General features: G+C 42.4%; 1 protein-coding gene and 1 long non-coding RNA gene across 4 annotated transcripts in view; both read left to right on the plus strand.

Annotated features, from left to right (window-relative positions):
- LOC123570361 (uncharacterized) overlaps positions 1-3,633 on the plus strand; it is a 6,282-nt gene extending 2,649 nt beyond the window's left edge. Inside the window, exons 2-3 of the long non-coding RNA XR_010583539.1 lie at positions 1,411-1,726; positions 1,887-3,633. This is a non-coding gene — a long non-coding RNA (uncharacterized lncRNA). The remainder of the gene's footprint in view (positions 1-1,410; positions 1,727-1,886) is intronic.
- A 15,861-nt stretch (positions 3,634-19,494) lies between these two features.
- LOC102126491 (uncharacterized) lies at positions 19,495-45,808 on the plus strand. 3 transcript variants are annotated; one of them, XM_074026577.1, is made up of 4 exons: positions 19,495-19,720; positions 35,108-35,234; positions 36,475-36,570; positions 43,143-45,808. In XM_074026577.1, the coding sequence occupies exons 2-4, from the start codon at positions 35,201-35,203 to the stop codon at positions 45,032-45,034; spliced, it is 2,022 nt and encodes a 673-aa protein (XP_073882678.1). In that variant the 5' UTR covers positions 19,495-19,720; positions 35,108-35,200; the 3' UTR covers positions 45,035-45,808. The 3 variants fall into 3 exon arrangements, with proteins under 3 accessions (XP_073882678.1, XP_005588627.3, XP_073882677.1); XM_005588570.5 differs by having other exon boundaries at positions 19,495-19,640; XM_074026576.1 differs by having other exon boundaries at positions 19,495-19,640; positions 36,496-36,570.
- Positions 45,809-72,084: the final 26,276 nt, after the last annotated feature.

Genomic DNA, 72,084 nt, shown 5'->3' on the forward strand with positions numbered 1-72,084 from the left:
TGTCTTTTTGAGGCCTGAAATTCCTATTATGACTTGGGTTATGAGTTCCCCCAAAACTCACCTGATAGGGCATGCCCAATGAAGTAGCATCATAGAATGGAAATGGTACATACAAGACCAGGCTAAGCCGAAACCAAATGGGGTATCATTTGTGTTTTGAGACAGAGTCTCACTCTGTCACCCAGGCTGGAGTGCAGTGGCTTGATCTTGGCTCACTGCAACCTCTGCCTCCCAGGTTCAAGCGATTTTCCTGCCTCATCTTCCAGAGTGGCTGGGATTACAGGTGAGCACCACCACGTCTGGCTAATTTTTGTATTTTTAGTAGAGACGGGGTTTCACTATGTTGGTCCGGCTGGTCTCCAACTCCTGTCCTCGTGATCCACGCTCCTCAGCCCCCAAAGTGCTGGAATTACAGCGTGAGCCACCGCGCCCGATAGGGGTATTATTTTTATGTGAGGATGTACAAAACCTGCCAGCTCAGGAAACCACTGAGCAAGTCCTGCAGATAGGAAAGAAAACCTCCCACATATAATGGGGCAAATCCTTTAAAGAACTAAGCCCAGAGGATCAGAAACATGCTTGGTTTACCGATGCATCCACCAATGGGACCTGATGCTGGAAGGCTGTGGCTTATAATCCTGTTAAAAACATCAGCATTTCTGATGAAGGAAGGGGTGGGAGTGTTGGAACCAAACTGTCGATTCCCTCCTGGGCAGGGGTCGCCGCGAAGGATCACCGACACGAGATTCACAGCAGAGAGTTATTTATTACTAGCGCGCTAGGGTCCTAAGCTCTAAGTTGGCCCTGGGACCCCGACTGCTTGTTACAGGCTGTTTATATAGGCAAACATAAGTTCAAACACAGCTTATGGTGCGAAATTCAAACAAAGCTTAAGGCGCAAAATGATTGGGTCTCGCTATGGCCTGAGCAAGGTGTCTTATGCTAATTGGTTAGAGCAGGACCTTATGAGGTTTTTTCCTGGAGTTGTTGATTCCGGGAACTTCGAGGCAGGGTGGGACCCCATGAGGTTGTTTCCTGGAATTGGCAGGGTGGGACCCTATCAGGGTGGGTCCCTATCGAGGCAGGGTGGGACCCTATCCAGAGCCACCTGGTGTTAATTTTTTCTATATGAGGCCTAGTTTCAGGAGCAGCCAGTTAGCTGAACTAGTAGCCGTTCCTCGGAGCTATTCAGGAGGAGGCCAGAGGGATTTGTCACTTGTATACCAACTTTTGGTCAGTAGCAAATGGTCATACTAGCTGGATGCCCCAATGGTAATGAAATGAATGGTTAATTAGGAATAAAGAAGTTTGGAGAAAACAATACTGGGAAGACAGCTGAATCCTGGCACACACTATTATTACAGCTGTTTTCCATGTTGATGCAAATGTGTCTCTGCTTTCTCTTGACAGGCTATTTAAACAGCAGGAAGATCAACAGGCCAACATTTCCACCATAACTGCAAACTTGAATGTGGATTAATGGATTACAACTTGTTCAAGCCTTGGAATGAGAGGCATCATAATGTATGGTGGTATAACTGATAGCAATTACAGGCAAGATAGAAAGGTCATTTTATATAATACCACTCCAGATTCTTTTGCTATAAAACCACAGATGCAGATTGTTCGATTGTTAGTGGCACCTTGTCAACAGTTAACCCCTGAGGAAATCTCCGCCCCAACAGAGGCTACATACAGAACTGGGAGATGAGATCCACTGGTACAGGTAGCTTAAATCCTGGAGCCAAAATATGGGTACAGCGTTCATTAGATCCCATTCCTAAGGCTGGTGACCTTGTAGCTATGGGGGTGGAAAATAAAGGCATAGTACCATTTCCTAAAGATGAAAAACAATATTGTGTTCTCCTCTGCTTTTGTCATTACAGGGAGTAACCTATCTACTAATTATCAGCACCTGGGTCTTTGTATCTGAGGCCAAGAAAAAATTCATCAGCTGGGTAGCCACCGCTGCAACAGAAGCCAAATGCTGTCAATGTTGGCTATATGTTGAGTTGCCGGAGACCACTTGGAATGGGCTACCTTGGAGAATCATCCCTGACAACATTTCTGCAAGGCTATGTCGTTACCAGTGGGGCCACAACAACAACACTTGCAATCCAACCTGGACTTCCTTTGACCACACTAAGCAATCCATGTTTGCCAAGTCAGAAAAAGATGAACTCTACCCTCACGTTGCATCAAAAGCCTTGGTATTCTGCCCAATATGCCTGGAATGGAATATATTGAGAACCTACTGTGCTGGTGGCCAGATTTGATATAGCATCCCCTTTGTCTGGAGGCCTTAAATGGAGTTTTTCCAGACAATTGTCAACACACACTCCAAATCGACAACATCGCACCCAATGAAACACAATCTCTTTCTTACTTTAATAACACATTAGTACACTATGATTACAGTAGCTCCATTGCTGTCCCCTGAGGGGGCTCTTGGTATGCAGATCCTATGGGTGATGGTACCTGTCCCTGCATTGAATGGGGGGATGCACTTGGGGGTGGCCATTAATTCCATTCACCATCGGGGATAATATTCCCCTCCCCAGTAATCTAGATGCTTACAAACATCACTAGTTATGAATGTGCTGGCCTCCCTGGTGGTGGTATTTTATAACAGTATTTTCCCTTGCTGCTGGTACAATCCTGCTTCAGCAACAAATTAAAACATTAACCTTACATACAGAAAAATCTCTTAATAATAGTAGCATTGAACTTACGTTTTTATCAGATGAATTTGCTCAGCTGCATACTTTTGTGTTGCAAAATCAAATGGCATTAGAGATGCTTACCGCAGCCCAAGGAGGGGTTTGCGCCTTGCTGCATACTAAATGTGGTGTGTATATTCCTGGTAATTCTCACAATGTTACACTCCTTGCAAAGCCATGCCAAATTTGGTTTTTATTCATTGCGCTTTTAATTCTCCTGTGCTTACCCTGTATCTGTAATCTCTTTCAACTTTGCCTTCCCCATATATCTGTAAGAGTATTTTCCTACAGTTGAGTATCCAAATGTGGTCAAATGTGGAGGAAAAGTTACATGTTAAATTTGAAATCAGTTGAACATGGACACAAACAATGGCCACCAAGTCCCAGCACAGGTTGTGTGAGCCCCTTGAGACAATCATTCAGCACTGTTTCAGAGAAACCTCTATTTCAATCTATTCCTATACATTAGTTATTAAAAAAAATAGACAACCACACAAAAACAGCTTGACCTTTTTGTGTTGCTTGAGCCCAGTCGCGAAGGGCCCTCATGACCGGGCCTCATGCCAAACAACTTGTTACAAAAAGAGCTAGGGTCCCAGACCGCGCCAAAGCTTCAGGAAACCTCTCCTCATCTGTGCACGGATGGGTGGCTGACTCTGGAGCCCAGGCTGTGGCTTCCTGGTGTAGTGGTGAAGCCTCCATAGTCTGATGAGTGTAATGTCTGACTCTGGAGCCCAGGCTGTTGCTCCCCCATCTGGTGATGAATCCTCCATAGTCTGGTGAATGTAAACATATTTATCTCTTTTCCCTTCTCCCCTTCCCATTGCAATTTGCTTATTATATCAATTTGCTTACTATATCTGCATTGCCATTTACGTGGAATAAAATTTGTTTGCCCTTAAAGGTATTGTGTAGGTGTCTTTTCTTCTCCCCTCATGCATTTCCTGCACAGAACACAGAATATTTCTCAGAGGTTTTGTTTGTTCCTGTTTATTCTTTTTTCTTTAATCTTGTCTGCATGCTTTATTTCACCAAGGTGGTTTTTAAACTCTGATATCCTTTCTTCTGCTTTATCAATTCAGCTATTGATACTTTTGTATGCTTCATGAAGTTCTCGTTCTGTGCTTTTCAGCTCCATCGGTCATTTATGTCCCTCTCTAAACTGGTTATTCTAGTTAGCAGTTCCTCTAACGTTTTATCAAGGTTCTTAGCTTCTTTGCATTGGGTTAGAACATGTTCCTTTAGCTCAGTAGTTTGTTATTACCCATCTTCTGAAGCCTGCTTCTGTCAGTTCATCCATCTCATCCTCTGTCCAGTTCTGTACTTTGCTGAAGAGACAGTTTGATCATTTGGAGGAGAAGAGGCACTTTGGCCTTTCAGCGTTTTTTTTTGTTGATTCTTTCTCATCTTCGTGAGTTTGTCTAGTTTCAATATTTGAGGCTGCTGACCCTTGAATTGTTTTTTTTAAACAGAGTCTTGCTCGGTCACCCAGGCTGGAGGGCAGTGGCATGATCCCGGCTTACTGCAACTTCCTCCTCCTAGGTTCAAGTGATTCTCATGTCTCAGACATGTCTCGTGTACCTGGGACTACAGCCGTGCAACACCACACCTGGCTAATTTTTTTGTTTGCTTGTTTGTTTTGAGATGGAGTTCCACTATAGTTGCCCTGGCTGGAGTGCAATGGTGCGATCTTGGCTCACTGCAACCTCTGCCTCCTGGATTCAAGCGGTTGTCCCGCCTCAGCCTCCCAAGTAGCTGGGATTATAGGCATGTCCCACCACACCTGGCAAATTTTGTATTTTTAGTAGAGACGGGGTTTCCCCATGATGATTAGGCTGGTCTTGAACTCCTGACCTCAGGTGATCTGCCTGCCTTGGCCTCCCAAAGTGCAGGGATTACAGGCGTGAGCCACCAAACCTGGCCTAATTTTTGTATTTTTTTGGACAAATGGGGTTTTTCCATGTTGGTCAGACTGGTCTCCTGACATCGTGATCCACCTACCTTGGCCTCCCAACATATTAGGATTACAGGTGGAAGCCACTAGGCCTGGACTTGGATGGGGTTTTTGTGGGTACTTTTTTTTGTTTGTTTTTGATGCTTTTGCTGTTGCTTACTGTTTGTTTTTCTTTCAATGGTCGGATCTCCATTCTATAGGGCTGCTGCTGTTTGCTAGGAATTCACTTCAGGCCCCATTTATCTGGTTCACTCCCATGCCTGGAGATACCACTCAAGGAGGTTGGAGAACAGCAAAGAAGAGGGTCTGCTCCTTCCTCTGGGATCCCTGACCTCAAGAGGCAGCAATCTGATGCCAGTAGGATCGCTCCTGTTTTTCTGAAACAGCGCTGGATGAATGTCTCAAGGGGCTCACACAACCTGTTCCAGGACTTGGCTACCATAGTTTGTGTTTACATTCCATTAGTTCAAATTTAATTTTTAACTTTACCTCCACACCAGACTATGGAGGATTCAGCAACAGACTGGGAAGCAACAGGCCTGCCTTCAGAGTCGGAAACTGTACTCCTCAGACTATGGAGGATTCACCACCCAACCGGGAAGCAACACCTTGGGTTCCAGAGTTGGCCACCCATCCGTGCACAGACGTGGAGATGTCTTATGAAGCTTCAGTGCTGTCTGGGACCCTAACTCTTTTTGTAATGAGTTGTTTGGCATGAGGCCTAGTCATGGGGTCCCTTCGTGACTGGACTCAAGGAACACAAAATGGTCAACTTGTTTTTTTGCAATTGTCTATTGTTTTTCAATAACTAATATGTATGAATAGATTGAAATGGAGATTTCTCCATATCAGCACTGGATAAATGCCTCAAGGGGCTCACATAACCTGTTCCAAGACTTGGTGACCATTGTTTGTGTCCGCGTTCAATTGAGTTCAAATTTAATATGTAACTTTTCCTCCACAAATTACCCTGGCTTGATGAATCAGCTCTGTCTAGGCAAAGGGCAAGGTGAACCCCTTGGGCCGTTACACACCCTCCGCCTGCTGGGTTCAAGTGATTCTCCTGCCTCAGCATCTAGAATAGCTGGGACTACAGGTGTGCACCAGCACGCCCGGCTAATTTTTTGTATTTTTAGTAGAGATGGGGTTTCACCATGTTAGCCAGGCTGGTCTTGAACTCCTGACCTCAAGTGATCCTCCCACCTTGGCCTCCCAAATTGCTGGGATTACAGATATGAGCCACCATGCCTGGCCCTAAATGATTTCTTTCTATCTCCTATAACAGTTTGAAATTACTTAAGGGTTGTTTGAAAAACTAAAAATAATGTAAATACAAATAAAATACAAAAAGTTAAAAAAATACAAGAGATTACAAAATATATATGTAAATCTGCAGTGGTAAAAAATGACAATTTGAGTTTATTTATACGGTTTTATTAAAATTAGCTTTAGTATTGATAATACACTATTACCAAAGTAAAAGTTGATTTTCTCTTGAACAAAAATTTTATGTATTGTAAAATACAATAAAATTTCTTTTAAAAGGTTTAGCCTGTTAACTTCCTTGTTCTTTGTTCTCAGATTCAAATTTCTTGTTCTCCATGCTTCCTTGCCCCTAGTTACTGTAACAATCTTTCTTCCCATCAGTTCTAATCAATAACTCACATCTGTTTTCTTGGTTACTCACTCTGCACCCATTCCACCTTTTAAAACCGCAGGTCCCACTAATGTGACTCATACATCTCCCTTCCCTTCATTTGTAAAAATATTCACAAATAGCCAATCGGGTCAGTTTAGATTGTGTGGTCTGACCCCAGCCCATGGGGGAGTGACACAGAGGTAGAGACTTTGTGCTAAAAATAAAAAACTTGGCTGGGCACGGTGGCTCATGCCTGTAATCCCACCACTTTGGGAGGCCAAGGTGGGCAGATCATGAGGTGAGGAGTTCGAAACCAGCCTGAACAACATGGTGAAACCCCATCTCTACTAAAAATACAAAAATTAGTTGGTCATGGTGGCATGAACCTGTAATCTCAGCTACTCAGGAGGCTAAGGCAGGAGAACAGCTTGAACTCGGGAGGTGGAGGTTGCAGTGAGCTGAGATTGTGCCACTGCACTCCAGCCTGGGCAACACAGAGAGACTTCGTCTCAAAATAAATAAATAAATAAAAGACCTTTTCTCTCCTTTGTTCTGGGTGCTCTTGCGATCGTGATTGACACAAACAATACCCTCTTGCCTTACTGAATAATGTTTCGCCTGAGTGCTGGTTTCACTTTGTGACATCAAACATTTTACTTCCAACAATTCTAGGGGCTCATCTGGGATTCCCATTCTTCTCCAGAGAAGGGTCTTCCATCAACTCTTGGGGGAGACACATCCCACTGCCTTGTTGTGGTGGCCCCAGAGGCTAGAGATCGAGACCCATTCATTGTGATGTATAAATCTGGACTCTCAGCAACACAGAAAGAAAAAGGCTCACAACACCCTGGAGACCAGATAACTCTGTGCACGAGTCAAGGTAAAAAATTTCACATGGGTGACAAAGTATCTCCTTGGTGGTTGGGATTCTGGAGGTTGAGAGCCTGCGTAAATGATCACAAGCACTACTGCTTGTGGTGCTGCTTGTTGGAATGATACTGAGCACTACTGCTGTGCAGAGTGAGTGGGTCCTATCTGTAGTTCCATGGTCACCTCATACTGCTTGTGGCAGATCCTGCCATGGGACTTATACTGGCATGCCAATGCTAAGAGAGACCTAAATTCCCATGAGAAAAGCAGCCAGAGTGGACGAAGTGAAAGAAAGATGCAAGGAGCCTCCAGCAGGCGGGACTAAAATACAGGCAAGAAATCTCTAGTATAAGTGATTAAGCCTTAGCAAGCGTCCAGGGAAAGAATAGGCAAGAAATCTCTATTATGAGGGATTGAGCCTTAACAAGCCTCCAGGGAAAGAACAGGCAAGAAATCTTTAGTATGAGAGATTGACCCTAACCAGGACCCAATATGGGAAATACCCCAAACAAAACAGGGGGTAGAAAAGATAAATATAATAACAATAATAATCCCTTTGATATCCCCCAGGTCTCTTAAAATATTGGAAAAATAATGAAAGGACTAAACATAAGACAAAACAACAAATTATAAAATATTGCTGGTTGGGTGCAGTGACTCACACCTGTAATCCCAGCACTTTTCGAGGCTGAGGTAGTCAGATAGCCTGAGCTCAGGAGTTTGCGACCAGCCTGGATAACACAGTGAAACCCAGTCTCTACTAAAATACAATAAAAATTAGCCAGGCATGGCGGCGTGCACCTGTAGTCCCAGCTACTTGGGAGGCTGAGGCAGGAGAATTGCTTGAACTCAGGAGGCAGAGCTTGCAGTGAGCTGAGATAGTACCACCACACGCCAGCCTGGGCAACAGAGCAAGACTTCATCTCAAACAAACAAACAAACAAACAAAAATTGCATTTTATTTGGACTCAAGAACCCATCCTCAAACCCTCAATCTTCTGGCCAAAGTTTGGGTCAAATGAAGATGTGATGTGTCAGCTTCTAATTCAATAGGCATGATCTTGGCTCACCGCAATCTCCACCTCACAGGTGCAAGTGATTCCCCTGCCTCAGCCTCCTGAGTAAAGGGGATTATAGGCATACACCACCACACCCAGCTAATTTTGTATTTTTAATTGAGACGGGGTTTCTCCATGTTGGTCAGGCTGGTCTCGAACTCCTGACCTCAGGTGATCTGCCTGCTTTGGCCTCCCAAATTGCTGGGATTATAGGTATGAGCCACCGCATCTGGCCCAAAGAAAAACTGGACTATGCTCTTTGTTAGAGACAGGGACTTGTCCTCCTTTTTCTCTTAAAGACAACTAGGGAAAAACCTAATATAGCACCCCAAAATAAAAAGTCAGAAAAGCCAGTTCCCATGCCTAAAGACTTCAGCACATGGGATCCCCTAGACTATCTTCCCCGCTCAGCGGTCCCGACCCTTCCCCTCAGGCATTCAAGGAAAAAATGATAGCCAGGCACAATTCTACCAGAGACTATGTGAGGGCTATTGTATGTATACTCCCTTTGATCCTGATAGCCCTGAAAATCAGTGCATGATTAACATGGCTTTAGTTAGTCAAAGCACAGAAGACATTAGAAGAAAATTGAAGAAGCAGTCTGGGTTTGCAGGTATGGATACTTTACAGTTATTGGAGATAGTCAACCAAGTGTTTGTGAATAGAGATGCACTAAGCAGCAGAGAGAACCGCAGAGAGAGTGAACGCCAAGCCCACTGACCTGCTAGCCACAGCTATTTGAAGGATCCCCCACAAAGGGGCAAGAAAAGGGGGACCCCAGGAATAATACCCAGTCTGGCTGTCCACACTTGCAGCATAACCAGTGTGCTTACTATAAGGAAATAGGACGTTGGAAAGACAAGTGTCCGCTGTGGAAAGGGAAACAAGGTGACTCTGAGCAGGAGGCCTCAGACAAGGATGAAGGGGCCTTGTTCAATCTGGAAGAAGGGTTACTGGACTGAAGGGGACCGGGCTTATGTGCCCCCAAAGAGCCCATGGTCAGGATGACAGTCGGGGGCAAGGACATTGAGCTTCTTGTCAATACTTGTGCTGAACATTCAGTAGTAACCACCCTGGTTGCCCCCTTAATCAAAAAGATTTTTGATATAATTGGAGCCACAGGTGTTTCAGCAAAGTAAGCTTTCTGTTTGCCCTGGGCCTGCACTGTGGGGTGTGGGTGGGGGGCACGAAATGATTCACCAGTTTCTGTACATGCCTGAGTGCCCCTTGCCTTTGCTAGGAAGGGACCTACTTAGCAAGCTGAGAGCCACCATCTCTTTTACAAAGCACAGCTGTTTACAGTTAAGCTACCTGGAATGGGAGTCATCATAGCCCTTATGGTTCCTCAGGAGGAGGAATGGAGACTTCTTAACCGAGCCAGGACAAGAGATAGGACCAGCTCTGGCTAAGCGGTGGCCAAAGGTATGGGTGGAAGGCAACCCTCCAGGGTTGGCAATCAAGCAGGCCCCTGTACTCACAGAAGTTAAGCCTGGGGCTCAGCCGCTCAGGCAAAACAGTACCCAGTCCCCAGAGAAGCTCTTGAAGGTATCCAGGTCCACCTCAAGTGCCTGAAGGCCTTTGGAATTATAGTCCCTTGTCAGTCTACATGGAACACTCCCCTCCTGCCTGTTCCCAAGCCAGGGACCAAGGACTACAGGCCAGTACAGGATTTGTGCTTGGTCAACCAAGCTATAGTGACTTTGCACCCAATGGTGCCTAACCCGTACATGTTGTTGGGGTTGCTGCCAGCTGAGGACAGCTGGTTCACTTGCCTGGACCCGAAGGACACTTTCTTTAGCATCAGACTAGGTCCTGAGAGCCAGAAACTGTTTGCCTTTCAGTGGGAGGATCTGGGGCCAGGTGTCACCACTCAGTATACTTGGACCTGGCTTTCCCAAGGGTTCAAGAACTCCCTCACCATCTTCAGGGAGGCGCTGGCTCGAGACCTCCAGAAGTTTCCTGCCAAAGACCTAGGCTGCGTGTTGCTCCAGTACATGGAAGACCTTCTGCTGGGACACCCCATGGCAGTCAGATGCGCCAAGGGAATGGATACCCTGCTCTGGCACCTGGAGGACTGTGGGTATAAGTTGTCCAAGAAGAAAGCTCAGATCTGCAGACAGCAGGTACGTTACATGGGATTTACTATCCGACAGGCAGAGTGCATTCTGGGATCAGAAAGAAAGCAGGTCATTTGCAGCCTACCAGAGCCTAAGACCAGAAGGCAGGTGAGAGAATTCTTAGAAGCCATGGGGTTCAGGTTATGGATCCCAAACTTTGCAGTACTGGCCAAGCCCCTGTATGGAGTCACAAAGAGGGGGTGACAAGGAACTTTTCTAATAGGGGTCCCAACAGCAACAACATTTTCCTGAGTTAAAAGAGAAACTCATGTCGGCCCCAGCCCTGGGGCTGCCTGATCTGACAAAACCATTTACACTATATGTGTCAGAGAGAGAGAAGACGGCGGTTGGAGTTTTGACCAGACTGTGGGGCCCTGGCCGAGGCCAGTGGCCTACCTCTCTAAACAACTAGACGGGGTTTCTAAAGGTTGGCCCCCATGTTTGAGGGCCTTGGCAGCAACTGCCCTGCTAGTACAAGAAGTGGATAAGCTGACTCTTGGGCAAAACCTGAACATAAAGGGCCCCCATGATGTGGTGACTTTAATGCATACCAAAGGACATCATTGGCTAATGAATGGTAGACTAAGTACCAAAGCTTGCTCTAAGGAAATCCCCACATAACCATTGAAGTTTGCAATACCTTGAACCCCGCCACCTTACTCCCGATATTAGAGAGCCCAGTTGAACATAACTGTGTAGAGGTGTTGGACTCAGTTTATTCTAGCAGGCCCAACCTCCAAGACCATCCTTGGACATCAGTAGACTGGGAGCTGTATGTGGATGGGAACAGCTTTGTCAACCCACAAGGAGAGAGGTGCGCAGCATATGTGGTGGTAACCCTGGATGTTGTCATTGAAGCCAAATCATTGCCCCAGGGTACTTCAGCCCAGAAAGCTGAACTCATTGCTTTAATTCGGGCCTTTGAGCTAAGTGAAGGTAAGACTGTAAACATTTATACTGACCCTCTGTATGCCTTCTTAACTCTCCAAGTGCATGGGGCATTATACAAAGAAAAAGGCCTGTTGAATTCTGGGGGAAAAAGACATAAAGTCTCAGCAAGAGATCCTATTATTAGAGGCAGTGTGGAATCCCTAAAAGGTGGCAGTCATGTACTGCAGAGGACACCAGTGAGCTTCCACCTTGATTGCCTTGGGGAACTCCTGAGATGACTCAGAGGCTCTAACAGCAGCATCCACTCCCTACTGGGCATCAGTCGCAGCCCCCCTGCTCCCTCAGGTACCTGACATTGTACCTACTTATTCTAAAGAAGAGAAGGACTTTCTCCAGGCAGAGGGAGGGCAGGTGATAGAAGAGGGATGGATCTGGTTATCAGACAGAAGACTAGCCATGCCACAACTGCTAGGAGCCACAGTTGTACTGGCTGTGTGTGAGATCACCCACCTAGGCCAAGAGTCACTTGAAAAGTTGCTAGGCCAGGACTTCCACCTCTTGCATCTGTCAGCCCTTGCCAAAACAGCGCTGCAGCAGTGTGTCATCTGCTGGCAGCACAATGCTAGGCAAGGTCCAACTGTCCCTCTCAGCATACAAGCTTAAGGAGCAGCCCCCTTTGAAGATCTCCAGGTAGACTTCACCAAGATGCCCAGATGTGGAGGTAGCAAGTATTTGCTAGTTCTAGTGTATCCATACTCTGGGTGGGTGGAGGCCTATCCAACATGAACTGAGAAAACTCATGAAGTAACCCATGTGCTTCTCCGAGATCTCATCCCTAGGTTTGGACTGCCCTTATGAATTGGCTCAATGGGCCAGCGTTTGTGACTGACTTGGTACAGAAGACAGCAAAGGTATCGGGGATCACATGGAAACTATATACCACTTACCAACCACAGAGTTCTGGGAAAGTGGAGCAAATGAATCGGACTATAGAAAATAGTTTAGGGAAAGCGTGTCAAGAAACAGGATTAAAGTGGGTACAAGCTCTCCTTATGATATTGTTTAAGATTAAATGTACCCCTTCTAAAAGAACAGGATATTCCCCTCATGGAATATTATATCATAGGCCCCCTCCCATACTACAGGGACTCCCAGGCACTCCTCATGAGCTAGGTGAAATTGAGTTACAGAAACAGCTACAGGCTTTAGGGAACATAACACAAACAATTTCAGCCTGGGTAAACGAGAGGTGCCCTGTCAGTTTATTCTCCCCAGTTCACCCTTTCTCTCCAGGTGATTGGGTGTGGATTAAGGATTGGAACATAGACCCCTTGCGGTCACAGTGGAAAGGACCCCAGATCATCATCTTGACCACTCCCACAGCCATAAAGGTAGAGAGAATTCCAGCCTGGATCCACCATAGCCATGTAAAACCTGCAGCACCTGAGACCTGGGGGGTGAGACCAAGCCTGGACAACACCTGCAATGTGACTCTGAACAAGATGACAAGCTCTGCTCCAGTCACACTTGGAAGCTGACTGGTGCATGCACAGCCAAAGCATGAGGATAGGCACATATGCCTGTGCAGATTTGGCATAGGTTTGATCCTGGATCCCTATTTGGAAAATGGTTTCCAGCTCTAGGAGGATTTAAAACTCTTATAATGGGAATAATAATAGTGTTAGGAACATGCATGTAACTCCCCTGTATGTCACCCGTATTTCTCCAGTCACCAAGAGGCTTTGTTACCACCTTAGTTCATCAAGACACCTCAGCTGTTCACAGGAAGACCTGGGTAGGGAAGATGAGAATGAAAACCCTCACTAGTGAGTAAGGTTGTCAAAGGAGGGAATGAGGAGAGAGGCCATTTCTCTTACTGTCTCTTGTCTCTGAAGAGAAGGAGGAAGTAAAAGCTGCCTGAAGTTAAAGATGAACCCCCTACTCTAACCATGTGCTATCTATAGATCTTAATCTATCATGACCCTTTCACATGGACCCCTTGGAGTTGTAAGCCCTTAAAAGGGTCAGGAACTCTTTCTTCAGAGAGTTCATTCTTGAGATGCAAGTCTGCCGATGCCCCCAGCTGAATAAAGTCTCTTCCTTTTTTAACCCGGTGTCTGAGGGATTTTGTCTGTGGATCATCCTGTTACAAAAGGAATCTATGAGGCTATTCTACTAGAAAAAAATGATTTAACATTAACTGCTAATAATTCACTTAACCCAACAAGTTTCTTCTTTTTTTTTTTTTTTTTGAGACGGAGTCTGGCTCTGTTGCCCAGGCTGGAGTGCAGTGGCTGGATCTCAGCTCACTGCAAGCCCCGCCTCCCGGGTTCACGCCATTCTCCTGCCTCAGCCTCCCGAGTAGCTGGGAGTACAGGCGCCCGCCACCTCGCCCGGCTAATTTTTTTTGTATTTTAGTAGAGACGGGGTTTCACCGTGTTAGCCAGGATGGTCTCGATCTCCTGAACTCGTGATCCGCCCGTCTCGGCCTCCCAAAGTGCTGGGATTACAGGCTTGAGCCACCGCGCCCGGCCAACCCAACAAGTTTCTTAACAGGGGATCCAAATCTAAAAACAGAACATACATGTTTAGACTTAATTGATTACCATGCAAAGGTCCAGCCAGACCTAGGAGAAACTCCCTTCAGGATGGGATGACACTTACGTATAAATGGTTCCTCTTGGGTGATTGAGGATAAAAGACATGGGTATTCAGTAATTAATTTTAAAAAGCTCTTAAAGAAATAGAGTCAGAAAAATTGCCTAATAACTGGTCTGCCTAAACTTGTAAAGTGTTTGCACTCAGCCAAGCCTTAAAGTACTTATAGAACCAGGAAGAAACCAACTATACTGATCCTAGGTACGCTTTTGGGCTGGCACATACATTTCATACATTTGGAAAAATTTGGACTGAATGAGGTCTTATCAATAGTAAAGGTCAAGACTTTGTTCACACGGAGTTAATCACCCAAGTATTAAATAAGCTTCAGTTGCCAGAAGACATAACTATTGTCCATGTCCCCACACACCAAAAAAGCTTTTCTTTTGAGAGTCAGGGAAATAATCTAACAGGTCAGATAGCCAAACAGGCTGCGGTTTCATCTAAAATGCCTATCTTTCATTTAACTCCTCGTCTTCCTCACCATTACAATCCCTATTTTCTCTGCCACAGAGAAAGAGAAATTAATAAGAATGGGAGCCAGTCTAGACAATGAAAAAAGGATGGACTCATCACAATTGAGTAAAAAAAGTGCCACCCCCTCCAGAATCATGGGCCATAGTTTCAGGGGAGAACCCTACCAAAACTAAAGCTAAGAAAAGTTTAACTATCTTCCATCTGTTCTATTACTCCTTCTCCTTCTCCCCTTCTATTGCTAATCCTTTCGTTATTAATGTAACTAGGATGGGCTCACCCCAGACTATTTCCTTTAATGCTTGCCTCATTGTGCCCTGTGGAAATCTCCAGAGTCAAAAACAGCTCTTAGCCTCAGAGAAATATCTCTGTCACTGTTGGACAAGAGGCTCCCCCTAAAGCGACTCATGTTTGTTTGTTTATTTATTTATTTATTTATTTATTTATTTATTTATTTTTTGAGACAGAGTCTCGCTCTGCTGCCCAGGCTGGAGTGCAGTGGCACCATCTCAGCTCACTGCAACCTCCGCCTCCTGGGTTCACGCCATTCTCCTGACTCAGCCTCCTGAGTAGCTGGGACTACAGGCACTTGCCGCCATGCCCAGCTAATTTTTTGTATTCTTTAGTAGAGACGGGGTTTCACTGTGTTAGCCAGGATGATCTCGATCTCCTGACCTCGTAATCCACCGCCTCGGCTTCCCAAAGTGCTGGGATTACAGGCGTGAGCCACTGCACCCGACCACGACTCCTGTTCTTTAATAAATGTAAAAAAAACAGGCCTGTCTTGGCTGGAACGATGTATTATAAACAACCGAATGTCAGGACTAGACCTCATCAACAGGTGATTGTATGTCCTTAAAGCCATACATTTGCTTTGCTAAAGGAAACACTCCTTCCAATTGCCAGTTTAACCAATGTAATCTGGTCCAAATTTCTATTCTCACCCCCACTTCTACGGATCCTAACCCTGCTTTGAGCTACTTCTATGGCATAAGACCCAACTTGGCTGGCACAAATCTTACAGGGTCTTTCAAAATGTGTTTAGTCATCCCTCATGCTCTTAGCCCCCTTCCCTCTCTTCTCCTAAGCTCTTTTTTAACCAGACTGTCATATCTTCTATGCCCAGTGATAAGAATAAAATAGTTATTGTAAAAGTAACTAATTTAGGCCGGGCGCGGTGGCTCAAGCCTGTAATCCCAGCACTTTCGAGGCCGAGACGGGCGGATCACGAGGTCAGGAGATGGAGACCATCCTGGCTAACACGGTGAAACCCCGTCTCTACTAAAAAATACAAAAAAAAAACTAGCCGGGCGAGGTGGCGGGCGCCTGTAGTCCCAGCTACTGGGGAGGCTGAGGCAGGAGAATGGCGTAAACCCGGGAGGCGGAGCTTGCAGCGAGCTGAGATCCGGCCACTGCACTCCAGCCTGGGCTACAGAGCGAGACTCCGTCTCAAAAAAAAAAAAAAAAAAGTAACTAATTTAAGGCAAACTTTAACAATTAAAATAAGGTATCAAGATACAAATGTCTGGTTAACATGGATCAAATATTCTGTGCATGCATTAAACAAACGCTTGTGCACACCACCAGTCAGAGGCCCAGATTGTCCCTTTCCCACTCAGATGGTCTTCTAGTTGACCAGGCATGAACTGTATAGTAGCTCTTTTCCAAGACCCCACAGCCTGGGGTAATAAATCCTGCTGAGCTCTCTCTCCGCTATTTCTTTTCTTTTCTTTTTTTTTTTTTTTTTTGAGACAGAGTCTCCCTCAGTTGCCCAGGCTGGAGTGCAGTGGCGCAATCTCAGCTCACTGCAAGCTCCGCCTTCAGGGTTTACGCCATTCTCCTGCCTCAGCCTCCCAAGTAGCTGGGACTACAGGCGCCCGCCACCACGCTTGACTAATGTTTTGCATTTTTGGTAGAGACAGGGTTTCACCGTGTTAGCCAGGATGGTCTCAATCTTCTGACCTTGTGATCCGCCCGCCTCGGCCTCCCAAAGTGCTGAGATTACAGGCGTGAGCCACCACGCCCAGTCTCTCTCTGCTATTTCTTAAAGTCCAACACCCTGTGGGTCAGGCCCCAAGAGCCATCCAGCCTCCATCTCCTAGCGTCAATTTTACCTTGTGTCTCTCACAACAAGGGGAAAACTTGGCATTTGTTGGGGGCCGCACTGGGGGTGGTGGAGAATGAAAGAACACACACAAAGACAAAGACACACAGAGAACATGGCGGCCGCACTCAGAGCCTCCGCCTCACTTTATTTATACCCCATAAATTTCACGTCAGCAAAAAGAATGCAATGCAAAACAAACTTTCTTTTCCCACATGTAACCTTCTACTCAGTTCCTTGTTTCTATGCTTTTTCTTATCTGCCCGCCTTCTTGGCGCCTACAGGAGTTCATTAAAAGTTCAACTGGAGATGCTGTCCTTGAGCCCTATCTATTCTCAGCATACTGTTTTCAAAGGCCCCTGCAGGCATTTCTTGGAGACCTTATGGGATACAATGAGCTTAAGCCTTTCCAAGAGCTTACCAGTCAGTCTGCCCCTGTTCATCCTCCAGCAAATGTATGGTGGTATTGTGGTGGACCCTTACTGGACACTCTGCCAAGTAATTGGAATGGCACTTGCACTGTTGCCCAATTGACTATCCCTTTCACCCTGGCATTTCATCAACTAGAAAAAGAAAAACCATAACACCATAAAATAAGAGAAGCCTCTTATGGGTCTTTTGACTTTCTTTTTTTTTTTTTTTTTTGAGACGGAGTCTCGCTCTGTAGCCCAGGCTGGAGTGCAGTGGCCGGATCTCAGCTCACTGCAAGCTCCGCCTCCCGGGTTCACGCCATTCTCCGGCCTCAGCCTCCCGAGTAGCTGGGACTACAGGCGCTGCCACCTCGCCCGGCTATTTTTTGTATTTCTTAGTAGAGACGGGGTTTCACCGTGTTAGCCAGGATGGTCTCGATCTCCTGACCTCGTGATCCGCCCATCTCGGCCTCCCAAAGTGCTGGGATTACAGGCTTGAGCCACCGCGCCCGGCCAAGGGTCTTTTGACTTTCAAGTTCATTTAGACACAATTGGAGTCCCACGGGGGGTACCTGATGAATTCAAAGCCGAAGACCAAATAGCTGCAGGATTTAAAGCAGTATTTCCATGGGTAACTATTAATAAAAATGGAGATTAGATAGATAAATTACATCTATTACAATCAATAGTGGTTTATTAATTTCACCAGAAATGCTATCAAAGAAATAGCCGACCAATTAAGGCCTGCTAGCCAGATAACTTAGAAAAACAAAATGGCCCTGGACATAGTATTAGCTGAAAAAGGTGGAGTTTGTGTTATGAATTTTTTTTTTTTTTTTTGAGACGGACTCTCGCTCTGTCACCCAGGCTGGAGTGCAGTGGCCGGATCTCAGCTCACTGCAAGCTCCGCCTCCCGGGTTCACGCCATTCTCCTGCCTCAGCCTCCAGAGTAGCTGGGACTACAGGCGCCTGCCACCTCGCCCGGCTAAGTTTTTGTATTTTTAGTAGAGACGGGGTTTCACTGTGTTAGCCAGGATGGTCTCGATCTCCTGACCTCGTGATCCGCCCATCTCGGCCTCCCAAAGTGCTGGGATTACAGGCTTGAGCCACCGTGCCCGGCCTGTGTTATGATTAAAACTCCATGTTGTACCTTCATCCCAAACAATACTGCCCCCAATGGGGACATAACAAGGGCCTTACACGAACTTACCACTTTATCCAATGAATTAACTAAAAATTCTGGGGTCAATAACACGTTTTCAGAATGGCTAGAGAGGTGGTTCAGTAAACAAAAAAAAATCATAGCCTCGATTCTTCTCTTTTTTTTTTTTTTTTTTTGAGACGGAGTCTCGCTCTGTCGCCCAGGCTGGAGTGAGTGCAGTGGCCGGATCTCAGCTCACTGCAAGCTCCGCCTCCCGGGTTCACGTCATTCTCCTGCCTCAGCCTCCGAAGTAGCTGGGCCTACAGGCGCCCGCCACCGCGCCTGGCTAGTTTTTTGTATTTTTTAGTAGAGACGAGGTTTCACCGTGTTAGCCAGGATGGTCTCGATTTCCTGACCTCGTGATCCGCCCGTCTCGGCCTCCCAAAGTGCTGGGATTACAGGCTTGAGCCACCGCGCCCGGCCTTTTTTTTTTTTTTTAATTATAAAAATTAAAAGGGGGAAATTGTAAAATACAATAAAATTCCTCTTCAAAGGTTTAGTCTGTTAACTTCCTTGTTCTTTGTTCTCAGACTCAACTTTCTTGTTCTCCATGCCTCCTTACCCCTAGTTACTGTAACAACCTTGCTTCCCATCAGCTCTAATCAATAACTCACATCTGTTCCCTTGATTACTCACTCTGCACCCTTTCCACCCTTCAGAACCAAAAGTCCTAGCACTGTGACTTATACATGCCCCTTCCCTTCCTTATTTGGAAAAACATTTACAAATAGCCAATTGGGTCAGTTTAGATTGTGCGGTCCAACCCCAGCCCATGGGGCAGTAACACAGAGGTAGAGACTTTACGTTAAAAAAATAAACCCTTTCCCTCCTTTGTTCAGGGTGCTCTTGCGAATCGTGATTAACGCAAATAAAAATCTTCTGCAGAAGTAAATTGCCTTACTAAAAAAACTTTTGCCTGAGTACTGGTTTCACTTTGCGCCACCGTATATTTTACTTCCAACAGTATTATTAATATGACAACAAAATACTTCTGTTCACCGTCTCAATAACATTCAAAAAGAGAGAGTAAAAAAGAGAGAATTTTCCCATGCTCTGAGGTGGACGTGGCTCAGCTCAGGGAGGAAGCCCTGTTGAAAAGGCTGCAACTTATGCTGTTACTTTTCTTCACTCAGCCCAGCATCTGATCACATCTTCTGTCACTCAGGGCCTGAGGGGGCGGAGCATTAAGCATTATCCAATCAGGGACGCTGGGCTGGAAACGTCCAATCAGGCACGCAGCCTGAGCGAACAGCCCCGCATCTGATCACGTCTTCTGTCACTCAGGGCCTGAGGGGTCGGGGCCTTAAGCATTATCCAATCAGGGACGCTGGGCTAGAAACGTCCAATCAGGCACGCAGCCGGAGCGAACAGGGCGGCTTCTGGTTTGGCGGGTCCTTTGTCTCTGGGTGCAGCCGGAGCTCCTCGTATCCTGTTTACTGCTCTGTGTCCTGTACTCCTAGAGGCCCAGCCTCTGTGGCCCTGTGATCTGCAGGTATTGTGAGATCCACAGCTGAGACACCAGGACCCCTGGAAGCCTAGAAATGGTGAGAGTGCCGGTCGGACATCCCAAGCGAAGGGCAGGGGCTGGTTGGAACCGGTGGAAAGTGACGGTGGCGGGACTCAGGTATCCCCTTAGTCAGCTCCACAGTTTGCGCCCCGAGTTCTTCTTGCCCAGCTGGGCCTCGGTTCCCTTCAGCCAAAAGATGGCGGCTGCGCTGACAGCCCAGCCCCCAGGCGTCCTGTCTCTTCACTGCGCGGTGACTGTGCCCTGGCCTCGAGCCCTCTCTGGGCAGCTCTGCCCCCGCAGCGCCGCTTCTCTCCCAGATTGTGCAGGGAACACGGGAAGAGTCGTCAGGGGAGAATCCTGACTCGGAGTGCGGGTTCACGAATGGGAAGAGCTTTAGTGCCTTGGGTTCACAGTTTCTCTTTTCTATTAAAAATTTATGGGGCTGGGCGCGGTGGCTCATTCCGGTAATCCCAGCACTTTGGGAGGCCGAGGCAGGCGGATCACTTGAGGTAAGGAGTTGTTAGGACAAACTAAGCTCCTCCTCAAAGACTTAACTTCCTGGTCATAAGTTGTAAAAATTGTAAATCAACCCTACCTCTTCTTCCGCCTTCTCCTTTTCTCAAAACATCGCGCGTTTATCCTATTTGGAAAAAGTTTGTATCTAGCCCAACCGGGATCAGCTTAGATTGTGCAGTCCGACCGCAGCCTATATGGGAAGGACACAAAAATAGGAACAGCGTTAGGGTTAAATACGCCTTCCTGGCCCAGCGCGGTGGCTCATGCCTGTAATCCTAGCACTTTGTGAGGCCGTGGCGGGTGGATCACAAAGTCAGGCGTTGTAGGCCAGCCTGGCCAACATGGTGAAACCCCGTCTCTACTAAAAATACAAAAATTAGCCGGAGTTGGTGGCAGGCGCCTTTAGTAATTCCAGCTACTTGGGAGGCTGAGGCACTAGACTGGCTTGAACCTGGGAGGCGGGGTGCAGTGAGCTTATATCTTGCCATTGTACTCCAGCCTTGGTGACAGAGTGAGACTCCGTCTAAAAAAAAAAAAAGACATCTTAAAATGGCCTTCCCTTATGTAAAACTGTGTTTAAGTAATTTCACGGATTTTTCAAACACTGAGTTTCAAAAACCAACTGAATAACTCTGACATGACAATTAAAGCTTGAACCTGGTGACTCCAAGCTAAGGCTAATATTAAGCCTGAAACAGGAGGGTTTTTTTTTTTTTTTTTTTTTTTGGGGACAGAGTTTTGCGTTTTGCTCTTGTCGCCCAGGTGGAGTGCAATGGCGTGACCATGGCTCACTGAAACCTCCGCCTCCTGGGTTCAAGCGATTCTCCTGCCTCAGCCTCTCAAGTAGCTGGGATTACAGGCATGCACCATCATGCCTGGGTAATTTTGTATTTTTAGTAGAGACGGGTTTTCTCCATGTTGGTCAGGTTGGTCTCGAGCTCCCGACCTCAGGTGATCTGCCTGCCTTGGCCTCCTGAAGTGCTGGGATTACAGACGTGTTATTCTGAGAGAAGCTACAGAGCCTAAAAAGCTGGGGCCCCACAAGCAGATGCAGTTAAGGTTAAGATGAAAGGAAACTGGAAGGCTCTTTTTTTTTTTTTTTTTTTTTTTTTTTTTGAGACGTCCCCTGTCGCCCAGGCTGGAGTAAGCTCACTGCAAGCTCCGCCTCCCGGGTTCACGCCATTCTCCTACCTCAGCCTCCCGAGTAGCTGGAACTACAGGCACCCACCACCACGCCCAGCTAATTTTTAAAAATATTTTTTTAGTAGAGACGGGGTTTCACTGTGTTAGCCAGGATGATCAATCCTGACCTCGTGATCCACTCGCCTCGGGCTCCCAAAGTGCTCGGATTACAGCCATGAGCCACCATGCCTGGCCTTTGGGAGGATCTTACTGATGATGAAGTTGTTATTGTTTTGAGGAACATTTTAGACTTTGTAAAATAAAAACGTTAAATTTATGTTAAAAATGAATTTCAAAAAAGTATTACAGCAGGAGGAAGTACCAACTAACTATAAGATCTTTATGGCTTGCAAAAATGTAGGCAGAAAAGGGCTTTTCTCCCTAGGGAGGAGCAAATAAGATTAGAAAGGAGGTGGGAGGAGAATAGCACATGGAGGGTGAAAAAGTCAGATTTTACATCAGAGAATGTCTTACCCTGAAATCACGTTCTTAGGAGAGATGTAAAATGGGATGTATGTTGACTCAGAGTGAGGGTAGCTCAAAGTTCAGGAGCCTGAGGGAGAGAGATAAACTTAAGTAAAGTTTGATTAAGAAATATTTTATTTTATGCCTGGCCCAGTGGTTTATGCCGTAATCCCAGCACTTTGGGAGGCCAAGACGGGCAGGTCACTAGGTCAGGAGATTGATACCATCCTGGCCAACGTGGTGAAACTCTGTCGCTACTAAAAATACAGGTGTGGTGGCCCGCACCTGTATTCCCAGGTACTCAGGAGGCTGAGGCAGGAGAATTGCTAGAACCCGAGAAGCAGAGGTTGCGGTGAGCGAGATCAAGCCAGGGCACTCCATCCTGGAGACAGAGCGAGACTCTGTCTCAAAACAAACAAACAAGAAAACAAAAAAAATTTTACTTCAGACCAGGCACAGGCCGTGGTTCACACCTGTAATCTAGGCACTTTGGGAGGCAGAGGCAGGTGGATCATCTGAGGTCAGGAGTTCGAGACCAGCCTGGCCAACATGGTAGAACCCTGTGTCTACTACAAATACAAAAACTAGCCGAGTGTGGTGGCGGGTGCCTGTAATCCTAGAAACTTGGGAGGCAGAGGCAGGAGAATTGCTTGAACCCTGCAGACAGAGGTTGCAGTGAGCCGAGATTGTGCCCCTGCACTCCAGCCTGGGCAACAGAGCGAGATTCTGGCTCAAAAAAAAAAAAAAAGAAATATTTTATTTTGACCACTGAAGACAAATTCAGCTGATATTTTAAAATGAGAAATAGGAGGAAATGTGCAGAGTGTGTGTCTGGCTGTGTGATAGGTGAGAAAAGAGCAATATCTAAGTCGTAAGGGGAAGAGTATTTCTTTCTATAAACTATTTCTGGAACACACAAACGATGGAGAATTTTATTTTTATTTTTATTATTTTTTTTTTTTGAGGCGGATTTTTGCTCTGTCGCCCAGGCTGGAGTGCAGTGGCACGATCTTGGCTCACTGCAACCTCCGCCTCCCGGGTTCAAGCGATTCTCCTGCCTCAGTCTCCTAAGTAGCTGGGATTACAGGAGCCCGCCACCACGCCCGGCTAATTTTTGTATTTTTAGTAGAGATGGGGTTTCACAGTGTTGGCCAGGCTGGTCTAGAACTCCTGACCTTATGATCCACCCACCTCGGCCTCCCAAAGTGCTGGGATTACAGGCATGAGCCACCGTGCCCGGCCGGAGAATTTTATTAATCACAAATATTTTCCAGGATTATCTATGTGTTTCATCTTTCCCCATCTCTTTTCTTTGTTCTATGCATTTCTTCCTTTTGGCTTTTCCTGGGCTGCATCTTATATATGAAACCAGTAAACATAACTACAGTGTTTTGCTGAGTTCTGTGAGTAGCTCTACCAAATTACTGAATTTCACTGAGGTGATAGACCCCAATTTTTAAACAGTAGCTCAGAAGCGTAGATGGGCCCATGGGGTTTGTTGCTGGCGTCTGCAGTGAGGACAGTGTTGTGGAACCAAGCCCTGAATCAGGGTCTGTGCTGACTCTGGGTAGTGTCAGAATTCCAATGTTAGACAATGAGTTGGTGTTGGAGAATTGTTTGATGTTCATCAAACTACAGATTTGGTGCCAGAAAAAAGATATAACGGAGGTCTGGCCTGGAAAAAAACTCTGGGTGTTTGGGAATGGGAGGCTCTGCTCTCCTGTACACAGGCCGTCACACTGCCCATTGTCCTGCAATTCCATGTCTTCTCCCAGGGTGACAGATGACTGAAAACTTAGAGAAAAGGAGCTTCACTGTGGCATTTTTGATCTGTGTTTTGTGAAGAACCCACAAGTGTCTACAAGTCCCCTGGCATATCCCAACCCCCAGACACTGAATCTGCAGCAGCAACCTGTTTTCTCCACCAACCTAGGATCTGGACCACCTGTTCATAATCTCATCTTCCTGTATTCACACAGAAATAAATCAGTACAGCCCTACCTGGGTCACTCTCTGTAGCAAAAATCAGTCCTTTCACCTACATTGCGCTCTCTCCCACTCAGGGATTTATTTTTTTTCTTTTAGCTTTTATTTTTGGTTTGTGGTGCACATGTGGGTTTGTTATACAGCTAAAATTATATTACTGGGATTTGGCGTGCAGATTATTTTTTCACTGAGGTACTAAACATAGCACCAAACAGGTATCTTTTCTGATCCTCTTACTCCTCCCACCCTCCACCCTCAACTAGGCCTCAGTGTCTGTTGTTTTCTCTTTGTGTTTATGTGTTCTTATTATTTAGTTCTTACTTGTAAATAACAACATGCATTTGGTTTTCTGTTTCTGCATTAGTTTTCTAAGAATAATGGCCTCCAGCTTCATCAATGTTATTGCAAAGAACATGATCTTTTTTTAATGGCCACAGAGTATTCCATGATATTTATGTACCATATTTTGTTTTTACTGAATCTTTTACTTTATTTTTGGAGACAAGGTCTCACTTATGGCCCAGGCTCGAGTGCCATGGCATAATATTGGCTTACTTTAGCCTCAACCTCCCAGGCTCAAGGAATTCTCTCCTACCTCATCCTCCCAAGTAGCTGAAACTACATGTATGCATAACCACACCTGGCCAATTTTTCTTTTCTTTCTTTCTTTTTTTTTTTTTTATTTTCTGTGGAGACAGAATTTTGCCGTGTTGCCAGGCTGGTCTCAAACTTCTAAGCTCAGGCGATCCACCAACCTCAGTCTCTGCCTCCCAAAGTGCTGGGTTTACAGGTATGAGCCACCGCATCTGACCATACCATATTTTCTTTATCCATTCTACCATTGATAGGCATATATGGCCTGTCCATGTCTTTGCTGTTTTGAATAGTGCTGCAGTGAACATGCATGTGGATGTGTCTTTATAATAATTTATATTTGTTTGGATATATACCCAATTATAAGGTTCCTAAGTCAAATGATAATTCTGTTTTTAGTTCTGTGAGGAATCGCCACACTGCTTTTTATAGTTGTTGAACTAATTTACACTCCCACCAGGAGAGTATAAGCATCTCCTTTCTCTGCAACCTTGCCGGCATCTGTTATTTTTTGACTTTTTAAAAATAGCCATTCTGACTGGTGTGAGGTGGTATCTCATTGTGGTTTTTCTTTAATTTCTCTAATGATTAGTGATGAACTTTTTTTCATATGCTTGTTAGTCACATGTATGCCTGCTTTTGAAAAGCATTTGTTTGTGTTTTTTTGTTTACTTTTTAATGGGGTTGTTTGGTTTTTTCTTGTAAAATTGTTTAAGTTCTTTTTTTTTTTTTTTTTTTTTTTTGAGACGGAGTCTCGCTCTGTCACCCCGGCTGGAGTGCAGTGGCCGGATCTCAGCTCACTGCAAGCTCCGCCTCCCGGGTTTACGCCATTCTCCTGCCTCAGCCTCCCGAGTAGCTGGGACTACAGGCGCCGGCCACCTCGCCCGGCTAGTTTTTTGTATTTTTTAGTAGAGACGGGGTTTCACCGTGTTAGCCAGATGGTCTCGATCTCCTGACCTCGTGATCCGCCCGCCTCGGCCTCCCAAAGTGCTGGGATTACAGGCTTGAGCCACCGCGCCCGGCCTGTTTAAGTTCTTAATAAATTCTGGATATTAGACCTTTGTCAGAGGCAAAGTTTGTAAATATTTTCTTTTATTCGGTAGATTTTCTGTTTACTCAGTTTCCTTTGCTGTGAAAACTTCTTTAGTTTAAATAGGTCCCATTTGTCAATTTTTGCTTTTGTTGCAGTTGCTTTTCGTAGCTTCCTCATGAAGTCTTTGCCAATTTCTGTGTCTAGAATGGTATTTCCTAGTTATCTTGCGGGGTTTCTTATAATTTTAAGTTTTTCATTTAAGTGTTTAATTTGTTTTGAATTGATTTTTGTATATAGTGTAATGAAGGGGTCCAGTTTCAGTCTTCTACGTAGTGCTAAGTAGTTATTTCAGCACCATTTATGAAATAAATAACTCTTCCCACATTTCTCTTGTTAGCTTTGGCAAAAATCTGATGGTTGTAGGACGGCGGCATTATTTCTGGGCTCTCTATTCTGTTGCACTGGTCTTGTGCACTCATGGATTTTTTATAACACCTTCTCTCTTCTGCTTTTTCCCCCATAAACATTCTTTCAAGTGCATCTATTGTGCAAAATTCAGGTGTCTAAGAGTTCAAAAATTCTTTAAAAAGTTCCAAAAGAATATTTTACTATTCTCTCTTTTCTTCAGGGTTTCAGATTATATGTAGATGTTTTCCTCTGCTTTTAAGAAAATATATGTAAATCATATTAACAGCTAAATGAACTTTTTGTAATTTTTTCTGACCCCAGATTGTCTTTATCTAGTACTTCAGATTTATTGCTTTGTTTTGGCTTCTGAAAAGTTTATTTTTTCCAGTTTTAGTCCTTTAAAGTAGACACAGATTTGTTTAGATAAAAGCTCATTTTAAGAGCACACAGAAGCTTAGCACAAGAATAGGATTAAATATAGCAATACCGAATGATAAAGACTAAAAGATACTAAGTTCCATTGACAGAAACCTGATTATCAAGTTAATTATCCAATATTTGCAGACTGAAGTGCTTTGTATACTGCAAAAGCAAGAACAATTCAGTGCGTAAACTGAACAGTGGAGTCTGTAGTTGTAGCTTGCTTTCTATTTATTACTTCAGAACAATTAGCATAGTTATGTGTAGTGTTTGCAGACAACCTGCATTCATGTAAATTAAACAGTATTTTCTTTTTTTTTTGAGACGGACTCTCACTCTTTTGCCCAGGCTGGAGTGTAGTGGCATGATCTCAGCTCACTACAACTGCTCCCTCCCGGGTTCAAGTGATTCTCCTGCTTCAGCCTCCCAAATAACTGGGATTACATGCATCACCACACCTGGCTAAGCTTTCGTATTTTTAGCAGAGATGGGGTCTTACCATGTTCACCAGCTTGATCTTGAACTCCTGACCTCAGGTGATCACCTGCCACAGCCTTCCAACGTGCTGGAATTACAGGCGTGAGCCATAAACAGTAAACAATAGTATGAATATAAAGCCGCAATACTTACTTTGAATAAATCACTTAAATGGTTATTTTAATATTGTTATTTATACTTTTGAAATAGAAAGTGTTTTAACTGAAGTTTAGTTGCAATTTTTTAAAATGCTACATACATTACTACTAGTACATTAAAATATTCATACTTATTTATATCTAATATCCAAAGAAAATTTACTACCAAACTGTTAGAGCAGATATTAGTTTGACATGTTTATTACTTTATTCAATAGGGATAATTATGAGTAAACACAATTTTAGTATCTTTTATTTCACTAAATTGGAATGCTGCTCTTATAGGACAAATAAAGACGTGTGATGTGGCCACTAAAAACCATAATAGTTCTTCAGTTAACTATGTTGCAAGATCTAATATATTCCACTATATGAACACGGTCAGATTCTATTTCTTCATCAGAAAGTGTTGGAAGTTGACAGATGATTTCCATATGGAATCCCCATTCAATGGCTAGAAAATGAGACAGCAGCAGAGATGGAAAAGAAACTTTATAAAATTTTTTTGAAAATATGCCCTCTTGGCCGGGCGCGGTGGCTCAAGCCTGTAATCCCAGCACTTTGGGAGGCCGAGACGGGCGGATCACGAGGTCAGGAGATCGAGACCATCCTGGCTAACACAGTGAAACCCCGTCTCTACTAAAAAATACAAAAAACTAGCCGGGCGAGGTGGCGGGCGCCTGTAGTCCCAGCTACTCAGGAGGCTGAGGCAGGAGAATGGCCTAAATCCGGGAGGCGGAGCTTGCAGTGAGCCGAGATCCGGCCACTGCACTCCAGCCTGGGCGACAGAGCGAGACTCCGCCTCAAAAAAAACAAACAAACAAAAAAAAAAAAACAAAAAAAAAAAAAAAAAAAAGAAAATATGCCCTCTTTCTTCATAATGCTCATGTTTCTCATACTGAGAGTAGCTGTGCACTTTGGGTGTTTAGAAAGAAATTGCTTTTAGGGGAATATTTTCTGGCTGATGATCAATCTTATATCTAACCTGAGCTTTTTCTTAAGATCTTTTTAACTTTTTTCTCTCAAAATCTTGCTCAGATGGAGATCTGGTTTTCTCTCTAATGCTTTGGGTGTCTGTTTCAGAAACCTATTAGTATCCCACGGTGTCTGAATGACATGGGCTGTCACAGTGAGAACTTTTGGAGCTATCTCTATCTGGACTCATGCTGAAAATTCAGAAGTATTTTTGCCTGCGCCATTCAGAAGTATTTTTTCATGTCGCCATTATACGTAGAAACTGGGGCTGAAACACTGCTCACATTCTGATTATTGTTAAGGTGATATTCTATCCACGACACCTGCAGGCTCTCCTGCAGCTCAGACATCACTCTCTGATGTGACACTAGAATGCTGTTGTGGCAAATGGGGTTCACATAAAATGAGAGCTGTGCTCTGGGCTGTCCCTCAGTGGCAGATGGTAGTGGTAAAGAGAGGACAGTAGCACTCAGGAGAAAGCAAGCAGGAGTGCTGTAGCCCAGTGCCAGGGAGTACAGAGCCACTGGTCTAAAATGGAAATAGCCAAAAAGATAGAACACTATTCAGCCATTTTTGTAGCAGAGTGAAAGGCTAGCTTCAGCAGACACCTGGCTTCAAGCTACTAAACTACCCGCTTTCATGAATATGTGAAAAGTTTATTTGTCATTGAATATAAGCAACTAGCATACACAGATGACCTCTTCAATCTCCAGGTGAATTTATGATGAACTATGTATGACATGGTGCTGGAAATTCTTCTACTTGTGGACTAATTATGATGACCATCTTTCTGACTTTGCAGTCTTTTATAAGCAGATTGACGATGATGTGTGTCACATTCAAGATTAATTGTGTAATAAAACCATTTTCTTTCTGCTCTATTATTGTGGAGTTTCTCTGAAAATAGAGAAAATTTTTCTTTTAACTATTGTTTCCACACAGTGTCTAGAATTACCAGACATGATATAAACACATTTCCCTCTCAGACTTTGAGTCAATTCACACTTGTGCAGCAAAGTGAATGCTGTCCCTTAAATATGCACGTGGAATTTTGTCTCTGCCTATTTGGTATTGATAGTCCTCTACTGTCACTTCTAGAGAGGCTAGACCCAATTTCTACAAACTTCACAGAGCAGCAATTAATCATTTTACATTTTTCAGTGACTCTTGTATCTTCAGATTTGAAACTGATTCAGAAACTACAGAGCCCAGAAACCCAATCAGAGTAACATGTGTGCACTGAATAGACATGTAGACATGAGAATCTCCACTTTCCCCTTCCTCCTCTTGCTAAATGCTCACAAATCTACAGGTAAACAGCTGTGGCTACTCCAGCCATTCAGGCCCTAAACTTGAAGCTCCAGAGTTTGAATCCAGGTCTTGAGATTTGAGGAAAAAAAAGTTTATCTAAAAAATGCAAGTCCTTTTGGTTATCAAACTCAGAGAGACATTAAAATGAAAGTACTGGCCGGGCGCAGTGGCTCACACCTGTAATTCCAACACTTTGGGAGGCCGAGGCATGTGGATCATGAGGTCAGGAGATTGAGACTATCCTGGGTAACACAGTGAAACCCCATCTCTACTAAAAATACAAAAAATTAACCGGGTGTGATGGTGGGCATCTGTCATCCCAGCTACTCGGGAGGCTGAGGCAGGAGAATGGCATGAACCCGGCAGGCGGAGCTTGCAGTGAGCTGAGATTGCACCATTGCACTCCAGTCTGGGCAACAGAGCGAGACTCAGTCTCAAAAAAAAAAAGAAAAAAAAGGTACCGTTATGTCTTTCTCCCCCCCCTTTGAACTATGTATTCATCTCTTGAAACTGTTCACGATTGCCACAGGTAACTATAAATTAAACTAATAATGCCACATTAGACACTATATCCCATACCCTAAACCATAATGATATATATGTAATCAATAATCGATGTTCTGTAAATAAATAAAAATTCCTGACAATCGACTCTGTATCAGCCCACTCTCTGTCCCTGTCTTGTTGTCCTTACAAATCATCTTGTAACTGATGGTAATCAAAATGTAGATTCCAGGCAACTTGAATCTTTGCTCCCAGGTTATAATCCTTAAGCTTGACCCAAGTAAACTGTATACTTATATTCATGTTCTATCAGCTTTTTAAAAAAATGTAGACTTATCATTTAGAATGTGCGAGAGTAGCCTCTATGAGGGGGATCTCTTCTTTGATTGTACTCCACTTGCTGTAACACCAAAAGATGCAGAGCCAGGTGGATCCTACCTGGAATCTGCAGATAAGGTCTGGCTTCTGCCTGGGATTTATGGGAAAGGACCGGAATTTGGATTGAGAATGTACAGAAAATGAACAAAAGTCATTTTCTGCATTGTGAAATGTAAACATAGGCATCTTTTTTTTTTTTTTTTTTTTTTTTTTTTTTTTGAGACGGAGTCTCGCTCTGTCGCCCAGGCTGGAGTGCAGTGGCCTGATCTCAGCTCACTGCAAGCTCCGCCTCCCGGGTTCACGCCATTCTCCTGCCTCAGCCTGCTGAGTAGCTGGGACTACAGGCGCCCGCCACCTCGCCCGGCTAATTTTTTGTATTTTTTTAGTAGAGACGGGGTTTCACCGTGTTAGCCAGGCTGGTCTTGATCTCCTGACCTCGTGATCCGCCCGTCTCGGCCTCCCAAAGTGCTGGGATTACAGGCTTGAGCCACCGCGCCCGGCCAAAACATAGGCGTCTTACAGCCCGCATGTGGGAGTGTGGCTCTTTGAGATTTTTCACATCTTGTTCATTGGTCTACTACAGTTTTATGAGGGTCTCCAGGAGAAAATAGAATCTGATGGCAGAATCTGTAAGTGTAAATAAGCATCTTAGGAGGGAGAGAGCGAGGCCACAAAGTATCCAAAGTCATGACCACAATTATATTTAGCTGTAAAATGTAATACTAGAGTAGAGTATTTTTGCTCTTTCTCTTACCCAAGAGCTAGCAAATCAGAATGGGTGGTCCATGTTCTGGAGCTCTACCAGGGCAGTTCTATTTTCTATTTAGAGTCAGCCTGAGTCTCTCCAGCCTGGGTTATCATTGGGCCATGAGGCCCAGGTCACTGGGAATTCTCTCACAATCATCTAGTTGTCTTTGAGACATTTGAGGATTTCCAGAGCAGAATTGTGTCAGGCTGACAAGAGTGGTTAATTCTGCTTCTGTCTCAGTGTAAGAGAAATGAGTCATTCTGTGTTTGTTCATTCCCTTATACAAGAGGTGTCTTTGGTTGGTATCCAGATGAGTTTCTCCAGTTTCCTGGTACTTGGATAATAAGGAGAAGATCTGGAGACCCAGATAGATAAACTAGTTACTTCCACTTCATATGGGCATTAAAAAAATACATGAAGCAGTCATATTTCCTGCAGTCCAGAAACTTTTAGTCTAGACTAGCAACTGGATAAATAATTGAATTATGCATCATATGGTTGGTATAATAAATAGATGTGTCAAAAAATCTTGGGCTTTATTTAGACCACTTTCTTTATATTGTTGTGACTTCTGATGTCTACACCTGAAGGGAGATTTATGAATAAAAGAATTGTTATAAATTATTATTATTTTTTTTGAGATGATGTTTCACTCTGTCACCCAGTCTGGAGTGCAGTGGCACGATCTCGGCTCACTGCAAACTCTGCCGCCCAGGTTCAAGTGACTTTCCTTCCTCAGCCTCCCGAGTAGCTGGGATTACAGGTGCCTGCCACTGCGCCCAGCTAATTTTTGTATTTTTACTAGAGGCTGGGTTTCATCATCTTGATCAGGCTGGTCTTTAATTGCTGACCTCGTTCCGTACCCGCCTCAGCCTCCCAAAGTCTTGAGATTACAAGCGTGAGCCATTGCTCTCGGCCATATATTTTCTATTTCTATTACCTTGCTAACTGTAGATAGTTTTATTTTCTAATAGAATTACCCTAGAAAACCTTAAGGGATTTGTTTAAATTGCATATTAGTATATAGTATACAGTTGTCAGGGCAGTGACTAGAAAAGATAAACACTACAGAAACTCTGGGATTTAAGTTTCTTTTAGGTAAGCTTAGAAACAAGACAAAACTGGAAGTACCCTAGTTGCATAGAGAACAGAATTATACAAAGGGTTCCCACCCTGCCCCAGACATGTTCAGATTCATCCTTTTTGGAGGCCTTAGTTAGGTCTGAACCTACCCTGGAGTATTGCCTCACAGAACTAATTAGAAGAGATCGGAGTTTTGGCTGCTGAATCCTGCTCCCTTTCTAGAGCTGGTGCTCACAATTTCCTGAAATTCAAAAGCAGATAAATGGGAAAAATAAAGTATGTATTGTATGGTCTTTGTTTTTAAATTTTTATTAAAACTAGTGCAGAGACATTCTATTTAGCAACTTGTTTTCTATTCCTGCGGATCCAGTAGTTGCTCCACAAGTCAAAAAAAGTAAATATAAACAGAATGAAATTTTCTCTATATTACATTAAACTCTTCCTTTCTATATCTCTTTCATCTGTCTATATTTAGCTTTTATTCTATACAATTTTTTAAAAAATTTGATGACAGAGAAACAGAAGAAAAAATAAAAATGCTGGGCCCTTTATCTAAATCCTGAAAATTATGAAACCCTTAGTACTAGTTCCCAGAGTGTTAAGAGAATTAAATAACATAATGTGTTATGCCCAGCACAGTGCTCTGATTCATACTGTTGAGCACATAGTGCCTACTTAATAAACATTGCATTAGTACATGTGTACATGTTGTTTTTTAAATACAGACTTATTCAGATATTGCTGCCTTCTGTTTCCTCTGTAAATTTTTTTTTTTTTTTTTTTTTTGAGACGGAGTCTCGCTCTGGAGTGCAGTGGCCGGATCTCAGCTCACTGCAAGCTCCGCCTTTCGGGTTCACGCCATTCTCCTGCCTCAGCCTCCTGAGTAGCTGGGACTATAGGCGCTCGCCACCTTGCCTGGCTAGTTTTTTTTTGTATTTTTTAGTAGAGACGTGTTAGCCAGGATGGTCTCGATCTCCTGACCTTGTGATCCGCCCGTCTCGGCCTCCCAAAGTGCTGGGATTACAGGCTTGAGCCACCGCGCCCGGCCTCCTCTGTGAATTTTAAAGAGCCAGGAAAAAATATAAAACTTTTAAATGGAAATGGGCTGTCCTTATTTGTACTAGAAGTATTTGGTTACGGCAAGAGTGCTAAGTGTAAGGGACCCTGTGCTGTTCATGCTTTCTCTAACCAATGCTAATAATGAGCCAAGGGGAAGCAACATCAGCATTGACAGGGGACTTGTTTAAAACACTCATTCATAAACCCTTTTCAAACCTGCAGAATCACATTACAGAATGTGCGGCCACAATTATCAAGTGATTTATAAGCTCGTTAAAGCTTTAGAGGCAATGCTTAGCTTAGTGTTTATCAGCCCAGGTTTCTCATTAGGATCACATGGCTGATATGCAGAAATCTCTTGTGCCCAGGCTTCAAAATACATTCATGAGAGTTAAGTTCCACCTTTGCACTAGAGGGTGGTCACAGGGCCTATTCTATTTGGGTTTGGTAGGGGCAGGTCATTGTGGTGCATGTTTCCATTACTGTAGCAAAAATTGCTGGTGTCTGGCATGGGAGGGCACCTGAGGACAGGAAAGGAGAAACTTATATTTGCATCTTCATGGAGCAGCTCATTGTTCCTGAATTTCTTCTGTTTTAAAGGACAGAAATGGGTGGCCTTTTCTGTCTTTTTCTGCTAGATGATGTCATGCTAGCAGGTAAACATGTGGTACACTTTTAAAGACATATTCTCGAGATGCGGGTGTAATTTGTACAGAGAATCTCATCTGAGAAGAAACTCCAGAGAAGGAGGAGAAAGAAAAAAAATGGCTTTTCTTCAGGTAAACGTGTCAGATGAAGAGCTGTGTCCACTCTTCCTCCTGGACTGCCTTGCGTTTAGTACTCACAAACCTTTACTTCTCTACTTGTGTTTTTCCTCCCTGAGTTTGATTTAATTACTTCTTAAAATTCCTATGATAGTCAAGGGTCTTTAAAAAATATTTCTTTTATATATCCCACAGACTTCTGTACATTCTGTATGCAATAGCTTCTTACATGCCATGCAGAATTATCAGCAAGAATTTATGATCCACAATATTAAAAATATTCCCTTTGTGGTTGTTGAACATGGAAAGATGTGGATACTCAAGATTTATATTGGGGAAAATTGTGGTCCTTGGTAAAGATGGTAAAGTAAAAGCCTCCATTTATGTGTTCCATTAGCTCTATGCAGAACAGGATTCAGAAAATGCTTATTTAAATAGGGTGGAATTTATTACCCAGAAAGTTCTGAAAAAAAATTATTAGGAGATAACTGCTCTCTAGGGTGCTAAATGAAGCCTACTTAAAATGACTACTAAAAATTACAGAACGTAGGAGTTAATAGTATTTTGAAGTTTGCATAAAACTGATGTTTCTTTATGGTTAAATTCAGATTATAATTTGTTATTTGGGAGGAATATTTCAATAGTGATGCTGTGTTCTTCTGTGAGCATTAACACATCATAAAAATTTGTCCTAGTGCAGTTAATGGTTAATGAGTCACTTGGTGAAGTAGCTCTCTCACAGATTTTTTCCACTATAGTTAATTATTTTTTCTCTTCATTGTTAAGCATCCTTATGCAGCAGATTTGCATAAACCATCACATTTAATCTGGCAGTTGTCCTTTTTTCTTTTTTTTCCTACATAATTTTCTATGGAAAATGAAGGCTGTTATCTTTGTTTACAGGCCAGAAAAACTTGGAAAAACACAGGCTCTTCCACTTACTGGATTTTTGACAAAATATCCTTCTTGAGCCAAAAACATTGACATTATTGGTGAGCTTGTTACAAATTCAAAAAATCAGACTTCATTCCAGGTCTTCTGGGGAAAAAACCCCGCATAACAAGGTCTTCAGCTTATTGTACATATTAAAATTTGAGCGGTGCCTTCTAACTCAGCATGTCTTCTCCATATGAAAAATATTCACATCTCATTCTGTATGATGTAAATATAGCACTCAAAAATGTACATGTTCATGCCCTTAATTTTATACTTTATTATCTAGAAAAATATCATATATGAACTGATGTTATGGATCTTATGCTGCCCTTTTTTTCTCAGAGAATACGTTAGAGAATATTTCTGTGTTGAAAATTATTTTATTGGATAATTTTAGTCCTGTAAGTCAGAACCACTTCTCTTTGCTCTCTAATTTCACCTTAGGTCAAAATAAAAATTCTGCCCATGGCCACTTGGTAAAAATGTGTGTCTGTGTTTGTGTTTCAGGGACCATTGCAATTTAGAGACGTGGCCATAGAATTTTCTCTGGAGGAGTGGCATTGCCTGGACACTGCACAGCGAAATCTATATAAGAATGTGATGTTAGAGAACTACAGTAACCTGGTCTTCCTTGGTGAGGATAACTTTAATACATAATTCATAATATACCCGAAAGGTTTTCTCTTTTTTTGTAGAATGTTTTTTAGCAATTTATTCTTTACGTAAAGGAGTTTCAGATCCATTTTTTCCAGAAAATCTTCAGAATTTGTTCATTTAGAAAAGAGTATCTTCAGTGCTTCTGGCCTGTAATCCCAGCACTTTGGGAGGCTTGGGTGGGGGGATTGCCTGAGGCCAGGAGTTTGAGACCAGCCTGGCCAACATGGTCAAACCCCATCTCTACTAAAAATACAAAAAATTAGCCATGCATGGTGGCACGCGGCTGTAATCCCAGCTACTTCGGAGGGTGAGGCAGGAGAATTGCTGGAACCCAGGATGCGGAGGTTGCTGTGAGCCGAGATTGTGCCATTGCACTCCGCCTGGACGACAGAGCAAGATTATGTCTCGAGAAAAAAAATTTTTTCTTCAAGGTGTTTCGTCTTAATCCAATCTTTCCACATTCCTCAGTTGAGTTGAGAGGTTTCCACATTCCTGAAACCTCTTCAAGTTTCCATAAACTGATGTTTCATCTTAATCCAATCTTTCCACATTCCTGAGTTGAGCTGTATTTTTCACTCTAAATTAGTGGTAATTACAAAAATTTACTGACATAAAATATTGCAGCCCCCACCTGAAAATCTAAATGCCACCACCAATTTTTGATTCCGTAGTACCAGGTACTAAAATTAAGAAACCTACAAATTGGAAGTATTTTCTTTTTCCTTTTTTTATTTATATTTTTGAGATGGAGTCTTGCTCTGTTGCCCAGGCTGGAGTGCAGTGGCGTGATCTTGGCTTACTGCAACCTCCAACTCCTGGGTTCAAGCAATTCTCCTGCCTCAGTCTCCCGAGTAGCTGGGACTACAGGCATGCGTTACCATGCTTGGCTGAGTTTTGTATTTTTAGTAGAGATGGGGTTTCACCATGTTTCCCAGGCTGGTCTCCAACTCCTGACTTCATGATCCGCCCGCCTTGGCCTCCCCCTGACCTTGTGTTCCACCCGCTTTGGCCTCCCAAAGTGCTAGGATTACAGGCATGAGCCACTGCACCCTGTAAATAGGAAGTATTGTTTAAATATCTATAAATTTCTGTTATACATTTGTATTTTGGTATTAATTTACTAGAATATTTTATCACATCGTCTTTGCTGAGCACATTACTAGCTTGTAATTGAAGAATATCAGCAAGATTCATGTTATTTATTCTTAATAAAACAGGTATTGTTGTCTCTAAGCCAGACTTGATCACCCGTCTGGAGCAAGGAAAAAAACCTTTGACTATGAAGAGACATGAGATGGTAGCCAAGCCCCCAGGTAGGTGCGAGTGAAAATGAATACAACAGACAACACAGTAAGAGGTCCCAAGGTCAAAGAGAAAGCCAGTCCTTAAAATGTGATTCGGGAAGCTGTGTTCCAAAGGAAATAGTTCCTGGGCAGTTGTTTTTTGTTTTTGTTTTGTTTTTTAATTTTGGTGTCACAAAGGAACATCTTCTGTCTTATGCTTTTAAATTCTCTAAGGATTCTACTTTTCATTTGGTGAGCTTTCTTCAAGTTCACAGTGAGAGCCAAAGTCCTCTTCATGGCATATAAGAGATTGCACAAGCTGGCTGCTTTTCCATTGTTTTGGGGACACAAAAATATCTGCATGATTTTGAGAAACTAAAACTACTTTTTAGTTCTATTTTTGCATCGGGTCTGAAATGTGTGAGAGTAGTAGTTTCTGTTGCATTTTTTTGTTCATTTTTCTTTATAGTCCATTACATTTTTATTACTATATAGTTTTAAAATATAATTTGCAATTATACATATGATATGTTTCTGCTTTGTTCTTTTTCCTTAAGATTGCTTTGGCTATTCACACTTTATTGTAGTTTCATGTAAGGTTTAGAATTGTATTTTCCATTACTGTGAAAAAAATACCACTGCAATTTTGATAGGAAGTTTACTGAATCTGTAGATTACTTTGGATGACACTTTAATAATACTTATTCTTTCAAGCTACAGACAGAAAATATTTTTAAATTATTTGTATATCAATTTTTTTATTATAAAGATTTTTGATCTCCTTAATTTTTTTCTCAGAAATTTTTTTAATGATACATTAAATAAGATTTTTCTTCCTCTATTTTATCTTTTTTTTTTTTTTTTTTTTTGAGACGGAGTCTCGCTCTGTCACCCAGGCTGGAGTACAGTGGCCGGATCTCAGCGCACTGCAAGCTCTGTCTCCCAGGTTTATGCCATTCTCCTGCCTCAGCCTCCCGAGTAGCTGGGACTACAGGCGCCCGCCACCTCGCCCGGCTAGTTTTTTGTATTTTTTTTTTTTTTTTGAGACGGAGTCTCGCTCTGTCGCCCGGGCTGGAGTGCAGTGGCTGGATCTCAGCTCACTGCAAGCTCTGCCTCCCGGGTTTACGCCATTCTCCTGCCTCAGCCTCCCGAGTAGCTGGGACTACAGGCGCCCGCCACCTCGCCCGGCTAGTTTTTTGTATTTTTAGTAGAGACGGGGTTTCACCGGATTAGCCAGGATGGTCTCGATCTCCTGACCTTGTGATCCGCCCGTCTCGGCCTCCCAAAGTGCTGGGATTACAGGCTTGAGCCACCGCACCCGGCCTTCCATGGTAGTTTTATCTTGTCTGAGTAGTCATGGAGATAGTCTTATTTTCACTATGTGTTTAATGATGAATATATATTTCTTTTTGTGAAAGAAACGCTTTTGTGATTTGAAGGTAATTTTCAAAAAGACTTACAATTCTGTATTTTTTTTCAGTTTTTCTTTAAAGACATTGTTTTAAAAACACATAAAATAAAATTTGCCATCTTAAATTTATTGAAGTGTGTATTTCAGGGCCAGGTGTGATTGTGGCACTGATGTGTAATCCCAGGATTTTGGGAGGTCAAGCCAAGAGGATCCCTGGAGCCCAAAAGTTTGAGACCAGCCTGGGCAACATGGAGACCGCTCTCTATGAAAAAAATTTAATAATAGGCAGGCATGGTGGTGTGCAACTGTGGTCCCAGCTACTAGGGAGATTGCAGGGAGTCAAAATTGTGCCACTACACTCCAGCTTGGGGACAGAGTGAGACCCTGTCTCAAAAAAACCTGTTCATTTCAGGCATGTTAAGTATATTCACATTGTTATGCAAAAGACTTCTAGAAACTTTACATCTTGTAAAACTTAAATTCAATACCCATTAAGTAACAACTGCTCATTTTACCCTCTCTCCATACCTTGACAGACAAACCTTCTACTTTCTGTTTTTATTGTTTTGACTACTTAAGATATATAAGTGGAATCATATAGTATCCATAATTTTGTTACTGGTTTAATTCAGGTGACATAATATTCACAAAGTTCATCAAAAAGGTGACAAGATTATTCTTTTTTTTTTTTTTTTTTTTGAGACGGAGTCTCACTCTGTCACCCAGGCTGGAGTGCGGTGGCCGGATCTCAGCTCACTGCAAGCTCCGCCTCCCGGGTTCACGCCATTCTCCTGCCTCAGCCTCCCGAGTAGCTGGGACTACAGGCACCCGCCACCTCGCCCGGCTAGTTTTTTGTATTTTTTAGTAGAGACGGGGTTTCACCGTGTTAGCCAGGATGGTCTCGATCTCCTGACTTCGTGATCCGCCCGTCTCGGCCTCCCAAAGTGCTGGGATTACAGGCGTGAGCCACCGCGCCCGGCGATTATTCTCTTTAAGGTGGAATAATATTCCATTGTATGTATATGTTACATTTTTTAATATGTTTATAAATCAAGAGATATCTAGGGTGCTTCAGCCTGTTGGCTTTTGTGAATACTGGTTACAATAAACATGGGTTTGCTTTGCTACCCAGGCTAAAGTGCAGTGGTGCAATCTCAGCTCTCTGCAACCTCTGCCTTCTGGTTTAAGCAATTCTCCTACCTCAGCCTCCCAAGTAGCTGGGATTACAAGTGCATACCACATCGCCAAGTTAATTTTTGTGTTTTTAGTAGAGATGGTGTTTTACATGTTGGCCAGGCTGGTCTCGAACTTCTGACCTCATGTATCTGCCCACCTTACCCTCCCAAAGTGCTAGGATGACAGGCGTAAGAAACTGCACCTGGCCTGTGTTACCTATTTTGGATATAGATTTATAAATACTTTTTTCCATTTATGTATTTTTATGTCTAAGTAGTTTATTTAAAATATGTTTTTGTATCATTCAAGAAAATAAGCCAACTTTATCAGTGTTGATAATCAGTTTTTGACCTCGTTTTTTAAAGAGATTATTTTTCTCTATTTTGTAAACATGGCAACTTTGTGGAAAATCATTTGATCATATACAAAATGGTTCATTTCTGAGCTCTGTTCTTTCATCTGTTTATCTTTGTCTCAGTATCATATTGTTTATGTTACTGTAGCTTATAACTGAAGGTTGTATTGATATCTTTGAAAAATGAATTTTTTTGCCCCCTGAGCAAGAATATGTTGAAGAGGGTGTGTTTCATATTCACATATTGTTGAATTTGCCAGTTTGACTTTTGCTTTTAATTCCTAGTTTTATTCAGGTTTTATTAGTAAATACCCAGTGCATAATTTTGGTGTTTTTAAATTGATTTGTTGTTGGTTTGAGACAAGATCTTACCGTCACCCAGGCTGCAGTGCAGTGGCAGAATTTTAGCTTACTGTAGCCTCAGCCTCCTGGGCTCAAGTGATTATTCTTTCACCTCAGTTTTTTGAGTAGGTAGGACTGTAGACACGCACTACCATGTCTGGCTAATTGTTTGCTTGTTTGTAGTGTTAGGATTTCACTATGTTGCCCAGGCTGATCTCAAACTTTTGACACCAATGGATCTCCCAAAGTGTTAGGAATATGGGCAAGAGCCTTGGCACCCAGCCAGTATTTTTAAATTAAATAAAACTTGTTATATGTCCTAACAGAATATGCCAGATGCAAATAAGAATATTGTGTATTATCTTGGTTTTCACTGGAGAGTTTTGTGTGTTTCTGTGAAGCCTAGTTGGTCTATAATATGGTTTGGATGTCCATGTTGTCCAAACCTCATGCTGCAATATAAATCCTCAGTGTTGGCTGTGGGACCTGGTGGGACATGTTTAGGTCACGGGGGCAAATTTCTCATGAATGGCTTGGTACATCCTCTCTGTAACCAAAAAGTTTACACTCTATGAATTCAAATAAGAGCTGGTTCATTAAAATAACGTGGCTCCTTCACCTCACACTTGCGCTGTCTCTTACTACATAATATGTCCAGTTACTCTTTACCTTCTACCTTCATTTTAAGCTTTCTGAAATCCTCACCAGAAGCAGATGCTGGCACGCACTTATATACTCTGCCAAGCTGTGAGCCAAATAAACCATTTTTTTAAAATAAATTATGCACTGTTAAGTATTTCTCTATATGCAAAATAATCAATATAGTCTATAATGTTGTCTAAGTTTTCTGGTTGTTATTTTTTATCTGAATTTTCTATTATTGCAAACTGGGTCTTGATGTCTACAATTATTATGTTGCTATGTATATCTTGCTTCACTTTTATCAATATTTGCTTTATATATTTTGGAGCCCTGATGTTATATACACATATACATATAGATAGATAAATACTATAATTATAGATTTCTGCTAAATCAACTCACTTTAACATCATATAATATCAATTTTTGTCTTGTAGAAGTACTTGACTGAAAGCATATTGTGTCTGATATAATTATGACCACCTTACTCAATTGTGGTTACTATTTTCATGGAATATACATTTTTTTCATTCTGTTACTTTCAGCCTATTTGACTCAATGCTAAAGTAAGTCTCTTGTAGGCAGCATACTGTATGCTTTTTAAAAAAAATTCAGGCATTCTATATCTTTTTCTTTATATAATTTATATATATATTTATATTTGTATTTATTTATTTTATTTGGTTTGTTTTTGAGATGGAGTTTCACTCTTGTTGCCCAGGCTGGAGTGCAATGGCATGATGTCAGCTCACTGCAACCTTCACCTCCCAGTTTCGTGATTCTCCTGCCTCAGCTTTCAAAAAGCAGGCATGTAATCCTGAGTAGCTGGGATTACAGGTGCATGCCACCATGCCCAGCTGATTTTTTGTATTTTTAGTAGAGATGGGGTTTCACCATGATGACCAGGCTCGTCTTGAACTCCTGAATTCAGGTGATCTGCCTGCCTCAGCCTCCGAAAGTGTTAGGATTAAGCATGAGCCACCGCACCCAGCCTCATTTATTTTTTAGATAGTGTCTCACTCTGTCAGCCAGCTTGTTTGTATTTTTTTGTAGAGACAGAGGTTTGCCACTTTGCCCAGAATGATCTTGAACTTTTGGGATCAAGTGATCAGCCCACCTTGACCTTCCAAAGTCCTGTGATTACATTTCATTTTATTAAGTAATCTATATTTAAAATGATTGGTTAAAGAAATGAAGTTGTTATTACCACTAATATTGTTATTGTTTTGTGTGTTTCTAGTAGTTATATTTTTCTCATTTCCTATTTTACTTACCTAATTTCCATTTAATTCTGTACCGGCATGCTTTGATTATATTTTACTTTCTTTTGCATACTTTCTACAAATAGTATCTTTGTAATTATCTCAAAAACTGGAGATTACATACATCTTAAAGTTAAAACAATATATTTTAATCTCATAACAACTTCAATTGAATAAAAAAACTATGCCTCTATATTTTCCAGTTTGTTATTGATATTAAAATTATTTTACATAGTGTATCTACAGGCTCACGCCTGTTATCCCAGCACTTTGGGAGGCTGAGGTGGGTGGATCCCGAGGTCAGGAGATCAAGACCATCTGGCCAACATGGTGAAATCCCGTCTCTACTAAAATACAAAAAATTAGCCAGGCATGGTGGCCCATGCCTGTAGTACCAGCTACTCAGTAGGCTGAGGCAGGGGAATCACTAGAACCCAGGAGGCACTCCAGCCTGGGAGACAGAGTGAGACTCCATCTCAAAATATATATATATGTATTTCCAAATACTCAGTTTGGTCTTATTAATTATATTGACATTGTTATGCAACATATCACTAGAGTGTTTTTATCTTGCAAAACTAAATCTCAGTACACATGAAACAACTACCAATTCTTTGTATTTTGTGGTTCTTTTCAAACACCACTCTGTTTTCTGTTTCTGAGAGTATAATTGCTTTATATATCTCATCCAATCTCTGTCTTTTTGTGACGGTCATTTTATTTTGCATAGTGTCATCAATATTTATCTTAATAGTTGTTACAATATTTTCTACTTTTTGAAAACTGAGTGATATTCCTGTATTTTTGTGTCTACTGAATAATTTGGTGACACAAATTTGGATTACTTTTATTTATTGGCTTTCAGTAACAAAGCTGTAATAATTATGTGAAAGTTAATATATGTGCTGCATTCTGTTTTATTAGTCTACTTTTTCAGCTTTAAACTCACCAAATTATTTTAATTCTGTAGCTTTTGATGTGTTTTGAAATCAGAAATGGTAATGCCTCTAACGTTGTTCCTGTTTTTGAAGATTGCTGGGTACTTTATTGTAGGTTTGGATTCCATATACTTTTAAATTTGCTGTTTTTATTTCTTTGAAAATGCAATTAGCCATTTGAAAAACATTGCATTAAATCTGTAAATTGAGCAGTAAAGACATCTTCAAAATATTAGTTATTTCTTTTTCAATTGTTTTTGAGATGGAGTTAAATTTACCTCCTTTACCAGTTACCTTGTGCCATTTTGGTTAGTATGTTTTTGTTACATTTATATGTGCAGGAAGAAATTACAGCTTGAGGTATTTTGCAATGTCATCTTACTTATGTAGTTTGTATCATTTTATAGGTTAGGTTTGTAAAGTATATTTATCTGAGTCTAGCAATTGAAGCAATGTGTTTTTATTGTTTCTTTCAGTTATGTGTTCTCATTTTGCCCAAGACCTTTGGCCAGAGCAGAACATGAAAGATTCTTTCCAAAAAATGATACCGAGAAGATATGAAAAACGTGGACATGGAAATGTACAGTTAATAAAATGGCGTGAAAGTATGGATGAGTGTAAGGTGCACACAGGAGGTTATAATGGACCTAACCAATGTTGTACAACTACCCAGAGCAAAATGTTTCAATGTGATAAATATGGGAAAGTCTTTCATAAATTTTCAAATTCAAACAGACATAAGATAAGACATACTGAAAAAAAACCTTTCAAATGCATAGAATGTGGCAAAGCTTTTAACCTGTTCTCAACCCTTACTAGACATAAGAGAATTCATACTGGAGAGAAACCCTACATTTGTGAAGAATGTGGCAAAGCCTTTAAGTACTCCTCTACCCTTACTACACATAAGAGAATTCATACTGGAGAGAAACCATACAAGTGTGATAAATGTGACAAAGCCTTTATTGCATCCTCAACCCTTAGTAAACATGAGATCATTCATACAGGAAAGAAACCCTACAAATGTGAAGAATGTGGCAAAGCCTTTAACCGATCCTCAATCCTTACTACACATAAGAGAATTCATACTGGAGAGAAACCATACAAATGTGATAAATGTGGCAAAGCCTTTATTACATCCTCAACCCTTAGTAAACATGAGATCATTCATACGGGAAAGAAACCCTACAAATGTGAAGAATGTGGCAAAGCCTTCTTCCAGTCCTCAATCCTTACTAGACATAAGATAATTCATAGTGGAGAGAAACCCTACAAATGTGAAGAATGTGGCAAAGCCTTTAAGTACTCCTCTGTCCTTGCTACACATAAGAAAAGTCATACTGAAGAGAAACGCTACAAATGTGAAGAATGTGGCAAAACCTTCAAGCAGTCCTCATACCTTAGTACACATAAGATTATTCATACTGGAGAGAAACCCTACAAATGTGAAGAATGTGGCAAAGCTTTTAACCAGTCCTCAACACTTACTAAACATAAGAAAATTCATACTGGAGAGAAGCCCTATGTTTGTGAAGAATGTGGCAAAGCCTTTAAGTACTCCTGTACCCTTACTACACATAAGAGAATTCATACTGGAGAGAAACCATACAAGTGTAATAAATGTGGCAAAGCCTTTATTGCATCCTCAACCCTTAGTAAACATGAGATAATTCATATGGGAAAGAAACACTACAAATGTGAAGAATGTGGCAAAGCCTTCGTTTGGTCCTCAGTCCTAACTAGACATAAGATAATTCATACTGGAGAGAAGCCCTACAAATGTGAAGAATGTGGCAAAGCCTTTAAGTACTCCTCTGTCCTTAGTTCACATAAGAGAAGTCATACTGGAGAGAAACCCTACAAATGTGAAGAATGTGGCAAAGCCTTCAAGTACTCCTCAGCACTTAGTACACATAAGATAATTCATACTGGAGAGAAACCCTACAAATGTGAAGAATGTGGCAGAGTCTTCAAGCGCTCCTCAGTCCTTAGTAAACATAAGAAAATTCATACTGCAGAGAAAACCTACAAATGTGAAGAATGTGGCAAAGCTTTTAACCAGTCTTCAACCCTTACTACACATAAGAAAATTCATACTGGAAAGAAACCTTACACATGTGAAGAATGTGGCAAAGCTTTTCACCTATCTGCACACCTTACTACACATAAGATACTTCATACTGGAGAGAAACCGTATAGATGTAGAGAATGTGGTGAAGCTTTTAACCGTTCTGCAACCCTTTTTTCACATAAGAAAATTCATTCTGGAGAGAACAAACCATACAAGTGTGATAAATGTGGCAAAATCTTTATTTCACCCTCAAGCTTTAGTAGACATGAGATAATTCATACTGGGGAAAAATCCTAGAAATATGAAGAATGTGGCAAAGCCTTCAAGTGGTCCTCACACCTTACTATACACTGAGAGTTCTGAACTTACTCTGTAATCATGCCAAACTCCTCCCAGCCACAGTCTGGCAGAGGTCCTGCCATTCCAGAGACCTGGAGGAAGGGGCCCATTTACAGCCATGTAGACAGGCCTGCAGACCTTGGCCTTTACTATGGTCCCTGAAGTGGTTCAGTGACTCAGTTTTAGTTACGTGAGCCACAGCTTAAGGTCAGTTCTGCCTATATAGAAACCCACACAGTTACCACACAGAGGAAATGCTCTCTGGTACTCACTGAAAGCCATACTTATCCGCATCTTGATACAAGGCCCACCATATGCAGACCTGACTGCAAAAACATGCCCTAGTGTCTGCCCTACAGAGCAAAGTCCTGAAGGATATTTAGTCTGTCCAAAACTAAAATGAAAATTACAACTCCCCAACCCCCTCTAACAAGCCAGCTAAAGGTGAACCCTAGTGCAGACCCAGCAACCTTGTGACCAAGCTACAACCCCTCTTCACTACTAATTCAGAGGGTATCTCATCACCCTGAGGGCCAAACAAAAGATCTTTACCTTGTAAAATCAGTGTATGAAAAATTGAAAAGGTGTTTGCTCCATCAAATTCAGACGCCAATACAAAACTATATTGTGCCCATTGTCAGTGGTTCTATTTTAATGTAGCACTGGAAGTACGTGGCAGAAGAATTAGTCAAAGAAATAAAAATAGCCATTGAAATTGAAGAAAAATAAAAAGTTGCTGTTTGTAGATCATACAATCTTATATTTGAAAAACCTTACGCAGTACATTAAAACCTGTCTAAACCAATAAATACACTCAGTAAATTAGCAAAATATAAAATCAACATACATTATATATATGGTTTTATACACTTAAACTCTCTGATTAAACAGAGGAACACACTGGGCACTTTGGGAGACCGAGGCGGGTGAATGATCTGAGGTCAGGAGTTTGAGACCAGCCTGGCCAGCATGTTGAAACCTCATTTTTACTAAAAATACAAAAATTAGCTGGGTGTGGTGGCTAGCACCTGCAATCCAAGCTCATTGGGAGGCTGAGGGAGGAGAATCCTTGAATTTGGGAGGTGGAGGTTGTGGTGAGCAGAGATCATGGCATTGCACTCCAGGCTGGGCAACAGTGCCAGACTCCATCTGAAAAAGAAAAAAAGGAAGAAAAAAATCTTATTTACTATAGCATTAAATAATAAATTTCTGGCCAGATCTGGTGGCTCATGCCTGTAATGTCAGCACTTTTGGAGGCTGAGGTGGGTCATGAGGTCGGGAGATCAAGACAATCTTGGCCATGGTGAAACCCCATCTCTGCTAGAATACAAAAAATTAGCTGGGCATGGTGGTGCACGTCTGTAGTTTCAGCTAATTAGGACTGAGGCGGGGGAATCGCTAGAACCTGAGAGGTGGAGGTTCCAGTGAGCTGAGATCATGCCACTGCACTCCAGCCTGGAGAAGAAGCAAGTCACTGTATCAATAAATAAATTTCTGAGAAAAGCTAAAAAGTCTTTACAATAAAATGTCAATAAAAAAATTAGAGAAAATCCAAATAAATATGAAACTTTATGGGTTGAAAGAATAAGTATCATTAAAGTGCCATATTATCCAAAGTTATCTACAGATTCAATAAACTTCCTATCAAAATTTGCAGTGGTATTTCTTTCAGAATACTGGAAAATACTATTTTAAAATTTATATGAAACTAAAATAAACTTTGAATAGCCAAAGCAATCTTGAGGAAAAAAAAAAGTAGAAGGATATCATACTTACAATGTCAAGCTGTATTTTAAGACTGTATAGTAATAAAAACAGAATGGATTGTGCAATGAAGTGAACAAAAATGCACCAGAAACTACTATCACATTTTTCAGACATGATGAAAAAAGAGAACTTAAAAAATAGTTTCTCAAAATCATGTAGATATTTGTGTGTCCCCAAAACAATAGAAAAGCAGCCAGATTGTGCAGTCTCTTAATATGCCATGAAGAGGACTTTGGCTGTCACTGTGAACTTTAAGGAAGTTCACTGAAAGAAAAGTAGAATCCTCAGAGAATTTAAAAGTATAAGACTGAAGATGCCCCTTTGTGAGAGCAGAATTAAAAAACAGAAACAAACAAACAAAAAAAACAGCTGCCCAGGAAATACTTCTTTGGAACACAGCTTCCCGAATCAGATTTTAAGGATTGTCTTTCTCTTTGAGCTTGAGACCTCTTACCTGTGTTGTCTGTTGTGTTCATTTTCACTCATACCTGGGGGGTTGGCAATCATCTAATGTCTCTTCAGAGTCAAAGCTTTTTTTCCTTGCTCCAGATGGGTGATTAGGTCAGGCTTAGGGACAACAATACTGTTGTATTAAGAATAAATAACATGAATCTTGCTCATGTTCTCCAATTACAAGCTAGTAATGTGCTCGGCAGAGCAGATGTAATAAAATATTCTAGTAAATTAGTACCAAAATACTAATTTGTAATGAATTTCTAAATATTTAGAAAATGCTTTCAATTTGTAGATTTCTGAATTTTACTATCTGGTACTACTGAATCAAAAATTGGTGGTGGCAATTAGATTTTCAGGTGGGGGCAAGAATACTTTGTCACTAAATTTTTGGAATTACCACTAATTTAGAGTGAATTATACAGCTCAAATCAGGAATGTGGAAAGTTTGGATTAAGATGAAACGTCTTCAAGAGATACTTTTCTACATGAGCAATTTTGGAGATTTTCTGTAAAAAGGGGATCTGAGGCCGGGCGCGGTGGCTCACGCCTGTAATCCCAGCACTTTGGGAGGCCGAGACGGGCGGATCACGAGGTCAGGAGATCGAGACCATCCTGGCTAACACGGTGAAACCCCGTCTCTACTAAAAATACAAAAAAACTAGCTGGGCGAGGTGGCGGGTGCCTGTAGTCCCAGCTACTCGGGAGGCTGAGGCAGGAGAATGGCATAAACCTGGGAGACAGAGCTTGCAGTGAGCTGAGATCCGGCCACTGTACTCCAGCCTGGGTGACAGAGCGAGACTCCGTCTCAAAAAAAAAAAAAAAAAAAAAAAAGGATCTGAAACTTTTCTGCAAAGAATAAATTACTAAAAAAATTCTACATAAAAGAGAAAACCTTTAGGGTATGTTATGAATAATGTCTTAAAGTTATCCTCAACAAGGAAGACCATATTTCCGTAGTTCTCTAACATCACATTCATATACAATTTCCACTGTACAGTGTCCAGGCAATGCCACTCCTCCAGAGAGAATTCTATGGCCACATCTCTAAATAGTAATGATCCTTGAAAAACACACACACACATTTTTACCAAGTGGCCATGGGTGGAATTTTTAATTTGACTTAAAGTGAAATTAGAGAGTAAAGAGAAGTGGTTCTGAGTTATAGCACTAAAATTATCCAATAAAATGATTTTCAACACAAATATTTTCTAACGTGTTCTCTATGATAAAAAAGAGCACCATAAGATCGAGAACTCTGTTCATGTGTTGTATTTTTCTAGATATTAAAGTATAAAATTAAGGGCATGAACACAAACGTACATTTTTGAGTGCTGTATTTACATCATACGGAATGAGTTGTGAATATTTTTCAGATGGAAAAAACATTCAGAAGGAACCTCTCAAATTTACTATGTACCATAAGGTGAAGATTTTCTTATGTAGGTTTTTTTTTATTTTATTTCCAAGAAGATCTGGAGTAAAGTCTGATTTACGTATTTATTTCCTTTTTTAAATTTGAGATGGAGTTTCATGCTTATTGCCCAGGCTTGAGTGCAGTGGCATGATCTTGGCTCACGGCAGTGTCCCTCTCCTGGGTTCAAGCAATTCTGCCTCAGCCTCCTGAGTAGCTGAGGTGACAGGCATGTGCCACCACGCCCAGCTATTTTTGTATTTTTAGTAGCGATGGGTTATTCTCCATGTTGGTCAGGCTGGTCTCAAACTCCCAACCTCGTGATCTACCCGCCTCGGCCTCCCAAAGTGCTGCAATTACAGGCATGAGCCAGGGCTCCCTGCTGATTTTTTTGAATTTCTAACAAGCTCAGCAGTAATCATATTTTCAGAGGAAGGAGCAGGCACCTTTTTTTGCTGTTCTCCAACCTCCTTGAGGAGGAGTGAACCAGATGAATAGGGCCTGAAGTGACTCCCCAGCAAACTGCAGCAGCCCTACAGAATAGGAACCTGACAATTTAAAGAACAACAAGCAAACAGAAAGCAACAACAACAGCATCAACAACAAAAAGTACCCACAAAAACCCCATCCAAGGCCAGGCATGGTGGCTCACATCTGTAATCCCAACACTTTGGGAGGCCAAGGTGGGCAGATTGCTTGAGGCCAGGAGCTCGAGACCAGCCTGGCCAACGTAATGAAACCCAGTCTCTCCTAAAAACTACAAAACAGACAGGCATTGTGGTGCCTGCCTGTAGTCCTAGCTACTCAGGAGTCTGAGACATGAGAATCACTTGAATCTGGAAGGCAGAGGTTGCATTGACCCGAGATTTTGCCACTGCACTCCATACTGGGTGACAGAGTGAGTCTCTATCTCAAAACGAAACAAAAAAACCTCATCCAAGGGTTAGCAGCCTCAAAGACTGAAATTAGACAAACTCATGAAGATGAGAAAGAATCAGCAAAATCCCCTGAAAGGCCTCATCTCCTAGAGATGATCACAATGTCTCTTCACCAAATTCACAGAACTGGACAGAGGATGAGATGGATGGAGTGACAGAAGTGGGCTTCAGAAGATGTGTAATAACACACTCCACTGATCTAAAGGAACATGTTCTAATCCAAGGCAAAGAAGCTAAGGAACTTGATACAAGGTTAGAGGAGTTGCTAACTAGAATAACCAGTTTAGAGAGGAACATAAATGACCTGATGGAGCTGAAAAACACAGCACAAGAACTTCGTGGAGCATACAAAAGTATAAATAGCCTAATTGACCACGCAGAAGAAAGGATATCAGAGTTTGAAGACCACCTTGCCAAAATGAGGCATGCAGACATGATTAAAGAAGAAAGAATAAAAAAGAATAAACAAGGCCTCTGAGAAATATGGTGTTCTGTGCAGGAAATGCATGAGGGGAGAAGAAAAGATACACACAATACCGTTAAGTGTAAACAAGCTTTATCCCACGTAAATGGCAATGCAGATATAATAAGCAAATTGATATCATAAGCAAATTGCAATGGGAAAGGGACAAGGGAAAATATATAAGTAAATGTACAAAACCAAACTATGTGGTCCATAGTTCACTCTATTTAAAAATATGTAGTCCTCATAATATTCTATTTAACAGCCTGTCGTAGCTCTTTGGTGTTCAGCCCAAGCACATCTAATATATGCTGGTGCCACCACCAGGAACATGTGTCCCATCACACCACAATCAGTGGTGTCTCTCTGATGGGAAGAGACAGTGCCAAGGACATTTTCGCTGGAGGTAGGAGGTGGGGTCATAAAGCAATAGCAAAGAACCTTGTTCAAAAGGGTCAGATATATTTACACTCATCAGACTAGGGAGGATTCGTCACCACACCAGGAAGCAACAACCTGGGCTCCCAGCCAAGTCCGTACACAAATAAGCAGAGGTTTCTTGAAGCCTTGGTGTGGTCTTGGAATCTCTTTTTGTAACAAGTTGTTTGGCATGAGGCCCTGTCCTGAGGGCCATTTGCGACTGGGCTCAAGGAACACAAAAATGTTAACTTGTTTTTGTGACTATTGTTTTTCAATAACTAACGTATAGGAATAGATTGGAATAGAGATTTTTTTCTGAAACAGCACTGGATGAATGCCTCAAGGGGCTCACACAACCTGTGCCGGGACTTGGTGACCATTGTTTGTGTCCACGTTTAATTTAGTTCAAATTTGATATTTAACATTTCCTCCACATTTGACCTCGCTTGGATACTCAAATGTAGGAAAATACCCTCACAGATTCATGGGGAATGCATAATTTATATAGATTACAGATCAAGGGTAAGCACGTGAGAATTAAAAGCACAATTAATAAAAACCACACCCAGCATGGCTTTGCAAGGAGAGTCATATTGTGAGAACTGCCAGGGATATACACACAACATTCAGTATGCGGTAAGGTGCAAATGCCTCCTTGGGCTGCCGTAAGTATATTTAATGCCATTTGATTTTGCAACACAATAGTACTCAGCTGAGAAAATTCATCTGATAACAACATAAGTCCAGTGCTACTATCATTAAGAGCTTTTTCTAGGCCGGGCGCGGTGGCTCAAGCTCGTAATCCCAGCACTTTGGGAGGCCGAGACGGGCGGATCACGAGGTCAGGAGATCGAGACCATCCTGGCTAATATGGTGAAACCCCGTCTCTACTAAAAATACAAAAAACTAGCCGGGCGAGGTGGTGGGCGCCTGTAGTCCCAGCTACTCGGGAGGCTGAGGCAGGAGAATGGCGTAAACCCGGGAGGCGGAGCTTGCAGTGAGTTGAGATCCGGCCACTGCACTCCAGCCTGGGCGACAAAGCGAGACTCCGTCTCAAAAAAAAAAAAAAAAAAAAAAAAAAGCTTTTTCTACATGTAAGGTAAATATTTTAATCTGTTGCTGAAGCAGGATTGTACCAGCAGCAGGGGAGAATACTGTGATAGGGTACCACCACCAGGGAGGCCAGCGCATTTGTAACCAGCAGTGTTTGTAAGCATCAAGATTACTGGGGAGGGGAATATTAACCTGGGTGGTAAATGTAATAAATGGCCAACCCCAAGTGTATCTCCCCATCCAATGCAGGGACTGGTATCACCATCCACAGGATCTGCATACTCAGAGGGCCCGCCAGGGGACAGTAATGGAGCTACTGTAATAATAATGTACTAATGTCTTATTAAAATAGGAAAGAGATTGTGATTCACTGGGGGCAATGTTGTTGATTGGGAGTATGTGTTGACAAATGTCTGGAGAAACCCCAGAGAAACATTAGAGGAGCCATTTAACGCCTCCAGACAAAGCAAGGGCTGTATGGAATCCAGCCACCAGCATAGCAGGTTTTCAGTAGGTACCATTCCAGGAATATTGGGCAGGATACCAAGGCTTTCGACGCAAGGTGAGGGTGGAGTTCATCTTTTGTCTGACTTGGCAAAGATAGATTGCTTAATGTGGTCAAAGGAAGTCCAGATTGTTGTTGTTGTGGCCCTATTGGTAACTACATAGCCATTCAGAAATGTTGTCAGGGACAATTCTGCAAGGTAACATGTTCCAGGTGGCCTCCGGCAACTCAACATACAGCCATCATTGTGGTTGACTTCAGTTGCAGCAGTGGCTACCAAGGTGATGAATTTATTCTTGGCCTCAGACACAAAGACACAGGTGCTGACCATTAATAGATAGGTTATTCCTTGTAAAAACAAAAACAGAGGGGAACATGACATTATTTTTCATCTTTAGGAAATGGTACTATGCCTTCATTTTCTGCTTTCATAGCTACAAGGTCACCAGCCTTAGGGTTGGGATCTGATGGGCTCTGTACCCATAGTTTGGCTCCAGGATTTAACCTACCTGTACCAGGGGATCTGAATCCCCCAGTTCTATATGTAGACTCTGTTGGCGCAGAGATTTCCTCAGGGGTTAATTTTGACAGGGTACTACTAACAATTGAGCAGCCCGCATCTGTGGTTTTATAGCAAAAGAATCTGGAGTGGTATCGTATAAAATGACCTTTAACTCTCCCTAGTAATCACTATCAATTATACCACCATACACTATAATGCCTCTCATTGCAAAGCTTGAACACGTTGTAATCCATTCATCTGCATTCAAGTTTACCTTTATGGTGGAAATTTTGGCCTATTTTTCTTCCTTCTCATTAAATAGTCTGTCAAGAGAAAGCAGAGACTCATTTGCATCAATATGGAAAACAGGGCAGGGTGCAGTAGCTCATGCCTGTAATCCCAGCACTTTGGGAGGCCCACGTGGGCAGATCACGAGGTCAGGAGATTGAGACCATCCTGGCCAACATGGTGAAACTCTGTCTCTACTAAAAATATAAAAATTAGGTGGGCATGGTGGTGCATGCCTGTAATCCCAGCTACTCAGGTGACTGAGGCAGGAGAACCGCTTGAACCTCGGAGGTGGAGGTTGCAGTGAGTGAGACTGTGCCACTGCACTCCAGTATGCTGACAGAGCTAGACTCCATCTCACACACACACACAAAAATAAAATAGAGAAAAGAAAAGAAAAAGAAAAGAAAACAGTGATAATGATAGTGTGGGCCAGGATTGAGATATCTTCCCAGTATTGGTTTCCCTAAACCTCTTTATTCCCAATTAAACATTTGTTTTCTTGCCATTGGGGCATCCAGGTAGTAAGACCATTTGGTACTGACCAAGAGTTGGTATAGAAGTGACAAATCCCTCCGGTCTCCTCCTGAATAGCTGAGAGGAACGGCTACTAGTTCAGCTAACTGGCTGCTCCCACCCCTTCCTTCATCAGAAATGCTGATGTTTTTAATAGGATTATAAGCCAGGGCCTTCCAGCATCGGTTTCCACCAATATATTTGGTGGATGCATCAGTAAACCAACATGTTTCTGATCCTCTGGGCTTAGTTCTTTAAAGGATTTGCCCCACTGGGTGAGGGAGGTTTCCTTCCCTATCTGCAGGACTTGCTCGGTGGTTTTCTGAGCTGGCAGGTTTTGTACATCCTCATGTAAAAGTGATACCCACTTTGGTTTTGGCTTAGCCTGGTCTTGTATATACCATGTCCATTTTATGATGCTACCTTCTTGGGTATGTCCTATCTGGTGGGTTTTGGGGGAACTCATGTCCCAAGTCATAACAGGAATTTCAGGCCTCATAAAGACATCATGGTTGAAGCAGAGGTATTCCATTTCCAGCAAAGCCCAATAGCAAGCTAACAATTGCTTCTCGAAAGGGGTGTAAGCTTTTCCGACCTCTGGCAGTTTCTGGGTCCAAAACATGAAAAGTACCCTCTTTCCATCTTGTTTCTGCCGAAGGCTCCAATTAGCATGTTGATCTAGGACAGTTACTTGCAGTTCTCCTGGCCCATCCTGTATGGACCATAGATCCAGGGCCAGTTGCGCTGCTTGTTTAGCTTGTTCAAAAGCCATGCTCTCTTTCTCTCCCCAGTGAGAGTCATAGCGTTTTCTAGTGGCTGCATGCAGAGGTTGTAAAATGTTACTCAAGTGGGGAATATGATGTCTCCAGAATCCAAAGATGCCAGTAAATGTCTGGGCCTCCTTTTTAGTCATAAGGGTTGCACATTCCAGTATTTTAGCCTTACCTTTGGTAAAATGGATTATATCTCTGCATTCCATAGGATGCCAAGGAATTTTACAGTTTGTGCAGGTCTTTGAATTTTGCTAAGGTTAATTTCCCATCCTTGAGATAGGAGCTGGGTTTTTACCTGCTCCAAGCCCCAGCAAACTAGTTCTTCAGTTTTAACCTGACCGAGCCATTCGGACAGCTGCCTTCTTCAGCAACGGGCTGATAGCTTTGAGCCTGATCAGTCCCGATATAGGCCTGGCATTGGGCCAGGGTCAGTCTGGAAATCACACTAGCATTTTCCTTTTCCAACTTACATTTCTCTTGTAGCAACCAGCCTGTATCTTGACACATTAACTTATAAGCGGTAAACAAACACTATCCTTCTGGGAGATCCCTCAGCATCTCCTTTGGGGACTGGAATCCCCTGCAGCACTTCACGCACAGTCAAAAGTTTAAATCGCACTAATTTAGATTCTCAATTCTCATAAAGTCCAGTTTCCCTTGACCATTCAATTGCCAAGGGGGAGAACTGGGGGAGTCCCCATCCCAAGATATCGGAAGTCTCTGAGCCTCCAGCCCAGACCTTCCGGCCAAAAAGCAGCACGCTTTTGTTTTCAAATCCTGTTTGTGACGCCAAAAATGTTCTGTGCGGGAAATGCTCGAGGGGAGAAGAAAAGACACACACACAATACTTTTAACGGTAACAAGCTGTATACCACATAAATGGCAATGCAGATATAATAAATAACATAATAAGCAAGTGCTATAATAAGCAAATCAATATAAGCAGATTGCAGATATAATAAGCAAATTGCAATGGGAAGAGGAGAATGGAAAATGTTTACACTCACCAGACTGTATATATTTACACCACCAGACTGGGAAGAAACAACCTGGGCTCCAGAGTCGGCCACTCGTCCATGCAGATGAGGAGAGGTCTCACGAAGCTTTGGTGCAATCTGGGACCCTAGCTCTTTTGTAATGAGTTTTTAGGCATGGGGCTTAGTCACAAGGGCCTTTCACTACTGGGCTCAAGGAACACAAAAAGGTCAACTTGTTTTTGTGCTTCTCTATTGTTTTACAATAACGAATGTATAGGAATAGATTGAAATAGAGATTTCTCTGAAACAGCTCTGGATGAATGCCTCAAGGGGCTCATACAAGCTGTTCCAGGACTTGGTGACCATTGTTTGTGTCCAGGTTCAATTAAGTTCAAATTTAATATTTAACTTTTCCTCCACACTAGACTATGGAGGATTCACCACCAGACTGGGAAGCGACAGGCTGGGCTCCAGAGTCGGCCACCCATCTGTGCACAGATGAGGAGGAAAAAAGAAAAAAAAAGTGAAAGACATTATCCCACAGTCTGCAAAAAATATTATATTTAAATAGCTGTAAATACATGAACATATAATCTCAGTCATAATCAAAATTAAATACCTGACAACACACTTGAAAGTTTGGGAGAAACAGAAAAGTGTTTTTGTCTTCCCCAGGCCCACAGGTCCAGTGCCTTGTGCCCCCTCACTGTCATGCGGGTTGCCATGGGCCCCACAGGATATGGGAGGCACACAGCAGATGGTGGCTGAAGGTGGGGTGTCTGGCGGGACCAGCTTCAAGATCAGAGACCTTGGTTCATTGTATTGAAATCAGCCAGCTCAGGAAAAGAGACCTGGCTGCCTCAAGCTCTATGTCCATCTGCATTAGCCATGTAAGGAGGCTTGAGCACCCATGGGCACACAAACCCATCCCACCCCAATATTTCATCAACTATTGAGGAATCTGAAGCCATGTTCTCGATGAGCATATGCTTCTGCAGTTACAACCACTATGGAAAACAGTATGGAGATTCCTTAAAGAACTAAAGGTTATCTACCATTTGATCCAGCAATCTCAGTACTGGCTATCTACCCAGAGGAAAAGAAGTCACTATATGAAAAAGACACTTGCACATGCAAGTTTATAGCAGCACTATTTGCAATTGCAAAAATATGGAACTAGACAAAATGCTCATCAATATTGAGTGGATAAAGAAAATGTGGTACATGTATATTATGGAATACTACTCAGTCATAAAATGGAACAAAATAATGGCGTTCTCAGCAGCCTGGACGGAGCTGGAGACCTTATTCTAAGTGAAGTAATTCAGAAATGATAAAACAAACATCATATGTTCTCATTTATAAGTGGGAATTAAGCTATGAGGATGCAAAGGCATAAGAATGATACGTGAAGTTTGGGGACTCAGGGAGGAAAAATGGGAGTGAGTAAGGGATAAAAGGCTACACTTTGGGTACAGTGTTTACTGCTCAGATGATGGGTGTGCCAAAATCTCAGAAACCACCACTAAAGAATTTAGCCATGTAACAAAACAACACCTGTACCCCTAAAACCTATTGAAATTTTAAAAAAGAAAAACCATCCCAATTTCTCATTTTAAAGTTGGGAAACTGAGGCCCCAAAAGAGGCAGACCCCAGGAGGAAGGCAGTGTCTGGAGTATTAGGGAGAGCTCCAGCTTCCTCGGCCTTGGCTCTACTGCACCCATCAGGTTTGCTCTGGAAATTAGAGCCCCTAAATACTAGAAAGCCCTGTGCTCTCCTTCTCCACATGGGCTATTTTTGTCTCCATATTCTCAGGTAAGTACCCACAGACACACACACACAAACACTTCTCAGGGAAAGATCACAGAGGTGAGGACAGAGAAGAGGTAGACAGAAACCAGGCATAAGACAAACACACACACACACACACACACACACACACACACACACACACACAAAAAAAAAAAAAAAACCAGAATAGGGGCAGCTCTGCTATAAGCCAGGGGCATGCCCTCCTCTAGCTACATGTCCAGGGGCACAGAGAATGAGCAGGAGGATCCTCCGGGTTCCAGGGTTCTCCATCAGCTGGGGTCCTCTCCAGGTCAGTTTCAAGAGGACAGGACTGGGGTCCTGCTATCCACATCTGTAGGTACCAGAAATGGAAATGAGCTATGTCCCCATCTCAGCCTAGTATAGACAATGGTTACAGCAAAACCTTTTTGTACCTCACAAACAAGAGTACTTGAAGTGGGTGACCTCAATGGTTGCACAAACCCGTAAGTGTCTGCTGGCCTTGGTTCTTCATAGGTGAACCAAGACTCTTTGCTCTGAGACTGCAAAAATGCTTCCACTCCCTAGAAGTCCTTCAGAGTGAGGCATGGTCACTCCAGAGGCATCTTGGGGAGATAAAGGTGGGATAGAGCAAAATGTGCCATGTAACTGGTCTCTGAGTCTGAAGTTCAGGGAAAATACTAGTTCCTGTTGTGTTCTTTAGATGATCATTTAGAAGTAGTAGAAAATAATTTCCCTGGATGAGGGGTTGTCCCTCGTGAGTAAAGAGCACAACGCAAAAGGTGGAGGCAAAGAGAGGACAATGGAGGCTTCCAAGGTTATTCTTATTGCACTTGGAGTCTTCAGATGCTGCTCCTTTGTCCCCTGGGACCCTGGAGAGTCAGTGTCTTGAGGACCCAAACATAAAAGTAGCTTTGTTCTGTGATGCTCCTGCATGGGGCTGCAGTGCCAGTGATGGCCTCTAGGTGGTGACAGCCTTCTGGGTTTCTGGTGCCTACTGAGCTTTGCTGGAGAAGCTGGAGCAAGGAAGAGTCACACTGAGGTCATGCACCTTGTGTTATTATTAACGATCCCCACATTATCAAGTGGTCAAAAGCAGGAAGGAGAATTTGAGATTCCCCGACGCATTCACTTAGCCAGTCTTTTCCTTGCACTAACCCTTTGCCAGTTACCCTGGTGGACCCAACATGTGGTACAGAAAATGACTGAATCCTGCCTGCACCCTACCCTGAGGACCAGTCTGAGGACAGATGACCAAAAACACTAAAGCAAATATATGAAAAAAAAGAGCAACTGCTATAATATCAAGTAGAATGTTGACAGAAGAGCTGGGAAATCATTACATGGAGTGACCCAAATGCCTCCCTGAGATGACACTTATGCCATGATGACAATAACAATAGGGAGCCATACCTGCACAAGAATGTGCCAAGACCAGCTTGATCAGGGAGACCTTAACCTAGTGGTGCTAGAGGAATTAAAGACACACACAGAAATATAGAGGTGTGATGTGGGAAATCAGGGGTCTCACAGCCTTCAGAGCTGAGAGCCTCAAACGGAGATTTACCTACATATTTATTAACAGCAAACTAGTCATTATCATTGTTTCTATAGATGTTAAATTAACTAAAAGTATCCCTTATGGAAAATGAAAGGACGGACCAAATTAAAGGGATAGGTTGGGTTAGTTAACTGCAGCAGGAACATGCCCTTAAGACACAGATCGCTCATGCTATTATTTGTGGCTTAAGAATGCCTTTAAGCGGTTTTCTGCCCTGGGTGGGCCAGGTGTTCCTTGCCCTCATTCCTGTAAACCTACAACCTTCCAGCTTGGGCTTTAGGGACATTATGAACATGTTACAGTGCTGCAGAGATTTTATTTATGGCCAGTTTTGGAACCAGTTTGTGGCCAGATTTTGGGGGTCTTGCTCCCAACATGTCTCCTTTCTTCGATTTGCAAAGAGATAAAAGCAAGGGCAGCTTTGTCACAGTGAGCTACTTCTCGCAGGAGTTGGGATCCACATCTGCAGACTATACAAAGACAAATAACATAGATTAAAAGCACAATCATCATTGAAATCACAGAGCTTCTAAGTGTTTTTATCTATTTTAATGGATTACTGGCTAATTTGTCTGCAGCTCCTTTAAGCACTCCAGTTCCTAGCATTAAGGTCAGTTGTGCCTAGGATGCTTAAATTTTTGTCCTTTTAATTTTGCTATATCTAAAAACAAGTTTGTAGAATGTCCTTCTAGATGCATTTCTATTCTTTCCTAAATTTTGATATTATTAAGAGCATTTAATAGTTTCCACAAATCTTTATGTTTAGCTCCTAGAGCGGGCCATATCATTTGAGGTTGAGGTGCAACTATACCACCATGGTTCCAGGTAATAGGAACTTTTGCTGTACTTCTTATCATTTCTACTATCTGACCATTTTGTCCAGATCATCTGAACATAGTGTGGCCATGGCACACAGACTGAGAGGTGCAATTCGAGCTAAACATCCCTTTAGGTGACCAATTAATAATGATTCCATAGGAATTGTTGTGCAGCACCTTTGCCTGTTCTGCAAAACAAGCTTCTTGAACAAGTACGTTCATTTTTTCTAACTGGGTCCAGTCCTGTTTACAAATAGGTTTTTGAGGGTGGTATGCCTCAATTATAGGAGCAGATTTATTATGATAAATACTGAGATCAGAAAGCATGTGTAACTGTCAGAGTTATTGCATCTAGGCATTATTACCAGCCTTTATTGAAGGAATACTCACAGCGGTGGTGATAACTGCTATCATAGCTACCATTAAATCATTCAGTGTGACTGGTTGTCCCACTTTCCTCAGGTTTTCTTCCGCCATCTGTGACAGCTTCTTGATCTGTCCCCAGGTGGGTGGCTGTGGATCCTCCTGGAGTCTCTTCCTTGGCATCTGGCTCATGATAAGGTTTCAGATGTCTTGATGGTATCGAAATTGGCTGTTAATTTTGGACTGGAGAAATACAAGCATAACCTCTACCCTAAGTTATTATTTTACTTATTTCCTTTTGGTTATTGGATCTTTCCACTAAATCAGGTGTTTTGCTTCTGTCTTTGCAACTGGTTTCTGCAGATGCTGTTCAGCTGCTGATAACATCTGACCTTTGGGCAGGCTCAAAAAGTTTAAAGTTAATAATGCTAGGTTCAGTTGCATTTGTGGGGTTCCATATTCTCTGTCTCTTCTTTTCTGCTTTTGCAACTGCTGTTTTAGGGAGAGATTCTTTCTTTCTATTATGGCTTGTCCTTGAGAATTGTATGGGATACCAGTAATGTGTTTAATATTCCACATAGAGAAACATGTAGCTAGAGTTTGGCTAGTAGAGCCTGGGGCATTATCTGTTTTAATAGGAGCTGGAATGCCCATCACCAAAAACACTGCAAAAGACGATGTTTAACACAGGCAGCAGACTCTCCTGTTTGGTATGTAGCCTAGACAAAGTGGGAAAAGGTGTCCACACATACATGTACATAAGCTAGTCTCCTAAACGAGGGAACATGTGTGACATCCATTTGCCAAATAGAGTTAGGTTCCAGTCCTTGAGGATTAACTCCTCCTGTAAAAGATGAGGAATACACCATTTGGCAAGTTGGGCATTGCTGGATAATAGCTTTAGCTTCTTTCCAGGTAATGTTGTATCTGTGCTTGAGACCAGAGGCATTAACATAGGTTAAATTGTGAAAGTGTCTAGCATTAGATATTGCAGTAGCAACTAGGCGATCAGCCATTTGATTCCTTTTAGTTAAAGGTCCTAGAAGAGGTGTATGAGCTCTAATGTGAGTGATGTAAAAAGGGTGCATTCTACTCCTAACTGCTGTTTGCAATTGGGTAAATAAAGTCATCAATTGTTTATCTGTATGAAATCATAACTGAGCATTTTCAATTAACTGTGTGGAGTGAACCACGTATGAAGAATCAGAAATCACATTAATAGGCATATCAAAAGCAGTCAATACCTCAATTACAGCTACAAGCTCTGCTTTTTGAGCTGAAGTATAGGGCATCTGAAAAACTTTACTTTTTGAGCCAGAATAAGAAGCTTTACTATTATTAGACCTATCTGTAAAAACATTCTTGGCACCTTCAATTGGTTTCAATTTAGTTATTTTAGGGAGAATCCAATTAGTTAATTTCAAAAACTGGAACAGCTTCATTTTAGGAAAATGATTATCGAGAATACTTACACAGTCAGCTAAATGGGCTTGCCAAGTAAGACTATTTATAAAAGCTTCCTGTATTTGTGCCTTCGTGAGAGGGACAATAATTTTTCCAGGATCATATCTATGTAATTTAACAGTCCTAGTTCTCCTAATCCTTATCAAAGTAGCGATTTGATCTAAATAAGGAGTTAGAGTCCGTGAATTAGTATGTGGAAGAAAAGCCACTCTACTAAGTTCTGTTCTTGGACAATAACACCAGTAGGTGAATGCTGAGTTGACAAAATTAACAAATCTTGTCTTCTCTGGATCTATTCTATTTATCTGAGCTTTATGGACCTGCTTCTCAATCAGTTGTAACTCTGCCTCAGCCTCTTTCGTTAATTGCTGAGGGCTAGCGAGACTAGGATTTCCTCTAAGGATAGAAAACAGATTACTCATGGCATAGGTAGGAATGCCTAGAGCAGGTCGTATCCAATTAATATCCCCTAGTAATTTTTGAAAGTCATTTAATGTTTTTAGTTGATCCTTACATAAGGCAACTTTCTGTGCCACAAAGGTAGTGTCATTTACTCAGGTACTCAAGTAGGAGTAAGGAGTAGTAGTCTGAATTTTGTCAGGAGCTATAATTAAACCAGTGCGAGAAACAGAATTTTGCAAGTGATCATAACATTGGGGTAATATTTCTCAAGTGGGGGCAGCACAAAGTATATCAGCCATATAGTGAATAATGTAACACTGTGAAAATTTTGTACTAGTAGGTTCAATTGCTTGCCCCACATATATCTGGCAAATTGTTGGGCTCTTTGACATGCCTTGTGGCAACACTTTCCAATGAAAACGCTTAGCAGGCTGCAGGTTGTTTACTGCAGTAATTGTAAATGCAAACCGTTCATAGTCTTGCTCAGCTAAAGGGATAGTAAACAGTCTTTTAAATCTATGACTATTAGAGGCCAATTTTTTGGAATTGTAGCAGGAGAAGGCAATCCTGGCTGTGATGCTCCCATAGGTTGTATAACTTAATTGATGGCTCTTGAGTCAGTTAATATTTTCCATTTACCTGATTTTTTCTTAATTACAAAAGCTGGAGAATTCCAAGGAGAAAATGTTGGATCTATGTGCCCATTTTCTAATTGTTCAGCAACTAATTTCTCTAAAGCCTCCAGTTTCTCTTTATTTAGCAGTCATTGTTCTATCCAAATTGGCTTATCTGTTAACCATTTTAAAGGTATAGGTTCTGGAGGCTTAACAACAGCTGCCATCAAAAATTATTTCCTAATCTTTGGCAGGAACTTTGTTTTTCTGCTTGAAGTGGTTCTTTCAAACCTTGCAAATTTTTTTCTAGTCCCATACCAGGTACATACCCTATTTCATGCATTGTATGTTGACTTTGAGGGCTACATAATTCTTCTAGAATTAGAACTTGTGCTCCCCATCGTTGTACTAAATCTCTTCCCCATAAATTTATAGGTACAGAAGTTATAATTGGCTGAATAGTCCCAGGTTGTCCATCGGGTCTCTCACAATACAAAATATAACTACTTTGATATACTTCAGCGGCTTTACCAACTCTAACTATGTTAAATTGAGTGGGTTGAATTGGCCACATGGACTGCCAGTGCTGTAGAGAAATGATTGAAATGTCTGCTCTTCTATCTACCAAACCTTTAACTTTCTTTCCTTGAATAGTTATTTCACAGGCAGGATGTATATCAGTAATTTGATTTACCTAATAAGTTGCTTTGCCTTGTTTATTTGTGCTTCCAAATCCTCCTGTTCATTTAATTTTACTTTTTCCTATTCCTACATATAGCACAGTCAGGAGCTGTGCTATGTGCTCTCCTGGCTCTGCTTTCCAGTGAACAGAAGTAGATATGACAATTTGAATTTCCTCATTATAATCTGAATCAATGACTCCTGTATGTATTTGTACACCTTTTAAACTTACACTAGACCTTCCTAAAAGTAATCCTATTGCACATGCTGGCAAGGGTCCACAGACTCCTGTTGGGACCTTTTGTGGGGATGCCCCAGGCAGAAGGCTCACAGCTTTTGTGCAGCATAAATCTACTGTGGCACTACTGGCTGTGGCAGGGGACAGACATTGTACAGGGGTGAGGGAATGGCCTGAGCTGGAAATGCCCCAGTTTAGAACGGGGCCTGGGATGGGCCCCTCATGGCGTTTCCTGAAATCGGGTTCCTTTCTTTATCAAATTTAAGAGTGACACTGACTTGTCCAGTGTTTTCCTTTTTTACATTTTGGACATATTTCAGGCTCAACAGATTTCTTTTTTCCTCTATCTGGCAGCCTGACTTGCTGGTTTTTTTACATTCTTTTTTATATGAATAGCTTGTTTAAATTCTTTGAGTAATTTGAAAGGAAAAGGCTCAAATGTAGCTGTAATATTTCCCTGTTGATCTGGGGGTTGTATTCTAACGGTGAACTGCCAAGCCTCTAAATCACCTTCTCATCTAGCTTGCTGAAGTCCTACCTGAATAGAACTAAGAACCATTGCTTGAGGTGCTGCTTGAACAGTCACTGGGGCAACTACTTTTTGCCTAGTGTCCTCCAGAAAGGAAAGATCTGGGGGGTCATTTTCTTCAAAATAATAATGAGGGGGTGCAGAAGGGTAGGGATGAACCTCTCCTTCCTTTGCCGCTTTGGCTTTAGCTGGCAAATAAACATTATCTGTAACCTTTTCTGTTACTTCACTATACTCTTGTTCCTCCTTATCAGTGTGAAAAAGTTCCAAGGTGAAACGAACCAGATTCTATACTTGTCCCATTGCTACCTTGACACTTCCGAGCTCCTCTCCTTACTCACCAAGGGGATTACTTTTAAGAGTACTTGGGTGTCCTCCAGCTAGTTTTCCATTCCAACCGTCACTCCAGCGACCCTTGGACCGGGATTCGAGCCCCACATTTGGCGCCACTTGCCGAGACCAGCTCAGTCGGGGAGACCTTAACTTAGTGGTGCTAGAGGAATTAAAGGCATACACATAGAAATATAGAGGTGTGAAGTGGGAAATCAGGGGTCTGACAGCCTTCAGAGCTGACAGTCCCGAACAGAGATTTACCTACATATTTATTAACAGCAAACTAGTCATTAGCATTGTTTCTATAGATATTAAATTAACCAAAAGTTTCCCTTATGGGAAATGAAGGGATGGGCCGAATTAAAGGGATAGGTTGGGCTAGTAACATGCCCTTAAGACACAGATCACTCATGCTATTGTTTGTGGCTTAAGAAATGTCTTTAAGTGGTTTTCCACCCTGGGTGGGCCAGGTATTCCTTGCCTTCATTCCTGTAAACCTACAACCTTCCAGCTTGGGCGTTAGGGCTATTATGAACATGTTACAGTGCTGCAGATATTTTATTTATGGCCAGTTTTGGGGCAAGTTTATGGCCAGATTTTAGGCGATCTGCTCCCAACAAGAATGTGTCAAGAGAAGCCACTGTTAGTAAAGAGACTCACAGGTGTGAGTTGGGCAGAAGTTAGAAAGGGACCACTGTGGCTGCAGAGAGCCTGAGAGAGAAGAAGGATGGAGAATCTTGGGGCCTGGGAGATGAGACTAGTTATCTGCTTCTTTCTTACAACATTGCCCTGAAACTTAGCACCTTTCAACAACAAATACTATCTCACAATTTGTGGGACCAGAAACTGGACACAGTTTAGTTAGGAGCCTCTTCCTCAAGGTCGTTAGGAGGCTTAGGCCTCATAAGAAACTGGACTTCTCAACAGAAGCTGGAGTAGGGAAGGATCAGCTTTAAACTCACTCATGTGGAAACTGGCAAGATTTCATGTGGCCCGAAAGCCCAAGTTTCTTCCATCTATTGGCATGAGCACTCCCTCAGTTCTTTTTATGTGGGTCTGTCATAGAGCATCTTCTACATTGGAATTTGCTGTCAGTTTGAGGAATACAATACAGAAACAGAGAATTAAACAGAAACACAAAAAAAGAGAGACTGAGGGAGCAAACAGGACAGAGCAAGTAGGAAGAAAATGACAGTTTTTAGAAATCTATATATAATCTTGAGAGTTATGATTTCTCCCCCTATATTTGTGTGAAAGTTCTAACCCTCAGAATAATGGTACTATGAGGCAGGGCATAATTAAGTCCTGAAGGTGGGGTCCTCGTGATTGGGATTACTGGCTTTAAAAAAGATACCCCAGAGGGCTATCTCCCTCCTTCTGCCAAATGATAAAATCCTAAGTACACAGTCTGCAGTTCAGGAGAGTCATCACCAGAGTTCAACCATGCTGACACTTTGATCCCACATTTCCAACCCCTACAAGTGTGAGAAATTGAGTTCTGTTCCTTATAAGCTTCCTAGTCCATGGTTCTTTGGTATGGCAGCCTGAACTGCAACAAAAAATCATACCCTATCATTTCGCACTCCATTGGACAGAAGTGGAATTTTTGTCCCCAAAGTGTTAAAACAAAACAAAACAAAACCTACAACTAAAATGTTGGGTTATCCGAATGACAAATAAGAAACAACTTGTTGAAACACTGAAATTTCCTTTGCTTAAGAGATTTTTTAAAATGGGCTGAAGTTGATTGGAACCAATATGGTCAACTGAAGCCTGTGAAGAATAAGCTTGGTGATGTCAGGGCCCAAATTGTCATTGCATGTTTCTTTTTCTTTTCTTTTTTTTATTTTTGAGACGGAGTCTCACTCTGTTGCCCAGGCTGGGGTGCAATGGCATGATCTTGGCTCACTGCAACCTCTGTCTCCTGGGCTCCAGTGATTCTCCTTCCTCAGCTTCCTGAGTAGCTGAAATTACAAGTACACAACAACATGCCCGGTTATTGTATTTTTAGTAGAGATGGGGTTTCACCATGTTGGACAACTGGTCTCGAACTCCTGGCTTCAAGTGACCTACCCACCTAGGCCTCCCAATTGCTGGGATTACAGGCTTGAGCCACTGCACCCAGCCTACACCATGATTTTTATAAGTTTTGTCTCATATACACTTGAAAAATTCCCTAGGAGGTAGATGCTAGCATAATCCCCACTGTGCATGGTAGGAGGCTGGGGAAGCCCCAAAATAGACAACGGTTTTACTGGGTCACAGAAATGGTAAGATAAACAAGGTTCTGACCCAGCTGTCTCTTCTATTCTAAAGCCCAGGCTGCCTTTAGGTCTTCCCAGGAAATTAAGGGGGAGGTGTGATTTCACAATTACATACAAATAGAGGCCTGACATGGGAGAGGAGGCTGAGTAATCAGTGGGGCCTTTGGGTAGGTCTTATAGAAAGAAGGGGCCAGTGGATGGAACCTTGAAGAGACTAACATACTTCCTTGGTGATGGAACCCAACAGAACTTAGAAAACCAGGACCCCACCTCCTAGAGACAACTCTGTATCCAGCTCCTTTGGTGAGAGATGCTCAAGAGAGTAACATGCTCTTCCACGGTATCCTGACATTTCTGAGTTTTAGCCTTACAAAGGCTCAAACTAAAAGCCTTCTCTGAAAATGCAGATGTTCACTCAGCCCTCATTTCTAATGAGGCGCACCCGCAGATAACAGGGCAACCCAGAACACATCCAGGCCAGTCCTCTCTTGTCATTTCATCTAGACAGCCCCACATTGTCCCCCATTGCCATGTCTTGCAGGGGGATGAAGAGGTGAGGGCATTCTTCCTGGACAGAACCAGGTTGTCAAAAGTTGAAACTCTTGTGGGTCTGTCATGTTCACATCCAGGTCATGGCTGGCAAAATGGGGACCAAGTTTGTCTACTCACATGTGAATCCCAAGACTTTGTTTTTTTTTTTTTTTTTTTTTTTTTTTTTTGAGACGGAGTCTCGCTCTGCCACCCAGGCTGGAGTGCAGTGGCCGGATCTCAGCTCACTGCAAGCTCCGCCTCCCGGGTTCACGCCATTCTCCTGCCTCAACCTCCCGAGTAGCTGGGACTACAGGCGCCCACCACCTCGCCCGGCTAGTTTTTTGTAATTTTTAGTAGAGACGGGGTTTCACCGTGTTAGCCAGGATGGTCTCGATCTCCTGACCTCGTGATCCGCCCGTCTCGGCCTCCCAAAGTGCTGGGATTACAGGCTTGAGCCACCGCGCCCGGCTAATCCCAAGACTTTAAGCTGTCCTCTGGTTTCCTTCCTGGCTGAAGATCTATGCAGATGTTCCTATGTGCCTGATCTGAACAGCAAAATTTCAATAGAGGTGTCATCTATGGTTAAAAAAAGGCAGGCAATTCACCTCTTTCACCTTGGCTGCTGGGCAATCTTTACAGAGTCACATTCAGATTAATGAGGAGCTGTTTGATGAGTGTAACTCCTCCATCTCTTTGGAAAAAGACCGGGTGCCCTACACCACCAACCTTAGTCAGCACTGGGCTGTGGCCAGAGCAGGCATCTAGGGGTCTCTAGAGATCGGAACCTGAGACGACCAGGACAGGCCCAGGTCCCAGATTGAAATATGGAAACTCTCTGATCTCTGTCCTAGGGCCTTCCCAGGAGTGACCCACAGTCCTGTTTCAATACAGTCTGGCCTTCATTCGTCCCAGTGGCAACTTGGTTAGGTGGGAAGTCTCTGTTCACACACTTGTAGAAATATTAGAGAAAAGGCTTTCATCTTGTTTTCACTTTACATTAGGCCATGAGCATTTTTGCATGTTGCTATCGTTTGTATTGTTTTAACTCCCCACCCCAGGCATCTCCTGTGGCATGCAGCTTCAGTCCTACAGACCTTCTCCAAAACTTAAAAGCCAACACTATTACTAGGGAAGTTTTTACGCAAAACTGGGGGAATGTGTTGTACAAAAAAAGGAGGTGAGACTACCTTATGCATGTTCCTGTAATGTGTCATCTCAAGAACTCATCCCCATATCCCATCAGGGAAGGAGGTGTGCACACACGTCTTCATAATATGCCATAAGGGAGGCTCTTCCCCACAGTGGTTTAGTCTTTCAATGCTGATGCAGCATGGTATACCATCCTCTTTCCATGTCAGTCATGCTGCAGGGAATATTGTGTGTGTGTACTAATAGGCTGTAATAGTTTGCTAGGACTGCCATAACACAGCATCACAGAATGGAAGGGCCTTAAAAACAGCAATTTAGTTTCTTGCAGTTCTGGAAATTAGAAATCTAACAGATGTTGGTGGAATAACTTCTCCAAGGCTCTCTCCTTGGCTTGTAGATGGCTGTCTTCTAACTCTGTGTTAACAGAATCTTCTCTTGTACTTCTGTCTTTACTACCTCTTCTTCTAAGAACCCGCTATATTTAATTAGGTCCCACGTCAGTGAACTCACAATCTTAATTACCTCTTTAATGACCCTATGTCCAAAAACAGTCACAATCTGAAGCAATGCTTTTTGCCATTGTAAAGGAAGTTTGTTTGTGGCAAATGAATAAATGGCAGAATTTTACATCATGGGGTCAGTACAAAAAAGGGAGTTGTGCAGGGGATTTAGGGCCACTTTCCTTATGTTGGGAACTCTAATGTCACCATCTGAAGGGCCACTCATGAACAGAAGAGTTTTTTTTTGGTTTGTTTTTTGTTTTTGTTTTTTTATTGAGATGGAGTCTTGCTCTGTCGCCCAGGCTGGAGTGCAGTGGCCGGAACTCAGCTCACTGCAAGCTCCACCTCCCAGGTTTATGCCATTCTCCTGCCTCAGCCTCCCGAGTAGCTGGGACTATAGGTGCCCGCCACCTCGCCCAGCTGGTTTTTTGTATTTTTTTTAGTAGAGATGGGGTTTCACCGTGTTAGCCAGGATGGTCTTGATCCCCTGACCTCATGATCTGCCTGTCTCGGCCTCCCAAAGTGCTGGGATTACAGGCTTGAGCCACCGCGCCCGGCCGAAGAGTTGTTATTATTATAGTTAGTATTTCTTTTTTATTTTTTGAGGTGGAGTCTCTGTTGCCCAGCTGCAGTGCAGTGGTGTGATCCTGGCTCACTGCAACTTCTGACTCCCAGGTTCAAGCGATTCCCCTGCCTCAGCCTCCCGAGTAGCTGGGACTACAGGCATGTGACAACACCCTGGGTAATTTTTTTTTGTATTTTAGTAGAGACGGTGTTTTACCATGTTGACCAGGATGGTCTTGATCTCCTGACCTCATGATCCGCCTGCCTCGGTCTCCCAAGGCAATTCTTTTAGCTGGTCTTTGTCCTTCACACAGACATAACAGAGGTCCCTGGGTGCTGAGAGATGGGCCTCAGGCCCACTTAGACATTTTGGAAGGCTGTGGTTAGGCTCCATTCACTAATTACATGCATATTAAGCACTTAACTTGTGCAGTCCCTTTTGTGGCTGCTTGGCATAATTCAATGAAGAAAGCAGGTAATCACAGGGCCTCAATTCTATCTGCAGAGTTAAACACAGTAAATATCATCAGGATGTCCACTCAATATTAAATGGTGATGTCCTCATGGCCTGCTCTCCTGGTTCTTAGGCTTTTTAAAAAATCCAGAGTAGTCATTCTATTATTGTTCAACACTTAGCACACACACTCATAAACAGAAGATTCTGCATGGAAATATAAGTTGTGCTATAAGTATTTCATAAAAAGTTAAATTAAACATTCAACTACTATTGACACTTCTTAAGAATTTATTTCTAAGATATATTTTCTCTTAAGAGATTTCCAATTCTGATGTGTTTCTTTTTTTTTTTTTTTTTTTTTGAGACGGAGTCTCGCTCTGTCGCCCAGGCTGGAGTGCAGTGGCGCGATCTCGGCTCACTGCAAGCTCCGCCTCCCGGGTTTACGCCATTCTCCTGCCTCAGCCTCCCGAGTAGCTGGGACTACAGGCACCCACAACCGCGCCCGGCTAATTTTTTGTATTTTTAGTAGAGACGGGGTTTCACCGTGGTCTCGATCTCCTGACCTTGTGATCCGCCCGCCTCGGCCTCCCAAAGTGCTGGGATTACAGGCGTGAGCCACCGCGCCCGGCCTCTGATGTGTTTCTTTATAGGGTGTTTACAATATATGGCACAATGCTATTAATGATTTACCTGTTATACCTAATTGTATATTGTACACACTCTGTGATAGAATAGAGTAACATTTTTCTTTTACAAAGGTGAACAATGCTAACTGACTGATTAAATCCAGTGACCTGTAGAGAGTGAATCCAACTTACTTCAGTTAAGTAATCCAAAGACTGCATTTAGGCCTGGTGTAACCTGAGGTCAAGAGTTGGAGACCAGCCTTGCCAACATGGTGAAACTCTGTCTCTACTAAAACTACAAAAAAAATTAGTCAGGTGTGGTGTTGGGCACCTGTAATCCCAGCTACTTGGGAAGCTGAGGCAGTATAATCGTTTGAACCTGGGAGATGGAGGTTGCAGTGAGCCAAGGTTGTGCCACTGCACTCCAGCCCGGGCAACAAAAGCAAAACTCTGTCTCAAAAAATATCAAAAAATTCAAAACCAAAGACTGCATTTACAACCTGTAAATGACTACAAATTTTAAGTTTAAAAGGTTTTTTTTTGTTTTTTTTTTTTGTTTTACCACAATAAGCACTCCAAACTTCTCATGAGAGCTTACAAAGTAGTGTGTAAAATAACATGGGGTGGGGAGAACAGTGAGAAAGCTGCAACCGTGACTCAGGTAAAAAGGTGAAGGGAGGGCGAGCGCAGTGGCTCACGCCTGCAATCCCAGCACTTTGGGAGGCCAATGCGGGCAGATCATGAGGTCAGATCGAGACCATACTGGCTAACACAGTGAAACCCCGTGTCTACTAAAAATACAAAAAATTAGCCAGTCATGGTGGTGGTGGGCACCTGTAGTCCCAGCTACTTGTGAGGCTGAGGCAGAAGAATGGCATGAACCTGGGAGGCAGAGCTTGCAGTGAGCTGAGATCGCGCCACTGCACTCCAGCCTGGGCGACGGAGTGAGACTCCATCTCACGAAACCAAACCAAACCAAACCAAACCAAACCAAAAAAAAAAACGGTGAAGGACTCTGATGCATACATAACTGGGGATGGACATAAATGAAACCTGAAGATATTAGAAAATGAAAGCAGCACAATTCCTCTAAATTTAGAGTCAGTTGTGTAGCCTGGGTACAGACGCCCTCTCCAGACATGAAGAATCAATGCCATGTTTTCATCTGAATAATTTTCATCTCCTGGAGCCACCAACTCACTCCAACTGGAACACTAATTATGGAGTGTGTATAACACATGGTAGTGCTTTCACACATGTAGTCATTTTCTGTGTTTGTTCACTTCATTTATGTCTAAACAACACCACGTCTGATGTAGAGACATAGGAGTTGGTAAAAGAAATAAACACTACCATGACTGATGGCATCTCCCTAGTGTTCACCTAAAGAAATTAACACAATAAGATCAATAAACTCAATGATGTTAATTATAAAAATTAAAAGAACAACAAAGGAAAAATTGACATAGAGTTCTCCAACTGAAAAAAAATGTACTAAATAAAATGTTACAATACACTTACTATGGAATTCCATGTTTACATTGTTTTGCAAGCACCATTAATTTCCAATTTCCAATAATTCTGGAGCAGATTATATAAAGAATACTTTATAAATTTTGATGCATTAGGTCTACTATCAATATCAGGTAAGTAAAACCTGGACTTACATAAGGATATTCTGAACTAGGAACCATAAGGTTTTAGAAAAATGAATTCAATACATATGGGAAAAACATTTGCTTTGAAATTCTTTAAGGTTTTTAGTTTGGTAGTAACTTATCAACACTTTAAAAATTACCAATTTGTTCTAACACATTTTCTTTCTTCTCAAAATAGGTACACATCCACATTCAAATACAATTACTTGCTTCATAATTCTCTTACATTTTATCTTTAGAGTAACACGTTTATATATTAAACTTTCATGTAAGTGAAAACTTAGAGTCTATGTGTGTTGGGAAGGCCATAGAGGTTGCATGTTCAAAGAAAAATGTAAGATAACATCTTCTACATACTCATTTAAGATTCAGAAATATATGGCTTTTGATTATAT

This window comes from Macaca fascicularis, chromosome 19 (genome assembly GCF_037993035.2).
Source record: "Macaca fascicularis isolate 582-1 chromosome 19, T2T-MFA8v1.1".
In the NCBI taxonomy this organism is placed as follows: Eukaryota; Metazoa; Chordata; class Mammalia; order Primates; family Cercopithecidae; genus Macaca; species Macaca fascicularis.

Coding starts and splice junctions, on each gene's coding strand:
- LOC102126491 (XM_005588570.5), top strand. Junction 35,235..36,474: donor CAGTAACCTGGTCTTCCTTG/GTGAGGATAACT, acceptor TTAATAAAACAG/GTATTGTTGTCTCTAAGCCA. Junction 36,571..43,142: donor GATGGTAGCCAAGCCCCCAG/GTAGGTGCGAGT, acceptor TGTTTCTTTCAG/TTATGTGTTCTCATTTTGCC.